Source organism: Piliocolobus tephrosceles, chromosome 16, assembly GCF_002776525.5.
Source record: "Piliocolobus tephrosceles isolate RC106 chromosome 16, ASM277652v3, whole genome shotgun sequence".
Taxonomy (NCBI): Eukaryota; Metazoa; Chordata; class Mammalia; order Primates; family Cercopithecidae; genus Piliocolobus; species Piliocolobus tephrosceles.
In genome coordinates this window covers 65,179,219-65,251,307 of record NC_045449.1, presented here as the reverse complement: position 1 = coordinate 65,251,307, position 72,089 = coordinate 65,179,219, and the positions used below count along the sequence as shown (strand labels likewise).

The 72,089-nt window shown below is 37.2% G+C and overlaps 1 protein-coding gene across 1 annotated transcript; it reads right to left on the bottom strand.

Moving 5' to 3' along the window:
• Window positions 1–43,842: 43,842 nt before the first annotated feature.
• On the bottom strand, window positions 43,843–44,383 carry LOC111542581 (myosin light polypeptide 6-like). The gene has a single exon (XM_023212112.2). The coding sequence runs from the start codon at window positions 44,381–44,383 to the stop codon at window positions 43,928–43,930; it is 456 nt and encodes a 151-aa protein (XP_023067880.1). The 3' UTR covers window positions 43,843–43,927.
• Between the last annotated feature and the right edge of the window lie 27,706 nt (window positions 44,384–72,089).

Sequence of the window (72,089 nt, the reverse complement as noted above, 5' to 3'; positions counted from 1 at the left end):
TGTTGGCAGGCTCTGTGTTTAGAAACATGTTGTGCAACTGGACACTTAGATCCAAGCTGTAGAGAAACATCACAGTGGGATGAAGATTTGGGGATCATCAGATGAGAGCCAAGATGATAAAGAGTGAGAGAGAAAGTGATGGGCCAGACAGATGCTAGAGAGGAAGGAGAGCAGAGGCCTAAGAGGTGGACTCAGCAGGGATTGAAGGAAGGAGTTTAAGACAGGAAGCAGAAGGTGTAGATGTGACAACTGTTTTAATTTTCTTAAATATAGAGGAGACTTTAATATATTGTGGGTTAAGGAAAAGAATCCAGAGAGATAGGAAAATTGAACATATAAAAAGACAAAAAGTGATTCATTTGGCAAGGTCCATGTCAGAGGAGGCTACAAAGGATGGGAATCAAGAATTGTGGAAAAAGGCTGGGTGCAGTGGCTCATGCCTGTAATCCCAGCACTCTGGGAGGCCAAGGCTGGTGGATTACCTGAGGTTAGGAGTTTGAGAAGACCCTGGCCAACATGTTGAAGCCCCGTCTCTACTAAAAATACAACAACAAGAAAATTAGCTGGGAGTGGTGGCACGTGCCTGTGATACCAGCTACTTGGGAGGCTAAGGCAGGAGAATCCCTCGAACCCAGGAGGTGAAGGTTGTAGTGAGTGGAGATCGTGCCACTGCACTCTAGCCTAGGTGACAGAGCGAGAATCTGTCTCAATAAATAAATAAATAAATAAATAAATAAATAAAATAAAAAAAATTGAAAAAAAAAAGAATTGTGGGAAAAATTCAAATTGTAAAAATTCAAATTGGATCCACATTTGTTTTAAGACGGGAGAAAATGAGAAAAGCATGGGAAAGACATTTGGGAGAGGTATAAAGGGGAATTGAGAGATATTTGTTATTTTCTCTGTCTTGTGAGGGGAGGCAGATTGGAGATATCAAGTAGCTGGTGTCTGCCAAGGGGCTGGAGATGACAATAGAAGAAAAAAGCTGTTAGAGAGAAAATGCCCAAAATCCTTTTACATGATGATTTTATACAGAGGCAATGCTGTTGGAAGAGAATACAATAGGGGAAAATAAAGGAAAGAGGCGACAAAGGAAGGTGAAAACAACAGAAAAAGTGGAGGCAAAGAAAAGGAAGAGATATCTATGGAGAGAAGTGGTAGAGAACCATCAGTACCTATTTCCAGTTTTTTTAACCCATGTTCCAACTTTTGATTATATGTTGCTCTTTATCCCTTAATCCAGAATCTGCCTCATCCTTGTAAGACACTATTGTGTTAAGATGCATAGGTAGTGAATGCAGACAACTTTAACACATATTTACCTAGTTTGTATAGCAACTTGTTATTAACCTACCCTGACAGAGCCTGGGAATACTGAAAATATGTCAGGCTATTCTAAATCTATTGAGATAATAACTGGCATCAATTTTATCTGTCCTCAACAAAGGTTTGTTAAAAGCCAGACAATATTCTAGAGCAGAATTTAGCAAATTATGACCTGTGTGTCAAATTCAACTTGCTGCTTGTTAAAAATTTATCAGAGCACAATCATGCTTCTTATTTTTATAAATAAAGTTTTGTCAGAACATAACCATGCTCATTCATTTACATATCTATAGCTACTTCTGTAGTTGAGTAACGACAACAATACCACATCATCTGTAAATGGTATCATATGGCCTGTAAGGCCTAAAATATTTTTAAGCTGTCCTATACAGACAAAGATTGCTGAATCCTGTGGAATAAGCTGTGCATCAGTAAACAAAGCAACTACTTATATACTCATGGAATTTCCCCAGTGGGACATTCATTTTCAAACGATGATAGAAATTTTTACATCTGTGTTCTGAGTGATTGCAAATAAAACATCATAGGTTGAAAGGCAATATCAACCTAATTCTAAACCATCAGGATTGGAGGCAGTGGCTGGGTGCAGTGGCTCATGCCTGTAATCCCAGCACTCCGGGAGGCCGAGGCTGGTGGATTACCTGAGGTCAGGTAATCTTCAAAAGATTACCTGGTCAGACTCTTCAAAAGAAACTCTATTTGAAGAGTCAAGACTTACCAACTCCATAGTACTGACAACTATGTTGTTTTCATGTCCTTAGACAGCATCCTTTCTCCCTTGTAAAATTGAAACTGATAAAAGGGTTTTTGGTAGCATGTACCTTTCCAGTGCTGCTAGAGAGAAGATGATAGGATACAAGGTGTTCTTGGTCAGTTCCCAAATTCTCAGGAAGTTTCCAAGTGGGTAGATGTGCACTGTTGATTTTTAAATTATACCTTAGCAAAAAGAATGTCAGATAACTGAATTATGGCAACCTCTTGGAAAAGAGGTTGCTAGCTGCCTCATTTCATTAAATGCTGAGAGAGACAGAGAGAGAGTGAGACAGAGAGAGAGCGAGCCAGAGAGAGAAAGGAAAAAATAAAATTCTTTCTCAGAATATTAGGTGCTTCATGGTTTTAATGAAGAACCTGATCTTCTGTTTGAGGCTTAAAAAAAAAAACTAGGCGAGACGGTTTTCACCTTGTATTCCTTCGGAATTACACACAGATAAACTTTGCCTGACTTAGACATGTCTAGCCCAAAAGCAGAAGATGATTATTATGTTCTAATACTTGAATTATTGTCTCCATGTATCAAAATCATGTAACTAATTAGCTGCTGAAGCAAGAATCAGTGGATGACATCCCAGTTTGAGGCAAAATAGTGAGAAATGTCTGCATCACAGGATCATAGTCATTATATTTTTCTGCTGTAACTGATTCTCTTTATACTCTAACTTCAAAATCAATCACTAAAAAAACTTGTTATTTGTTAACATAATAATAAAAAAAACCCATCATTAGTGGCCATCTGCCAAATTGGGTCACAATATTTTCATGTTGTATTTAACTTCCGTATTTACAGTCAAGCAGGATGAGCTTTGGAATGAAAAGGACCCAGCAGAATTTGCAACGGAGGTTATGATGCCAAAGATGGGGCAAATATTTTAGATATATCCCGAGCTGTTTCGAATGAATCTAAACTTTGGAGCCCAGCTGATTTACTTCCTGTAGTATATTGACAGCACTGGCAAGTAAACAAGTTAACAAACAGATGTCTGGTATCTGTGAATAAGCATGGAGAATAAGAAGGATGCCTGAAGTCTGAATATGGGTAAAGGTTCCAAAGCTCAATGTGGATTCTTCAAGCCATAGAAATGCTTGCATTCCAAAGAAAGCCTCTAGGACTAGGTGTAAACAAAATGACTTTTAAGCTCCCAGAAGCATTAAGGAACAGTAACAACCAGCATGGCTTCACTAAGCATGAGCAATGTCACACCAAACACATTTTCTTTTTGGCAACTTCCTAGACCTTTGTGACAGACAATATGACAGTCTTAAATGTAATGGCTCTTCATCATGACATTTAATATAATGACATGTAACATAGATGATGTTCCAGTTAAAAAGTACTGAAGTTATATGTATCCATATTCATTCAGATACCCAATTAAAATACAAAGTATAAGTTACTAGGTAGATTTGTATTTCAGTTAAATACTATGTGCATTGAGAATTCAGCTCATAGCTTTTCTTTTCCTCTTCACTCTTTCACATGTGTAAATGTGTATGTTCCTTGCCTTTCTGTACTTTACATAAATGGTAGCTTTTATAAAGCTTTCTGCTAATGGAAAGTCAGGAAAAACTTTATAAGTTTCTTCACTTATAATATGTAATAAGGAGCTAACAACCAGAGCTTAGCCTTTTTCTTATGGAAACAAACAATAGGGGAAGTTGAAAATGTGATTATACTTTATATTTTATCAATTAATATAATTTATTTTATTTACAATTTCTGAATCTATTGGTGTCAAGAAGGATGAGAAAATGGAAGGATTTAGAGTTAAAAATCTTAATAACCTTCACAAGATTCTAAGTTTAAGATGCATACTTATGTTAGATCTACATAGTAATGCTACTTCTGTATAATGTAACACATGGACTGCTTATACTAATACTAGACAATATCCACTTTAGAGATGCAATTTAAGACATCAATGATAGTCTTATAGCAAACAGTCTGAGGTTGTAGGATGGACTATAAAGTGAACTTTATGTACTATTATCTAAACACAGAAGGTTTCATTGTCTGATGGAGAGATTATAGGACTACACAACAACAAAACTATTTTCTAAAATTATTTTATCATCTATAAACTTGCACAATTTTTGTTTGTCTGCCATGACTTGTCTTTTCTCCACAGCGAGGATGACAATAATTCTATTTTGTATAGATTTGGTTAACATAAAAAATTAGCTAAAGAAATCTGCTGCAAGAAAGAAAGGCATTGTAGAAAAAAAAAAACACGTTTGTTAAATTACTGGGATATATCATGAAATCTAAGCAACTTTATAATCAGTCTAGAATGTACTTATATTCTTTCTGTTATTACTGCATGTGCATTAATTTTATTCAACATAAAACAAATGGGGGAAGACAACTAGATTTTCTTTCCAGATGGTATGAAAACAGCAAGGTCAGACTCGAAGAAAGGCTGTCCCTTTTTACAGAGAACTTAAAATTTATCACCTCTCATTTAGGTTATAAAACTTGTTTTTCATATTTTTCCCTGGCTTCTTTGGCTTATGATACATGGGGAGCAAAATGTATGGATCCTAGAAACTGATCAGCCCTTTCTCATCTCCTAAGCATTGATGGCTTGCCTCCTCCCCTCCTTTTCTCCTAGATTTTTACTGATTTCCTCCTTTTTGGTTTCAGATTAACATGGCAATATGCTGGAATACCAAAATTTACTGGCAGAAGTGGAGAGCAAGCAGCTCATGTTTCAGAGACTTTACAGTCTGTTCTCTGCCTTCACCAACTCCGAGACTTAGTTCTCATACGACTTCTCAATATTTTCATAATTAGCTGCCCAGAATTTTCATAATTTGTAAACACAGTAAAATGGCTGTCAGACACTTAGTATGGTAAAAGGGGAGGGGGAAGAAAGACCAGCTTCCCTAAACCATTTACATGTGACTTGGGGAGAAAGCTGGGCCTGTGCCCATAGCAGTTAAATGATCAGGCACACGACTCAAAGTGATTTTTCTTGAGGTGTCACTGCCACACACAACCACCATGTGTTCTTTCTTGGCTCAGGCTGGCGTCGCTGATCTTCCAGAACTCCGAAGGCTGTACCCCAGTCCCAGTTTTACATCCACTTTTCTCTGCCAAGGTGAAGGCGGCAAAAACCACACGTATTTTTCTTTCTCCCTCAGCAGAGCTGATTGCCTCCCAGTGAAGCATCTTCCACATCAGCAAGCATTGGTATTTCACCTGGCACAGTGGCCAGGATGGATATGGCACAGAGGGGAGGGCACAATGGAAAACAAGTCTTCACCGTAACTCAAGTTGAAGCTGCCGGACAGCGGTACCTTCCCATATTCTGAGGCCAAGCTGCTAGCTGACGCACTGAAATTTCGAGCAAGAAAATGTTGGGGAAAGCTAAGAGCAAGAGTAAAGAAAAATGGGAAAAAAAATTATGGAGGGTCAAAAGTATGTTTTTAACTAAGTAAGAAAAAAGCAAGATAGGAGGAATTCTGCAGATAGGCAGAATATAAGATTTATTGATGTTTTTTCAAAATGTAGTTTCAACTCGTTCCACACAAACACACATACCTACAGTGTAATTTAAATTAGTTATGGTTTCCAACACATTTACTGTTTTGCACTCAGTTTTATTTCTTACATCCTGCTTCTTTTCTCTGCATGATTTTATTTTTGCTGAAGAGCCAAATTTAGTGACTTTAAAAAATATCTTTGAGGGTATTTATATCTGAACATGTCTTCATTTTTGCCTCCATTCTTGATGACACAATAGTTCTTTCGTTAGGTATATATCTTTTCATTTTTAATATTTTTTCTTCATTGTTCCAATCTTATTACTATGATATATCTAGCTGAGGTATGTGTTTGTTCTCTTCTTTAGCCACTGTACACATCTAGTCTGAGAATCTGAGGGTTTGTATGTTTATTTTTCTAATTCTTTCTATTGTTGCTGTAAAACTTTCTTCTCTGCTATTCTGTCTCCTCTTTGCTTCTAGGACTTCTCATTTCATCCTCCACATTGTTTAACTTATTTCATATTTTTAATCGTCTCTTTATGCTCTAGGTGTTACTTCCTAGTTCACTAATAATTTTTTAGACTTGATCAAGACTAAACTTTATCCTGTGTATTTGCTTTTATTTCGCCATAGTTCTTTTTATGATTTTGAATTTTTCTGTTTTTATATTTGTGTATTTTTATTCATATCTGCCTGCTTTTACTTCAGAAAAAAACTCTTCTTTTTTATGAATGTTTTTCACTACTTTCTATGGCTACAGATTCTAAATATAATTTAAAGGAACTTCAGGCTACTCTATTATTTGCCTTCTTGTACAGTGTGAATTCTCTTGATCACGGTTTGTTGATTATCTTTCTTAGTATGCTTTGAAATTTTAGATTGCAGACATAGTTTAGTTAGTGGATGTTTTTGTTTCTGTCTCTGGATCTTCTCTTTTGAGCCAATAGTTCTGAGAATGACTCCCGCTGCCCACTCAAGGTGGCTCTATTATGTGATATTGGGCCAATGCTGATGGTCGCTGAGTCAGCAGATGATTTGACCCAGATCCTTGTGTATTTCTGTGCTTGTCTCTGCTCCTCCTCAAGTCCCCGGGTAGTTTTCTATGAGCTGCAGTCCCAGGAAACAAGCCAGCCCTTTTCCTTGGATGGCAGTGCCGTAGAAGCCACTGGCTTTTTTTTTTTTCTGGTTTTAAAGAGCAGAGAGTTTAATAGGCAAGAAGGGGCAAGAAGGAAGGGAGAAGCAAGCTCTCCTGTACAGAGACAGATGGAAAGAGGCTCCAAAGCTGAGAGAGGGAAGTCAGAAGCCACTGGCTTTGCATGTTATATCTGGCATCAGTTTTTCCACTTGATAAGAGACTGATATGTCTCTCTTAAGCTGTCAATTAAGTCTTGTGTTGAAATCAAACTTCAACACAATAGTGTTATTTTTATTCCTGGAGCTCAGTGGTACTAGTTATTTATCCTCTACTTTCTGTAATGTGTTTCTGTTCTATTTCAAGTTCATAGAAGTGTTCATCTAGAAAGTAAACAACCCTGTGCTGTTTTGTTTTCCTTTAATATTGTTATCAATCACTGCTGCATGTTTGAAACAGTGCTAGGAAACATGGTCTCTGTGTCATGAGGACTGGAAGTCAGAGCCCATATTTTTTTTTTTTTTTTTTTTTTTTTTTGTTATTGTCGTAAATATCTGCCTTGGATTGAGCAATGAAGTCATCCATCTCTTGGTGTAGTTTCAGTTATGTAGTGGGATCGGAAACCGAACTATGACCTTCTTCTTTGACTTTTGCACAGTGATACTGCTCTTTGCCTACAACATTTTGGTTATATGTCAACTGTAGCACTTGCCTGACTATAATATAAGTTTCTGTGTCTTCGGTTGTTTTCTCCATTAGACTCAGCAATTTGGGGCCAGAAGTGTATGTCCCTAGTACCTGGCAGGGCAATCTTGATGAAGTCAATAAATTAATAAATGGATGAAGAATTAATAAATCAAGGGATAGGAGAGTGAAGGAATGAGATCCTTATCTCATTTTCCTCACTAGTCTTTCTCTATTTTTTTATTTATCTCTGTGTCACCCTTTCCATGATCCAGAGTATTCTAGAGCCTTCTCATTATTCCTCTATGTTTATGTGCTAAAACAGGAGACTAGAATTGGTCATCTGTGCATATTTTTCTCAAATTACTTTATTTGATATTTGCCTCTTCAATTCCCATTCTATATCTTAAATTCTGGGTCTACTTCACTTAAATAATACTGTGTCACTGCATCACATTTATCAAGTTAAACAGCTCTTGCACTTGGATTCTGAATATCTGCCAAGGGTACTATTCTTTTCTCAGCCATGCTCAAAGTATCGGAACCATCTCAGACACTGAGTCCATTACATTGTCCTTGCTAATGCTTTTCACAATTACCTATTAAACTAACACAAAACTAAACAATGCTGCTGCTGATAATTAATAATAATGATAATAATAATAGTCAACAATACATTAACACTAATAATAGATAAACTTCTGTCAAATGGACCTGTCAAACTTCTTCCATCAAACTTCTTCCTGTGGATCAGGTGATATTTTAATTGCTTTGTACTTTTTAAAACTCATTTAATCCTCAGAACAGGAGGTGTCATTACTGATAGTACTATTAAGATTCTCATTTTGTAGATGAGTGAAATGAAGCACAGTAGAACCATAGCTTAGTCTTGATTATAATTATATCATTTTTACTGCAAGAGGTTTTTAATTGCTCTCACCTGTAGTTCTGGAATAGTCTATCCATACAGGAATCCTGGACTTGTTAGGTCAGTGATTTGCAGTGGAAACCCTTTAGGTGTAAGGTACCTTTCCATTTCTGGGCTGGAAAAGGTAAATCAACAATTTTTTTTTCAGTTTTGTTTTCAAATTTACGAAATAGCCAACATTCTCCAAAAGAATGAGATCTGGTATATGTTTGTGTAGGTGGAGAAGTTTTGAGGTTTGTCTTGCTCTTAGAAGTTATATCCAGTTTTGTTGACAATATTAGGGTCACACAGGCTTTCTTTAAATTTTGTCCCATTATAATTTCATGCTAAAACAGTGGGTCATTAGACCCAAGAACTGAGAGATGGAATTTGTTTTGGCCTCCAGTGTAGGCATTTTGCTGAGTCAAGGTAAAGGTCTATCAACAAATTAGGTGTTCTTTTTCTTAACACAATCTTTAATTCCCCCCACAGAGAAGGACCCCAAAGTCCTCTTGCATAAAGGATAACGCCTAGAATAGCTTGAAAGATGGATGCTTCTCTACATCACCAACAGGTTAGCAGTCCCCCAGAATTTAAAAAACAAAACAAAACTGGGAAGTCAAGAGTTCTCCAGAAGATTTCTGAGACAGCAAGACATAGCATATTAAGTATAGAATTCAGGCCTGGTGTAGTGGCTCATGCCTGTAATCCCAACATTTTGGGAGACCAAGGTAGGAGGATCACTGGAGGCCAAGTGTTTGAGATCAGCATGAGTGACATAGTGAGATGATGCTATCTTTGCAGAAAAAAAACATTAGCCGGGCATGGTGGTGCATGCCTGTATTCACAGCTACTCAGGAGGATGAGGAAGGAGAATCCCTTGAGCCCAGGAGTTTGAGGACAGCGTGTGCTGTGATCACGCCACGCCACTGTAGCCTGGGTGATAGAGCGAGACCTTGTCGCTCTCTCCCAAAAAAAAAAAAAAAAAAAAAAAAGGAAGGAAGGAAGAAAATATATGGAGATGAGCATATGCCCTTAGAGGATGATATCTGATTGGCAGGACCAAACGAGACACTATCAACCCCTTCCCAGCCAGAAGATGGATGGTTAATACCTGGGTCTTTTTGAGGTGAGAAAGATTATTCAGCTGGTTGTCTTCTAAATTCAGTGTTTTCTGTCTATATATTATATAGTCTGGCTCTGTGTCCCCACCCAAATCTCACCTTGAATTGTAATTGTAATTAGATTATGGGGGTGGTTTCCTCCATACTTTTCTGGTGATGGTGAGTGAGTCTCACAAGGTCTGATGGTTTTAAAAGTGGAAGTTTTTCCTTGGCTCGCATTCATTCTCTTTTCTGCTGCCTTGTGAAGAAGGTGACTGTTTACCCTTCTGCCATGATGTTAAGTTTCCGGAGGCCTCCCCAGCCATGCAGAACTGTGAGTCAATTAATCCTCTTTCCTTTGTAATTACCCAGTCTGAGGTAGTATCCGTTTTTTGTTGTTTTTTTCTTTTCTTTTTATTGGACAGAGTCTTACTCTGTTGCCCAGGCTGGAGTACAGTGGCACAATTTCAGCTCACCTCAACCTCTGCCTCCTGGTTCAACTGATTCTCATGCCTCAGCCTCCCCAAAGTTAGCCTTAGCCTCCCAAAAATTAGCCAGGCATGGTGGTGCATGCCTGTAAGGATTATACCACCATGCCTGGCTAATTTAATCCTTACAGGCATTCACCACCATGCCTGGCTAATGTTTATATTTTTAGTAGAGGCAGAGTTTCACCATGTTGGCCAGGCTGGTCTCAACCTCCTGGCTTCATGTGATCCACCTGCTTCAGCCTCCCAAAAATGCTGAGATTACAGGTGTGAGCCACTGCACCCGGCCTCTCGGGTAGTTTTCTTTATAGCAGTGTGAGAATGGACTAATACAATACATAATGGACTAATGCAATATATATTCACTCTGTGTTCCAATATCCATTGACCTATAGAGACCCTAGTCTCTCTGTGTGTAGATGAGAATGTCACTCCTCTGAGCCATGTCATAAAGGAAGCTTAGGACCCACGGGAGACACTACAGCTCTTGATAAAACCTGGCCACTGAGAAATTAGAATCCAGAGGAGCAATCCGGGGAACAAGCCTCACATCAATTGACAAAGATTTCAGCCAGACAAAACTGGCAATAGCTCAGCTCCATCCCTCATAGCCAAGGTGATCTAAAGAAGGTGCTGGTGTCCTTAACAATTTGTCATCCTTAACAGATGCTTACCCATGGCCTGGATCAAACTTTAGCATGCATCAGCATTATCTACCCGGAGGGCTTGTGGAAGCACAGATTGCTGGGACTCATTTTCTGTTTCTGACTGGGTAGATCTGCAGTGGGCTGACAATATGTATTTCTAACAAATTTCCAAATGCTGCAGATGTCACTGATCTGAAGACCCCGTTTTGAACACTTGATCTAGGCTACAAATAAGTGTACTTGCATTGTAGGAACTCAAGAAATCTACAACGTCTACCCTATGTGCTTTATCTCTCTTCTTTTTTTTCCTCCCTCAGATAACTTTTTTTTTTTTTTTTTTTAACTGATGTTGTCTTACATCTTAAATTTGCCTTCCTTCTGGTCTGTTATTATTATTTTTTTATTTTTTATTTTAGAGTGAGACAGGGTCTTACTCTGTTGTCCAGGTTGGAGTGCAGTGGCAAAATCACAACTCACTGCAACTTCCACCCCCTGGGTTAGAGGGATTCTCCTATCTCAGCCTCCCAAGTAGTTGGGACCACAGGCACATGATCACCACATCTGGCTAATTTTTTGTATTTTTGGTAGAGATGGGGTTTCGCCATATTGTCCAGGCTGGTCTTGAACTCCTGGCTTCAAGTGATCCACTTGCCTCAGACGTTCAAAGTGCTGGGATTATAGGCGTGAGCCACTGTGCCTGACGCTGGGCTGTTATTTTTAATGCAAGTTTAGTTACCTGATCTTACTCAATATTATCCTCCACATCCAAGCCATAGTGTTTTTATCTAAAAATGCAAATTCAATCATTTCCCTAACTAAAACCTTTCAAGCATGTTCCATGTGCTTAGAATGTATTATAAAGGAAGCCTCCTACCCATCTCTTCAGCTTTCTACTTTGCTTTATCAGCTAGAATGCTCTCATTCACAAGTAATAAAAGTAACTAAATGCATAACACAGCATCCCAACACTCAGTGTGGCTTAAAACAATTTATTATTTAACATTTATTATTGCTCATGAGTCCATGGGTCCTCTGGGCAAATCTTCTGGTCATGACTGGACTCACACGTATGTCTGTGGTCAACTGGTGATTGGGTCGGCAGGTCTGCTGATTTTGACTTGATGCTCTCTCATATTTGGGTGTCAGCTAACCGTAGATGAGTCTAGGATGGCCTCAGCTGAGACAGCTCGGCTCTCTTCCATATGACCTTTCATTATCTACAGGCTGGCCCAGGCTGATAGTCATGAGAGTGGCAGGATTCCAGTAGAGGGAACAGAGACACTCAAGGTCTCTTGTGGTCTAGGCTCAGAACCAGCACACCATTAGTTTTGTCACGTTCTGTTGGATAAAGCAATTTTTGTAGTTAGAGTGGGCAGATCCTACAAAGCTGCAAGGCAAAGAGCTTGGATACAGAAACATAATTAATTGGGACTACCAAAGCAATCAACCTGCCATAGTAAACAATATAAAATTTGCTTAAACCCTTCATGGATTAATTATCTCACATGCTAGGAAGCCAAGATGAAGTGTGGACTACAGAGTTGTTTGACTAAATGACTCAACAATGTCATCAAGAACATAGGCACTTTCCAAGTTTCCTCTCAGCTATTCTGCTATTGGCTCATCCTCGTGCTGGCTCATTTCAAGGTCTCAAATGGCTATCAGCAATAATTGAACAAATACACTTTAGTGTTCATATTCGGTAAATTGTTTTATCCAAGAGCTTAGAGAACGCCTCTTCTGTGTTGCATTGGTTCAAATTGGCTTATGCCTCCCCATTTCCAAACCAATCACTTGCTTTGAAATGCAAGTAAGAGACTTTCATACCAAATGTGGCTTAAACAACTGGAGGCCATTCATATCTCACATACAAAGATTAGAGTTGTGACAGTTCTGGGATCAGTTCATCAGGTTAATAATGACATAAGAAAATCCATTTTTTTTGTTACCCTTAGGGTTGATATTCTCCCCACGTCATGCTGCAACTCTAAGTATTATGTCCTTACTCAACACCCAAATTCTGGAAGAAAGAATATGGGGAAGAGAGTTAGCCTCATGCTTTCTCTCTTTATAATAAGTAGATAATTCTACCTCAAAGGTCCCAAAGCAGATTTCTCCTTATGTCTAATTGGTTGCATTTCTACTCCTGGCCTCAAGGGAAGCTGGAAAAATGAGCATCTGTATCTATTTTCTCTCTCATGGGAGGCAAACTATTTCAGCATGAATGAAAAAACTAAAAGTGGCTATTGTGTGTGCCAAACATTTTGTCATACAAATTTCAGCACACCAAAATACTATCTCTTTAAATAAAGGTCTACACAACACTAATTACTTGGTGTTCATTTACTTGAATTCCTAGGCAACTGAGGGTGTGGACATTTCTCATGCTATTATCAGAGAACAAAGAGGTATTTCTGAAAAGCAGAAAGAAATGGATACGTTCAGGTATTAGTGGTAGATTAAGACATAGATTTTCTTTGGAAAAAGTTTTCAGGTTAACATTTTTATTCATTGTCTGTGACTGAGTCACAGGTAAATGAGACTAAAACACTTATCCTCTGTGAAGTTAAGTGTCCAGTGTGAAGTTAGCCTTAGTTACCATCCTCTTGCAGGTAACCCTTTCATGTATAGAACTTGTGTGTAGAAGCAACTAATACTCTGTTATATGTGCATCGCACACCAGCCACCCCTGTTTCAGTTTGGTAGAATGTGTCCTGTATCTTTGTTCTATCTTTTCTTCTGTCATTCATCACATATCATTGCACTGATTGATGTACAACCCTCTTCTCAGGCTGCCTGTCACTTAGTAAGAATCATAATAAATTCTTTTTAAGTTCTACAAATGAGTTGTTGAATGAATGTGTTATCCTTTCCAAGTTTTCCATTGCATCTAAGCAGGCTTGTACTCAACTCAAAGGACCAGATGGTTAAAGGAACAGTTTAGTGACACAGAAGTCATCAGATCATTGTCATCTAAGAAATATGAAAAATGACACAGTAGAGTTTTGGGCAAAGACTTTCTCATGTTACAAAGATTTCCAATTACATAGTGGTTTTAGCCACAGATAGATTCATCAATTCCGAAACAGAACTCTCACTTTCTCCTGGTTGGTGCCTTTAAAAAATGTCGCTAAGGGAAAACATTGAAAACTATTTGTCTAAGAGCATGTTACCAGACACTCTATCTTGCTTATTTTCCCCTAATGGAATATAAATGGTAGGTTATGAGTCACCCATCACCATTCACCATCCTAAGCTCAACTATCAAATGCTGGCCTGGAGGAATGAGAGGCATGTGGGGCAGAAAAAGAGGGTATGTCAGAGAAGCCCAGAAACAAAGGGTATGTGAAGGTCAGTCAATGTTTCTTCCTTGTTAGTTAAGCCAGAGCTTCCTCTTTGAGGGGGCTGTGATTTCAGCCTCTTCAATTGGGAGCTTAGTTGAACAACAGGAATGATTAGTTCATTTCCCAGTCGGAGTTTATTGTTGCAGGAATGGTTTTAATATACATGGGGTTTTGGCTTTGGTTTTTACTTTCAAACTCCAGCAAGTCTTGAGTTGTTTATTGAATCTATGTTGAGAAACAGAACACAGAGATGAAGCTAATAAATGGCAAGAGTCCCAGTCCTGTGTCATTATGGTCATTAATTAGGGTAAGGGTAATGCAGGGAAAGGTTACTGATTTGAAGCACTTGTGTCCGAATCTTTTTTTCAAGAAGGAGTTATAATGAAGGGTTCAATTTCTTTTTTGTTCATAAACATAGATTGCATTAGAAAACAGAAATGATGTATACTTAATAGATTTTTTTTTTTTTTTTTTTTTCCTGAAACAGTCTCACTCTTTCATCCAGGCTGGAGTACAGTGGCTCGATCTTGGCTCATTGCAAACTCCGCCTCCTAGGTTCAAGTGATTCTCCAGTCTCAGCCTCCCGAGTATCTGGGATTTCAGGCATGTGCCACCACACCCAGGTGATTTTTGTATTTTTAAAAGAGATGGCGTTTCGCCATGTTGGCCAGGCTGGTCTCAGAGTTCTGACTTCAAGCAATCCACCCGCTTTGGCCTCCCAAAGTGCTGAAATAATAGGTGTGAGCCACTGCGCCCCACCTGATATTTTGTTTCACTGGCAAATTTGCCAAATGAGAATAAACGGAGCTTTTTCTTCGTTATTCAACCCCAAACCTCATTGTATCAATCAGTGAAATACTTAGGATAAGAGTATCTTTATTGAAAATTCACAGCAAAATAATTACTAGGCTGCGTATTCCACTCATCTTCTTCGGAAACCAGAGGCTGATGTCATATCTTCCATGGAACATGGGTCTATTGTATTGGAGCAGGAACAGTTTCCCAGTGCCACATAGAAGGGCTTGATTTCTTCATAGAATGGGAGAGGGTCCTGGCACTTTGACCACCTTAGGAGCCCTGCATCTTAGAAATTTAGATCGACATTGATGCGTTTTTCTTATTCCCTTTTATATATATTTTTTAACTTATGGAAAGTTCCAAAGTTTCCCAGTTCTGATTTGTAATAAGTATAAATATAATGTTAGCTCAGAAGTGTTGTCTGATAATTTCTTATTTTCCCTCTAGATGTGTCTGTGGTAATAGAGTGGGATGGTGAATGGGGACAACATAGTTTTTTTTTTTTTTTATTATACTTTAAGTTCTAGGGTACATATGCACAATGTGTAGCTTTGTTACATATGTATACATGCGCCATTGCAGACTATCACAAGGACAGAACACCAAACACTGCATGTTCTCACTCATAGGTGGGAATTGAACAATAAGCATAGTTTTCTAATCCGATGGCTTGTCCTGGATGAACAAACATATATTTCTTTTAAGCTTAGTTACTTTTGAAGTGAAATAGTAAAATGGAAGGGAGCTATAGTAGATACTGAAATGTAAAATAATATAGCATGGACACAAAATAATACAAAATTAAAGTTCTGAAGACCTCTTTTGTTCATGAGATGACTTCCATGTTTTATGTTTCTTGCAACATATTCAGGTACTCTGTTTATTTCACTTAGTGTCCAGATGAAAGCAGGGCCTGTAGCACAAATTCTCTCATTCTCTCTTAGAGTCCTTATAAGCAATGGCCTTTATGTTACCCTTTGTAAGACATTTACATGGAAACCTCAGGAGATTTTTTAATTGAAAATCCTAGTGCATGGCAGGGTGTGGTGGTGTTGTCTAAGATGCTATAATGACAATGGTGTGTGTGGGTGTAATAGATGGCAAGATCCCACAGGGCATCTATCTTCAGCCACTTGAAGTGCCAAGATTGCTAACCACACCCTATCTTGGTTTGGAAACTCTTCACAGAACAGGATACTCCCAGACCAAAGCCTAAATAAGTCCCCTTCTCTGAATAGAAAAAGTGTACATAGAACTAAGTCCACTCCCATTTCTAGTGTCTGGTCTATTGGGATACAGACAAAAAATTCACACTTTGGTATGAAGCTTGTTTTTGTTATAGGTGGGAATGGTTAAAGATTAGCATAGAAAGAGAGCCGAGGCCTGTGTCTGGCAGGGCGTCTGATAAGGCTCTTCATTTTGCAGGATTGCCTTGGGAATTACTTCCTTATTTATGTTAGCATTATTGCATCTTTTGTCTACATTTTAGGTACCATTTTCCAATTTTTGTCATTAAATAAATATATTTTATATATGCTTTATTTATCTCATTGAGCATTTTAAAAATGTAATTTAAAGTTCGGGGATACATGTGTAGGATGTGCAGATTTGTTGCATAGGTAAAACGTGTGCCATAGTGGTTTGCTGCACCTGTAAACGCATCACCTAGGTATTAAGCCCAGCGTGCATTAGCTATTTATCCTGGTGCTCTCCCTCCCCTCACTTCCCCAGCAAGCCCCAATGTATGTTATTCCCCTCCATGTGTCCATGTTTTCTCATTGTTCAGCTCCTGCTTATAAGTGAGAACATGCAGTGTTTGATTTTCTGTTCCGGTGTTAGTTTGCTGAGGATAATGGCTTCCAGCTTCATCCATGTCTCTACGAAGGACATGATCTCATTCCTGTTTATGGCTGCATAGTATTCCATGGCATATGTGTACCACATTTTCTTTATCCAGTCTATCATTTGATGGACATTTGGGTTGATTCTATGTCTTTGCTAGTGGGAATAGTGCTGCAATTAACATACATGTGCATATATCTTTATAACAGAATGATTTATATTCCTTTGGGTATATACCCAGTAATGGGATTGCTGGGTCAAATGGTATTTCTGGCTCTACATCTTTAGGAATTTCCACATTGTCTTCCACAATGGTTGAACTAATTTACATTACCACCAACAGTGTAAAAGCATTTCTATTTCTCCACATCCTCACCAGCATCTGTTGTTTCTTGACTTTTTAATAATCTCCTTTCTGATTGGTGTGAAATGGTATCTCACTGTGGTTTTGATTTGCATTTCTCTAATAATCAGTGATGTTGAGTTTTTTCCATGTGTTTGTTGGCTGCATAAATGTCTTCTTTTGAGAAGTGTCTGTTCATGTCCTTTGCTCACTTTTTAATGGGGTTGTTTCTGTTTTTTCTTGTAAATTTGTGTAAATTCCTTATAGATTCTGGATATTAGACCTTTATCAGATGGTTAGATTGCAAAAATTTTGTCCCATTCTGTAGGTTGTCTGTTTATTCTGATGATAGTTTATTTTGCTGTGCAGGAGTTCTTTAGTTTAATCAGATCCCATTTGTCAATTTTTGCTTTTGTTGGAATTGCTTTTGGTGTTTTATTCATGAAGTCTTTGCCCATGCTTATGTCTTGAATGGTATTGCTTGGATTTTATTCTAGGGTTTTGGTTATTTTGTATTTCACATTTAAGTCTTTAATCTATCTTGAGTTAATTTTTGTATAAGGTGTAAGGAAGGGGTCCAGTTTCAGTTTTCTGCATACGGCTAGCCAGTTCTCCCAGCCATTGATTAAATAGGGAATCCTTTCCCCATTGCTTGTGTTTGTCAGGTTTGTCAAAGGTCAGATGGTTATAGATGTGTGGTCTTATTTCTGAGATCTCTATTCTGTTCTCTGGTCTATGTGTTTGTTTTTGTACCAGTACCATGCTGTTTAGTTTAGTGTGGACTTCTAATATAGTTTGACCTCAACTAGCCTGATGCTTCCAGCTTTGTTCTTTTTGCTTATGATTGTCTTGGATATAATCTTTTTTGGTTCCATATGAATTTTAAAGTAGTTTTTTTCTAATTATATGAAGAATGTCAATGGTCGTTTAATGGGAATACCATTTAATCTATAAATTACTTTGGACAGTATGGCCATTTTCACAATATTGATTCTTCCTATCCATGAGCATGGAATGTTTTTCTATTTGTTTGTATTTTCTCTAGATTCCTTGAGCAGTGGTTTGTAGTTCTCCTTAAAGAGGTTCCTCACTTCCCTTGTTAGCTGTATTCCTAGGTATTTTATTCTATTTGTAGCAATTATGAATAGGAGTTCATTCATGATTTGGCTCTCTGCTTGTCTGTTGTTGTTGTATAGGAATGCTTGTGATTTTTGCACAATGATTTTGTATCCTGAGACTTTGCTGAAGTTGCTTATCAGCTTAAGAAGCTTTCAGGCTGAGACGATTGGGTTTTCTAGATATAAGATCGTGTCATCTGCAAACAGACAGCTTGACTTCCTCCCTTCCTAGTCAAATACCCTTTATTTCTTTCTCTTGTCCGATTACCCTGGCCAGAACTTCCAATACTATGTTGAAGTGAAGTGGTGAGAGAGGGCATTCTTGTTTTGTGCCGATTTTCAAGGGGAATTCTTCCAGCCTTTGCCCATTCAGTCTGATACTGGCTACAGGTTTGTCATAAGTGGCTTTTATTATTTTAAGGTATGTTCCATTAATATCCAGTTTATTGAGTTTTTAACATGAAGGATATTGAATTTTATCAAAGGTCTTTTCTTTGTCTATTGAGATAATCATGTGATTTTCGTTTTTAGTTCTGTTTATGTGATGAATTATATTTATTGATTTGTGGATTTTGAACCAGCCTTGTATCCTGGGGTTGAAGCCAACTTGATCATGGTGGATAAGAGTTTTCATGTGCTGCTGGATTCAGTTTGCCAGTATTTTATTGAGAATTTTTGCATTGATGTTCATCAGGAATATTGGCCTGAAGTTTTGTTTTTTGTTGTATCTCTGCCAGATTTTGATATCAGGATGATGCTGGCCTTATAAAATGAGTTAGAGATACGTGCCTCCTTTTAAATTGTTTGGAATAGTTTCGGAAGAAATGGTAACAGCTCCTCTTTGTACCTCTGGTAGAATTCTGCCATAAATTTGTATGGTTGTGAGCTTTTTTGGTTGATAGAGTACTTATTACTGCCTCCATTTTAAAACTTGCTATTGGTCTACTCAGGGATTCAGCTTCTTCCTGGTTCAGTCTTGGGAGGGTGTATGTGTCCAGGAATTTATCTATTTGTTCTAGATTTTCTAGTTTATTTGCACAGATGTGTTTATAGCATTCTCTGATGGTTGTCTGTATTTCTGTGGAGTCAGTGGTAATATCCCCTTTATCATTTTTTATTGTGTCTATTTGATTCTTCTCTCTTTTCTTCATTAATCTAGCTAGTGGTCTATCAATTTTATTAATTTTTTTTTTCCAAAAAACAGCTCCTGGATTCATTGATTTTTTTCAAGTGTTTTTGTGTCTCTATCTCCTTCAGTCCTGCTCTGATCGTGGTTATTTCTTGTCTTCTGCTAGCTTTGGGGTTTCTTTGCTCTTGGTTCTCTAGTTATTTTATTAATAGCTATGATTTTAGCATGTCAATTTGAGACCTTTCTAGCTTTTCTATGTGGGCATTTAGTGCCATAAATTTCCCTCTTAGCACTACTTCAGCTGTGTCCCAGAGATTCTGGTATGCTATCTTTTTGTTTTCATTGGTTTCAAATAACTTCTTGATTTTTGCCTTAATTTTATTATTTACCCAAGAGTCATTCAGAAGTGGTTGTTCAATTTCCATGTAGTTGTGTGGTTTTGAGCAAGTTTCTTAATCTTGAGTTCAACTTTGATTGTGCTGTGATCTGAGAGACTGTTATGATTTCAGTTCTTCTGCATTTGCTAAGGTGTGTTTTACTTCCAATTATGTGATCAATTTTAGAGTAAGTGCCATATGACACCAAAAAGAGTGTATATTCTGCTTTTGAGTGAAGAGTTCTGTACATATCTATCAGGTCCACTTGATTCAGAGCTGCGTTGAAGTCCTGAATATCCTTGTTAATTTTCTGTCTCAATGATCTGTCTAATATTGACTATGGGGTGTTAATGTCTCCTACTATTATTGTATGGGAGTCTAAGTCTCTTTATAGGTCTCTAAGAACTTGTTTTATGAATCTAGTAGCTCCTGTATTGAATGCATATATATTTAGGATAGTTAGCTCCTCTTGTTGAATTGATTCCTTTACCATTAGGTAATGTCCTTCTTCATCTTTTTTGATCTTTGTTGGTTAAAGTCTGTTTTGTCAGATACTAGGATTGCAACCCCTGCTTTTTTCTGCTTTCCATTTCCCTTGTAAATTTTACTTCATCCCTTTGTATTGAGCCTACATGTGTCTTTGCTCATGAGATGGGTCTCTTGAATACAGCACACTGATGGGTCTTGACTCTATCCAGATTGACATTCTGTGTCTTTTAATTGGGGGCATTTAGCCTATTTACAATTAAGGTTAATATTGTTATGTGTGAATTGGATCTGTCATCATGACTCTACTTAGTTATTTCACAGACTTGATGTAGTTACTTTATAGTGTCATTGGTCTTTGTACTTCAGTGTGTTTTTGTCATGGCTGATGACAGTTTTTCCTTTTCATGTTTAGAGTTTCCTTCAGGAACTCTTGCAAGGCAGGCCTAGTGGTGACAAATTTACTCAGCATTTGCTTGTCTGAAAAGGATTTTATTTCTTCTTTGCTTATGAAGCTTAGTTTGGCCAGATATACAATTCTGGGTTGGAAATTCTTTTCTTTAGGAATATTGAATATTGGCCTCCAATCTCTTCTGGCTTATAAGGTTTCTGCCGAGAGGTCAGCTGTTAGTATGATAGCCTTCCATTCGTGGGTGATCTGACCTTTCTCTCTGACTGCCCTTAACATTTTTTCATTTAATTTGACCTTGGAGAATCTAATGATTATATGTCTTGGGTTGATCTTCTCATGGAGTATCTTACTGGGGTTCTCTGGATTTCCTGAATTTGAATGTTGGCCTCTCTTGTTATGTTGGGGAAGTTCTCCTGGATGATATCTTGAAGTATGTTTTCTAACTTGGTTCTGTTCTCTGTGTCTCTTTCAGGTACCTCAACCAGTTATAGGTTTGATCTTTTTACATAATCCCATAGTTCTCAGAGGTTTTGTTTGTTGCTTTTTATTCCTCTTTTCTCTAATCTTATCTGCCTGTCTTATTTCAGCAAGATAGTCTTCAAGTGCTGAAATTCTTTCCTCTACTTGGTCTATTCAGTTATTGATACTTGTGGTTGCACTGTGACGTTTTGTGTTGTGTTTTTTAGCTCCATCAGGGCATTTCTGTTCCTCTCTAAACTGTTCATACTGGTTGACAACTCCTGTAATGTTTTATCATGGTTCTTAACTTCTTTGCATTAGGTTAGAACATGCTCCTTTGGCTCAGCAAATTTTATTATGACCTTCAAAGCCCACTTTTGCCAATTCATCCATCTCAGCTTCTGCCCAGTTCTATGCCCTTGTTGGAGAGGTGTTGTGATTATTTGGAGGAGAAAAAGCACTCTGACTTTTTGAGTTTTCAGTGTTTTTTCATTGATTCTAACCTTCACGAGTTTATCTAGCTTTGATCTTTGAGGCTGCTGACCTTTGGATGGGTTTTTCTTGTGGGGACCTTTTTTGTTGATGTTGTAGAGAGAGAGAGAGATTACTTGGCATAGATTAAAATCTCCGGGAAAATAAGCAATTACCTTCCAGAAGCTACAGTGACCAAATTGACTTCCTCTCATCCTCCCCTTTTCCCTTCTTCCCTTGATTAGAAGCCTAGAGTTCAAATCTGGATCTTCATTGATGCTTCTTTTAATTTTACGTTAGTTTTATCTGTGCAGAGTATTTCTTTGAAGGAGTCATGACATTCAAAGTTAGTAAACTAAAATAAAGATTACCAGGGTTTCTAGTCTAATGATAGTGTAGCAAGATTGTCCCAGAGCTGGGTTTCTTTGGAAAACTTGATTGGCCAATTAAATTATAGAGATGATGATATTATTATTGAGAAAATAGTATTGTGGGGGGGGAGTGTTGATTTTCTGCTTGTACTTTTGTCTTGTTGCAGAAGATAGCTGTTCTGCTCTCCAAGGTAATTCTTCTCAACTTTTTCAGCAGATTGTTTCAATATGTATCTACATATCTCTAATTCATGTTTGATAATATCACTATTTTAAAAAGTTTTTGCTTTAAAAATTATTTCTTAAACTACTACTATAGAAGGTGGAGATTTGTCTATCTTTTCCTTACTCCTTGTCTACAGGAATCTTATCATCTCTTCTTTAGAAGGGAGTAATTTGATAATTGTTATTAGATCAATATTCTTTTCTATATAGTATTATAATTATGAAAACCTTAGTCACGGCTGAGTCATATAGTATACTATAATCATTTTTCCTTTAAAATTTTTTTGTTGTCGATAATTACTTTATTCCTTTTTTGCCTTCTTTGTACTGGTTATTAATTCAAACGATCTTTGCTTCAGCTCTATGTTTCTCACTATGATTATAGACATTTGATAATCTATCAATGTTGCCTTCTGACCTGGTCTTCTGAAACATTCTAACATACTGTAGTCAAGGTTGATTGCTCTCTACGTTAGTTGCACAGTTGCTGCCCTGGGATTTCTCTTAACCATCATCTTGATTTCCTTCGTCTTTCCAAGTTGGTTTCCTATTTCCCAGAACCCATGTCTTATTTTTTTCTGCATGAATGCTGTGATAGTATGTATGGGGGAGTAAAGTTTTGACACCTTGTACATCTAAAGATGTCTTGACTGTGCTTTCACAATGAATTGGGAATGTAGCAGCATGTATAATTTTTACATTGGGAATACTTTTTTCTAAGAATGTTGAAGACATTTCTCTACAGTCTTTTGGTATCTACAAGTACTATTGAAAAAATTATCATCATAGATTTCAGAACCTTTCTATAAAATCCATTTTTTTTTTTCTACAAAATGATGGAATCTTTTGTTAGTTGCAAGAGTAGATATTTTGCAATGTTGTGTCTCGGAATAGATCCACTTTCATCTGCTGTCCTGTGGACTCTCTGGATATTTTAAAACTATAAAACCTATCTCCTTTTATTTTGGGATGTTGTTTTGAAATTTTCATGTGATTATTTCCTATCTATGATTCCTACTATTTTATTTGTTTTCTGTTTCTGATCTCCTCAACTTTATCTATTCTCCATACTTTATATTGAATTTTTCAAAAATTTCTGCTCTTGTATTTTTAATTTCAAAAAACATTTTTTAATTCAACAAAGATACTTTTCCTCTAGCACTCACTTCTTTTTGCATAAATACACTTCTTATCTCTCTGAAAATATTAAATTCTCTTAGTTTAGTCACCTATTTGCTTAGGTTTTATTCACCTTTTTTTTGCTTGCATATTTTGTCTCTATTTTCAATACCATATTTTTTTCCTTCCAATGCCTGAGACTTGTTTACTGTGATCTTACTGTATAATAGATAAGATGAAGTCATTTCCTTGTACAAGCCCAAAGACAGTTCTTTAAATCTTAATTCTTGGTGTAGTCAGATTTCCTGGAAGAGAGACTTACAATTTTTTATATGAAGGGTGAACTCCTGGCTTCCAAAATTCTAGAATCTAAGTGGGTGAAAAAAGTTGGGAAGTACCTCTTTATCAATGGGCCTTATCTCTCAGTGTGGAGTCTTTTATGCTTTGCTCTTTTAGAACATAAATCTCAAGTCTTTTGCTGGGATGGGGGATGGAAGCTTGCTTTGCTGCACATACAGATGTTACTACCCCTCACCAAGGTAATGCTGCAGTGGGGTCGGGGGAGTTCTACTTTTGTCTTAAATAGATTTTCAACTCATCTTTTTTCCCCACCTTTACTTTTAATACCAGAAGTAACTGGCATTGCCAATTTCTAAATTTTTGAAGACATTGTATGGTACATAAAACACCATTTTGACCTCTTGCTCTGTCGTTTTAGGATTCAGCTCTCTCTGATATACCACATCAATGACCACACATTCACATTCATCTATCTTTCAACTTAAAAGTCTGAACTCTGGTCTTTTCATCTTTTTTTTTTTCTTGTGTATGTATATTTTAGTAATTGAAGAATTTCCTTTATTGCCATTTTATTGATTTGTTTCCAAGAAATAGTAGCACAAAATTGCAGGATACTAATGTTAATATTTGTAACTACCTCTAGTGTTAGTTCAAGTCCTCTAGGAAGCAGTTGTCATGATAGAACTAGATGTGCAAGGGATATACTGGGGGAAATGCCTGTAAAGGATAAAGAGGGGAGAGAACAGGAATAGGAGGGAAGAACCTTCAGAAGTGATTCAGTTCTTATGCTTGTGGAAGGAGAGAGAGAAGGAAGGAGATTGAATAGGAAGAGCCTCAGGCTACAACATAGCTCTGAGAAAGGCTTGGCCAGCCAGATTGATGGGTAGTCCCAACACAAAGATTATCCATTATAAGTGTTGCACATTAGGCAGAAATAATGTTCTATCCTCCTAATTGACCAAGAGTAGCTCAGGGAAAGAATGGCCTCGATGTGAATGTTGCAGTAGATCCCAAAGATGTGGCAGATAGAGACTGTCCACAAACTCTCTTTATAGCCGAGTCTTCCTTGAAGTAATATCTGGTCATTGCGTCTGCACGACCACTACATCTCTAAAAAGCATCAACTAAGTATCAACTTTATGCAGAAGAAGTATGAGTTACTGTATTAGTCAATTTGGCTGCTATAATAAAATACCAGAGATTGGATGGCTTATACACAACAGAAACTTATTTCTTACTGTTCTGGGGGCTAGATGTCTGAGATCAGGGTTGTATGGACAACATCGTTTGGTTCTGGCAAGGGCCCTCTTCCAGGTTTCAGACTGTCGACTTCTGGTTGTTTACACTTAATGAAAAGAGAGTGTGCTGACTTTCTGGCTTCTTCTTACAAGGGCATGAATTCCACTCTTATTACCTAATTACCTCGCAAAGATCCTACCTTCAAATACCATCACGTTGGGGATTAAATGTCAATTTATGAGTTTTAGGGGGACACAGACATTGAGTCTACAACAGTTACGATTTAATATTTTTGCATAAAAGCAATGCATTATCTTTTCATGAAAAACATACAATGTAGATTAGAAGAATGACATGGAGCACTAGAATTTTCCATGCAAGCTGTTATTGAGCTCTCATTTAATTCCATAACAAAATAGAACATCACTAGCCCATTGGAAAAATCCTGACATTAATAACTCAAAAATACATTATGATTATGTTTCCTTGCTCCTTCTCCTTTGCCAACATTATTTGCTACCTGAACTATCTGCAATAACCTGCCAACAGGTCTTTTTAATTCTTATTCTGCCCAATGACCTTTCATTTACCATCTAGCAGTGTGCACTTTTAAAAGTAGAATCAAATCTTGTCGTTTCTTCTAAACATACCCTGCTGCTTTCAAACTGCTCTTTACATGGCCTGCAAACCCCCACATGAGCTGGTAAGTTTCTCTACTACAATTCCAGCCTTTCTGCCTCCTGAGCCTTGTGTTTCTTTGGTCTGGAATACCCTTTCCTTGCTCTTCCCATTGCCATCTCCTTCTCATTCTCTATATTTCAAATACTGTACAAGTTGCATGCATTTGATTTGGGCTGCTTGTAACCCAGGGCAAAACCAAGACCCTGAGTTTTATGAGTGGCCCAGGAAGTTCCTATTACCAATACTCAGATGTCCATCAACAGCTGCAACAGCTGCCTAACGTGGACAAAGCTGGTGTTTTCTCTCTTGGAAAGGCTGAGAGAAAAAAGAAAAATTAGAGAAGCTCTCCTGTCTTAGGTTCTTTCTGTCAACAGGCTAGTCAAATATTTCCTTTGTAAATGCAGATTTTCATGCAAACTGGTAGAGTGCTAAATATGAGAAGACATTGACATTTGGAGGAATGCCTGAATAAAATGAATTATTTACATACAGTGTTACTGTATGTTTAATTTTTTATTGTAGCTAAGTATGTATCTAGACTACTTTCAGGCCAGTAACCCGTAATATAGTTCCTTGGGCACAGCAGGTTCTCAATAAATTATCTTGAATGGAACATGTAAACACCAGAAGCACAGGATTTCCATGTAGATAACTATATTTCAATTTTGTGGTACCCAGCCTGTCACAAGTAGTGAGTACAATTTATTTGCATATCCTGTTTTAAAAGTTGAGTACTCATGAATATTTGAGGAATGCTGGCTTGGTGGAAAGTGAAGTGATAGACACAGAAAGTTTATTACTCCCTGCTTCATTCAGTCTTTCCTATTTTAAAATTAATGTTCTTACCTACAAAAATGGGGAGGGTGAGAGAAAAGCAGTCCCAAAGAGAGGAAAACAAGGAAATTTCCAGTAAATCAGTTACTCCTTTGTCCTATATTCTTATTTATTTTTTATTTTTATTTTTATTTTTTGGGATGGAGTCTCTCAGTGTTGCCCAGGCTGGAGGCAGGAGGCAACCTCCGCCTCCTGGGTTTACACCATTCTCCTGCCTCAGTCTCCCGAGTAGCTGGGACTACAGGCGCCCGCCACCACACCCAGCTAATTTTTGTATTTTTAGTAGAGATGGTGTTTCACCATGTTAGCCAGGATGGCCTCGATCTCCTGACCTTGTGATCCGCCCGCCTCGGCCTCCCAAAGTGCTGGGATTACAGGCGTGAGCCACCATGCCCAGCCATTTCTTTGTCATTTTTAAAAAGAGAACAAATAGGGAGATAATTTGTTCCCTATCTTGTACTATATATCATTGATACGGTTTGGCTCTGTGTGCCCACCCAAATGTCATGTTGAAATGTGATTCTGAGTGTTGGAGGTGGGGCCTGGTGGGAGGTGATTGGCTTATGGGGGTGGTTTCTAATGGTTTAGCAGCATCTCCCTGGTGCTGCTTCATGATAAAGTTCTCACAAGATCTGGTTGTTTAAAAGTGTGTAGCATTTTCCCCTTTGCTCTCTCTCTCTCTCTCCTGCTCTGCCATGGTAAGACATGCTGGCTTTCCCTTCACCTTCTGCCATGATTATAAGTTTCCTGAGGCCTCCCAGCCATGCTTCCTATACAGCTTGTGGAATTGTGAGTCAATTAAACCTCTTTTCTTCATAAATTACTCAGGCTCAGGTAGTTCTTTATATTATTGTGAAAACAAACTAATAGAATCATAGTGAACAAAATATTAGGTAAATTATGTAATATTAATACTGTGTTGATTGTCTATACAAAGGATTGGCAAATTTCCTGTACAGGGCCAAGTAGTTAAAATTTTAATCCTTGTAGACCATATGGTTGCTGTTGCATCTTCTCCATCTCCTCTTCCTCCTCTTCCTTTTGTTTTATTTTTTTTTATAACTCTTTAATATGTAAAGACATCATTAGCTCATGGCTGGGCAGTGATCAGATTTGTCCTGCAGGTGATCCTTGATCCAATGGATCCAATGGATCCAATGATCCAACTCAAATTACAGAAGTCAAAATCAGACAGAAGCTGTCATCTGAAATTTTTATAAACGTAGTGTAAAATATTAAACTAAATTTCTGGGAGACTTTATTATTTTAATTATATACAAGGAAAAATTAGAACATGTATTTGCATATGAGCAGAAAAAATAAAACCAGAAATATACAGCAATTCAGATGTAAAAAGCATTTCTTATTTTTTTGTGCCTTCTCAGTGAGAGTTATAGAAACTGTACTTTTAAGGCTGGGCACGGTGGCTCAAGCTTGTAATCCCAGCACTTTGGGAGGCCGAGACGGGCGGATCACGGTCAGGAGATCGAGACCATCCTGGCTAACACGGTGAAACCCCGTCTCTACTAAAAAAATACAAAAAACTAGCTGGGCGAGGTGGCGGGCGCCTGTAGTCCCAGCTACTCGGGAGGCTGAGGCAGGAGAATGGCGTAAACCCAGGAGGCGGAGCTTGCAGTGAGCTGAGATCCGGCCACTGCACTCCAGCCTGGGCGACAGAGCGAGACTCCGCCTCAAAAAAAAAAACAAAAAACAAAAAAACTGTACTTTTAAATGTATGGCTAGAATTTCTAAATTTCCAGTTAGATTACAGGTGAGAGAAAAATATAATGTTCCACATTATGACGGGAAAGAAGGATGGGTTGTCCCCCACAGTACGTGGGGAATGTGATTAATGGATTAACTTTCTGCTAATCTGGGTACCATCAGACTGTGCATACAAATAGCAAAGCCAGTATTCACGAGGGTGTTGCCAATGGCATGATGATAGATCTGATCTCTAAAATAAAATAAAAAGTATTTGCTGCTGGGCATGGTGGTTCACACCTGTAATCCCAGTACTTTGGAAGGCCAAGGCGGGTGGATCACTTGAGCCCAGGAGTTCAAGACCAGTCTGGGCAACATGGTGAAACCCCATCTCTATTAAAAAAAAAATACAAAAATTAGCCAGGTGTGGGTGTGTGCCTGTAATCCCAGCTACTCGGGAGGCTGAGGTGGGAGGATCACCTGAGCCCAAGAGGTCAAGACTGCAGTGAGCCATGATGGCACCACTGCATCCAGCCTGAGTGACAGAGTGAGATCTTGTCTCAAAAAAAAAAAAAAAAAAAAAAATTGTATTTGCTGATTTTTTATGGTGTAAATACTCAAACTGTGGTCCATTTCAAGCTATTAGTGGTTTAATAATCAGATAGCAAAATTCTTGACTATGTAGTAATCAGCTGTAGGAGCTTGTTCTGGGACAATGCTTGTTTTCTATCATCCACTTAAGAGAGAATTTTCCAGGTCTCAGATTACTTTCTTTGAAAGCTATTTCTTATGATGTCACAGTGACTCATGTTCCCTATTTTTAAAGAAACAATATGTAAAACTCTGAGCATTGTTACATTATACAAAAAAGTATTCTATTTCAATGGTAGACTACAGCCCATTGGCTGAATCTGGCACATAGCTTGTTTTAGTACAGTCCATCAGCTAAGAGTATTTTTCACATTTTTAAAGGTTTGTAAAAGAAAGAAGAAGAGGAGGAAAGGGAATATTAAACAGCAACCATATGTGGCCAGCAAAGCCTAAACTATCTGGCCCCTTACAAAAAAAAAGTGTGTGATCCAGTTCTGCTTTATCATCACCAGAATTTAAAAGTAAGATATATTTCAGTCTGCTATAAAAGGCGTACAGTGTTAAGTAGAAATCCAAAGACAATATTATTTTCTGAAACCAAGGTAAGAGAGGTAGAAACATGAGTGTAATTAACAGTGATGGATGCTCATTGCTTCACTGTAGTAACCTCTTTACTATCTATATGTATCCCATAACATCATGTTGCACACCTTAAATATACACAGTAGAATTTATTTTTAAGAAAGACATGTTAACAAAAATAGAGCAATATAAATACTCAAGTTAGTTTGTGTGTTTTTGCTTAAAGATGCTTGCCATTTTTATCCCTAAGAATACAAAGTTAAAATTCTTGCCAGTCTTTGGAATGGCAAAGGCGTGGAGCAACTGCAAGTCTAATTCACAGTTGTTTCTTATCACATTAGCATACCCTTAGTATGTCACCCAACAAGTCTATTCCTAGCTACTTCACCAAGAGAAATGAAAACATGAACACAAAATGACTTGTGTAAGAATGTTAACACAGTGTAATTTATGACAGCCCCAAACTGGAAACAACTCATATGTACAGGAGAATGACAGTGAGGAAACAAATTGTGGTATATTTAATGGAATACTACTCAGCAATAAAAAGGCCCACTCGCTATTACATGCAACAGTATAGATGAATTTCAAAAGTATACACTGAGCAAAGAAGCCCAATTCAAAAGATCATATACTGTATAATTCAATTTTCAGTAAGAAGACTGAATAGTAAGTATTTTCAGCTTTTCAGGCCATATTGTCTTTGTTTCAACTGCTTAACTCTGTCATTGTAGCTCAAAAACAGCCACAGTCAATATATAAGGAAGGAGTGTGACTGTAACAATCAAACCTTATTTGTGAACATTGAGATTTTTAATTTCATAAGCATTTTATCTAACATAAAATATTCTTTTTGAAAAATCATTTAAACATGTAAAAATATTTTTATCTTTAGACCTTTACCAAAAAAAATTGTCGGTCCTAATTTGCAGGTGCTATGTTGTAGATGACACTATACTAATGTAAATGTCATAAAGCAGATAAATAGTTGCCTGACGCAAAGGACGGGGTGGGGTTGATTGCAAAGAGTCACAAGGGTAATCTTGGGAGGGTGATAGAAATGTTTGCTATCTTGATTGTAGTGGTGGATATATAAGAGTATATATTTGTTGCAACTCACCAACTGCATTTAAAATGAGGCATTTTATTACATGTAAATTATTCCTCAATAAAGTAATAAAGTTAATTTTTCAAAAAAAGGAAAGGAATAAAGTGCAAATAGAAGTAGATGTATTTATTTCACTCTTATTTTCCCCCAAAACTTTCACTAGCTTGAATGCTATTTCACAAGACAGCAAGCCTATGTTAGGAGGTAACAGAATTTTCTCTGGTGACTAAAGATCAGGGTTTTTTTTGTTTGTTTTGGTTTTTATTTTTTGGCAACAGGAATAGGGAGACTTGAAAAAAAAGAAAAGCATTAACTGATTATTGAGTTTGTTTGTTTGTTTATTTATTTATTTATTTATTTATTTATTTATTTATTTATTTAGAGATAGAGTCTTACTCCTCACCCAGGCTGGAGTGCAGTGGCCTGATTTTGGCTCACTGCAAGCTCCGCCTCCCAGGTTCATGCCATTCTCCTGCCTCAGCCTCCCAAGTAGCTGGGACCACAGGTGTGCACCACCACACCCGGCTAATTTTTTTGTATTTTTATAGAGACGGGGTTTCGCTGTGTTAGCCAGGATGGTCTCCATCTCCTGACTTCGTGATCCCCCCACCTCAGTCTCCCAAAGTGCTGGGATTACAGGCGTGAACCACCGCGCCTGGCCGATTATTGAGCTCTTAACTGATTAGTTGAATCTATAGTATTACAGTCCTATACCAGTATCACAGCTACTATACCAGTAAGATATACCACATTTAAGATCTTTTAAAGATTAACTTGATTTAGAGCTGCTGATTTTATTATCATTAATATATACTGTACAATCTTGGAAATGTGCTTAAAAATAAAGGAAGCAAAAACAATTTTAAACATATTGACATAAATGATAAAGTTATATAATAATGTCAATAATCAAGCTTAATATCAATTTAATGCAGTATTATACTACATGCTTTACCTGTGTTATCTAATTCAATCCTCAAAACATCCTTCTGAGGTTTGATCTCTTTATTGTCTTCATTTTTACATGGGAAAAGTGAGACTTGTTGAGGTTTACCAGCATGCTTGGACCTACATAGATGAAAGCCAGAATATCTAACCCTGGAACCTTAGCTTGATAAGACAGAGACAAGATTTTCATTTCCAGAAGACTTTATTAGAATAACAACAAAAACAATAACAATAAAAGACCAGATATTCTGACTCTAAATCCTCTGGGGATTTTCAAGTATGAGAATGTAAGTGTCTTAATTTTCTAAGTCCCATTCCTTAATATTGCTTTACTTAGTATTTACGTTGCTTATAAGTGTGCAAAAAATATTTGTGAAATGAAATAATTATTTAGGAATTGTTCCCAGAATGTTTTGGCTTTAATTCCTTATCTAGTTTTTTTTCTCACCATTTAAAACTTCTTTTTTATTAAGGTGAAATTCACACAACATAAAATTAACAATTTTAAAGTGTACAATCCAGTGGCATTTAGTACATTCACAACATGTTGCGACCATCACCTCTATCTAGTTCTCTTTCCCTAATTTTTAGAATAAGTATAAACTTGAGAGTCTATACATTATTTTTGTGTCTTCAAACCCAGGACAAAAATATATATTCAGCTAGAAATGTTTTTGATCACAACTGCTGCCTTATCTTTAGCAATGTAAACCACTTTAGATGTTTGAGGTTTCTGGGTCTGGGTACCACCAACATACTCTCCTAGCTGTTGAATGAAGAACACATTGGCAAGTCAAGACAATCTTTTTCAAGATCAGGCATTCTCTGGTTATGCAAGCTGCATTGCTGATACTGGTCCAGTTGCTTTTGCACTCCTGGAGTATGTCATTCCTCTTTGATCACTCACAGTATTTGCTGACTTGGTGGGAAATGAGCAAGAGTGTTACAGTCAACCAAAGTATGTCCGGGACTAGGTTACAATTCTTAGAGTTCTCTTCACTGTCCTTAAATAGAAATAGGGACATGGTGATTTGAAAGTGGTTGCATACTTTCAGATGGTTTGGAAGTTGGAAATTGTAGACACCTGGGCTGTTATATTACTCATGGGCTTGTTTTATGACCAGGATTGATGCCAGATGAATGTTGCTTGGGCAGGCTGCAGTGCTGACTCCCAGGTGAGAGTTTATAATGCCATTCTGATAAGGAGAGAGCCATTGGGCAAATTACTGCTGGGCTCTGAAAGTTCACCAGAGATTGCTATCAACAGCAGACATCTGTTCACTTCCTTAACTTTGCGTATGAAATTCCCAGATGTGTATGCATCAAAAATGAGGGAAAAAATGAGCTACATCTTCTTTTATCAGTTGTCTATGTCATTCTACTTCTTCATAATTGTTTTTTTAACTAGAGTAAGAGGCATCTGTTTGTATTAACCTGCTTTCTCATGATATTTTGGGGAACCTACTGAGAGGGAAAGGAAAAGAAAAAGTAATAAAGAAGAAAGAAAAAAAAGAAGCAATCTTTTGGATAATCAATCATCAATCAGTCTTCCTCCCAGACCATGCACCTGTTCCTTTCAAGTTCATTTCAGAAGTGAATGAGAAAATGATTTTATTGTATTGTGACCTTCTGTCTAAATTTCCCTTTATGAAGCAGTTGCTGTAGATAATGAGGCTCCAAGAACTGCAAGCACTACATATCTGGGAACAATGGTTATTTTTGTGATAGAATAAAATTTCTATGTTTAAATAACACCCCATGAAAACTAATTAATCTTTCAAGTGTTAAAAATGTCCCGAAAAGTATATTGCCTGGTTGCAATACATTAGAAGAGGGCATTCAAATCTGATGTCTGCTAAACTCTGTGATTACTTTTTATTTTTCTGGTGTCACTGTTCAGGCTTTTAAAACCAGATATACAATTCAAACAAACTACATAAGCAGATGAATGGTCCAATTTCATTTTTATGGTGTGACTCAGCAGCTGTACTCCATTTAAGGCAGGTTGGATATAATAATAATTCACTCTAATTAACTACTCCTTTCTGATAATGGGTCCTCTTGGCATGATCCCCTGAAGAAAGCTTTGAAGTTGGCTCAAGTTACCAGCAGGAATCATGATAACACATTTTTATGATTCTTAGAAGCTTTTGTCCCCAGAGATCTCCAGATAGTTCTCTTTCCATGATTCATATACTTATTGCTGCCTTACGACATATTTCCTGGAAAACTTTTATTCTCAGATGTTTTCCCTATTTGCCTAATGTTTTCTTCTGCTACCCAGAGAGCATCATTCTATGAAATGACACCATAATGAATATAATACATGAACTGCACATACAGAAAAAAATCACAAACTGTGATGGAAATGACTTTTTCATATTACACCATTTTTGGAATATGTGACTTGCTGAGTTTATATAAATGATCAAGAAACATATATACATCAATGGAGAAAAGATCATTTTATGGGCCTGCCATTTTTGCCTACTGCTTCAACTACAAGTCTAAATAAAAGGAATTCAGAGAAATGTTTCTCAAAAAAGAAAAATACTGAAGCTCAAAATAGTTGTAAGATGTTACAGTGTTCTCCACAGACTTGACCTTAAGCATTCTAGTGGAGTGTCATTTATTTTCCCAAGGATTTGATTGTCATGTCATACTGCTCTTCAGCAATGCCACCCAATGTCAGTTCTGTTAAAGTCCTAAATAGATGCATTCTAAACCACGGCTCAAATAATATTTAATTGTTATTCTCTTGTGTTGTAATTCTATGCCATTGAGGGGGTGGAAGAGTGGTAGCTGTTATCACCAAGTATAGCATTTCATAAAATCTTTGAGCAGACAGAAATAACTTCCTTCAAAAGTATACAGGGATACTTTGATGTAGAACATATTGGTTCTTGCCCTCTGGAAGTCACTCATCACAGGAAAGACAGTTAATGACTTTCCCCAGATACGCATTTCTTCCTGTTTCTGTCATTCTTTAAATGCTTGTCTTTTGCCACCAGCTTTTAGTCATTCATTACTGTGCAGATTTGAATGGCTGCAAATTCCAGAGGGAGTAAAATTGAATAATATCTGAACTCATATGGCCAAACATACAGTCATGGCTTACAAAGTACCCCAGTACCCAGGGTCTTATTTGCTTAAATTGTTTAGGCACCACTTGGAAAGGAACTCACCCAATAAAAGAGTCCACAGACACAGCATATGGACAGTAGTGGAGTAGGCAGAGTTAGTGGATGTGGTATGTATTTTGGTATTGGGAGAAGAGAAGAAATTATCAACTTAACTGAGGCATAAATTAAATATGTATAAGTTAAATAAACTGCACCCATTTTAAGCATATACTTTGAGAAGTTTTGAAAATATAAGTCTGTGTAACCACCTCCACAACTGAAATATAGAACATTTATCAGCCCCAAAATTGTGCCCCTTTGTAGTCAATTTCAATTCCTCAACCTCTGGCCACAGGCAACCACTGATTAGATTTGAATTGTTTGGAGTTTCATGTAATTAGAATCTTAGAGTTTATATTCTCTTATGTAAAGCCAATGTTGTTGTGATTCATCTATATTGTTGCATAAAAGTAGTATATTCTTTTCATTGCTTATCATAATTTCATTTCATGGACATACCACAATTTGTTTATCCAGTCACCTGTGGATAGACATTTGGGTTTTCTCTCATTTGGGCTATGGCAAATGAAGGTGCTATGAACATTCACAAACATTCAGGTACAACTCTTTTTGTAGATATATGTTTGCATTTATTTTGGTCAAATATCTAGGAGTACCATGTATGATGATAAGTGTATGATTATCTTGTTAGAGTAACTGACAAGCTGTTTTCCTGAGTAGTTGTAATATTTTACGTGCTTACCAGCAGTGTGGAACAGTTGTCCCACATACTTGCTGACTCTTGGGACAGAGAAGCTGTTTAATTTTAGCCATTTTAGTGGGGTTGTAATAATATCTATTTGTAGTCCTAATTTTCATTACTTTGATGAATAAAGATGCTGAGCTTATTTTAATGTCCTTATGGTTATTTATACGTCTTCTTTTGTGAAGTGTTGGAAAAAAACATTTTTATGTAGGGTTATTTGATCTATTACTGATTTTTAAGTGTTCTTCATATTCTAGAAATAATTCCTATGCCAGATATATTTCTTGTGAATATTTTCTTCCAGTCTCTTTGCTATTTCATTCTCTTATCAGTATCTTCCTCCCAAAGGACAAATATTGTCTCTCTTTATTTTTATGATGAAGTGTAATTTGCCCATTTCTCTTCTATTAGTTGTGTTCTTTGTGACTTATCTAAGAAATCTTAACCTATTCCAAGTTTGTAAGGATTTCTCTTGTTTTCTTTTGAAAGTTTCATATATTTTTTTGGAAGTATACATTTATGATGCATTTCAAGTTAATATTTTATATAGTGGAAGAGTCAAGGCTCAATGCTCCATATGTATAAAAACTTACCCCACACCATTGTACAAAGGACTATCCATTTCTCTATTGGATTGTCTTGGTAGCTTTGTCAAAGTTAACATATATACATACCCACATATATGTGTGGGTATATTTCTGACTCCCCGATATGGTTTGGCACTGTGTCCCCACCCAAATCTCATCTCGAATCGTAATTCCCTTAATCCCCATGTGTCAAGGGCGGGACCTGATGGGAGGTGATTAGATCATGGGGGATGTTTTCCCCATACTGTTCTCACGATAGTGAGTGAGTTCTTACAACAGCTGATGGTTTTATAAGGGGCTCTTCCCCCTTCACCCATTTGCTCTCTTTTGCCTGCCACCATATAAGATGTGCCTTTCCACCATGATTGTAAGTTCCCTGAGGCCTCTCCCACCATATGGAACTGTGAGTCAATTCACCTCTTTCCTTTATAAATTACCCAGTCTCAGATATGTCTTTATAGCAGTGTGAGAACAGACTAATGAACTTGCCATTCTGTTCCACTAATATATATTTCTATTTTTATGATAATAGCACACTTAAGAGTAAGTCATAATATCAGGTATTACTCTCTTTGTAATTTTTTTCCCTGCTATTCTAGGTTATTTGTATACACATATGTATTTTCAACTTAGCTTTTCAATTTAAAAAAATATATAGACTGCTATTAACTTGGTTGAGGTTGCATTAATTTTATAAATAAAATTATAGAAATCTTAACAATATTGAATCTTTTAATACATGAACATGTTGTAACTCTCCATTTTATTTAGGCATCAGCGTTGTTTTGTGATTTCTTTGTGCAATGTTTGTAGTTTTTAGTGTACAGGTCATGCTCACGTGTTGTTAAATTTATACTTAAACACTTAATTGCAATTGTAATGGTATGTTTAAAATTTTAATTTCTAATGCTTCATTGGTGGCATATAAAAACAATTTATATTTGCATACATTTTATAAACTTACCTAGTGCGTTTTATCTTATTTTGTAGATTGGAATTTTTAGATAGATGATCATGTCATCTTTCAAAAAAGGATGTCTAACTTTTTTCATCCCAATATGTATGCCTTTTACTTCTTATTATTTTGTTATTGAATTGAAAAGGATCTGTAGCACAATGTTGAATAGAAATGAAAAGAGTCAATACTATTATCTTGTTCCTAGTCTCAGAAGGAAATCATTACCTCTTTTACTATTAAATATAATGTTAGTATTATGTTAGCTTGTTTTTTCATCAAAACCCTTAAGTGACTAGGAAAAATTCCTTCTATTCCTAATTTCTGAAAACATGAATCATGAATAGCTATCAAACCTTGATTCAAAGGCTAAAGTCACTTGATATCTGAGGACCAGACTCGACTCACATGTCTGGTGGTTGATACTGGCTCTCAACCAAAAGATAGGTGGGTAGCTTTTTCATATCATCTCATAGTTATACATTGGAATCACCTTTTCTAACTAGAGTTGGAAGTTAAGCAGTGTAATTCTACTACATTCTATGAATTAAAAGCAAGTCCTACAATCACTCAGATTCAAAAAAAAAAAAAAAGAATCACATTTCTTTATGGAGTGTGACAAGGCTTCAAAAGAGCGTGTGTCATAAAAGATATTAATGAAACTATATTTGGAACATACAATTGGCCAAAATCAATAAAGCCATCTGGGACTGGAATTTTCTAAGAAGATTTTTACTTACAAATTCAGTATCTTTCATTGGCATTAATCACTCAGATTTTCTATCTCTTCGTCAGTCAGTTTTGGTAATTTGTGATTTTCCAGGTATTTTTTAGTTTTATCTGAGTGGTTGAATTTATTATCATGAAGTTGTTTAAAATATTCCCTTATTATTTTACTGTCTGTGGCATCTCTAGTGATGTCCCCTCTTTTATTCCTCATCTTGGTAATTTGATAACTTGTTTATTCTCTCTGTTACTCTCTGTCTCTCTCTCTTTCTCATTCTTTCTCCCCATCTCCCTCCCTGTTTTTCTCCTTTTCCCTCCTCCTCTTTCTCTCTAGAGCTTTAAGTCTACCAGTTTACTGCTCTGTAACAAGAATAAAATTTTAGGTTTTATTTATTTTTTTCTATTCTTTGTTCATTTTCTATTTCACTGACTTGCACATTTTTCCTTACTATTTTTTCATTTCTATGTATGTGAAGTTTAATGTGTTCTCTTTAATGTAGATTATTTTTCATAGTGGAGGGTTAGATCATTGATTTTAGATCTTTTCTAATATAAAACTTTAATGCTATAAAATTTTCTCTAAGCCCTTTTAGATCTATTCCACAAATTTTGATGTATATTTTAAAATTTCTTCTCAGTGAAGCATATTTTATAACTTTGCTTTTGATGTATCATTTTATTCATGTTATTCAAAAAGATGCTGCTTAATTTTCTCTTAAGTTTTTGAATATAATTATCATTTCCTTAATAGCTGTTCAAAAGTCCTGCTAATTCCATTTTTCATCTTCTCTACATGAGTCATTTTCTATTAACTTATTTTTGTCTTGATTATGGGCAACATTATCTTCCTGGTCGTTATGACTGCCTTTTGTTTGTTTGTTTGTTTACTTTTGCCCTGATGTTTATTGTATGTCTTTAAAGTGTTTTAATGTTGAGTAGTTAGTAGAGCCTGTTCAATTTGAAGTTTGTTTTTAAGCTTTGTCATGATGGGTAAAGAGTACTCTTTATTCTAAGGCAAATTTTGAGTCACTACGAAGGTGTGACTTTCCTGTGATCACCATCTAATGTCCGGGTATTCCATGAGGACTTGACTGCATTCTGGTGAATAATAACTAGGGCATTTTCCAGCCCTATGTGAACTCTGCTAATTGTTTAGCATATATTTCCCTGGCATTCTGCTTTATGTAACTTGTATTTCCCTGGTACACTGTCTTGCATAGTTTCATAGCATACATGTATGTGCAATTTTGTATTAATAACAGATTCAAATGGACCATATTATGATTTCTGAGAGTTCTTGCTCTATACACCTTTGTCTTAGTCAGCTTGGGCTATATAAAAAAATACTAGAAACAGAAATTTCTCACAGCTCTGAAGGTTGGGAAGTCCAAGGTCAAGGTGCCTTGAGTTGTAGCCTTCTTGCTGTGTCTTTACATGATAAAGAGAGAGAGCTCTGTCTTCCCCTTATGAGGACACCAATCCCAACATGGAGAACCCACCTTCATGACCTCTTCTAACTCTGGTTACCTCCCAAATGCTCCACTTCCAACATTACACTGGGGTTAAGGCTTCAACATATGAATTTTGAGGGAACACAATTCCATTTGTAACAACCTCCTTCCTTTTTAATACTCCACCCTGAAAATTACAGCCACCTGAGTCTGGCTGAACATCGATCTTTACTTAGTGAAACCACCATGCTATGTTTGGGATGGTCCTTGTGATAGGTATATAAACCACTTCCGGTCAGTTCTGGAAGAAATTATGAGACTCACCTCATATATGTCCCCTCTGTTGGGAATCACAGTACTGTGCTACCAGTTTTTCAATGTCTAAAAACTGTTTCCTTGTGTATTGTATTCAGTTTTCTAGCTATTGAAGGCAGAAGGTATCTTAGTTCCGGCTGCTATAACAAACTACCATAGCCTAGGTGTCTTATAAACAACAGAAATTTATTCATCATATTTCTGAGGGCTGAAAGGCTGAGATCAGGGTGCCAATGTAATGAAGGCCCTCTTCTGGATTGCAAACCCTTGCCTTCTCATTGTATCAACATGTAGTAGAAAAAAGGTAAGAAACTTCTCTGGGTTCTCTTTTGGTAAGGGCAGTATTCCCCTTCACGAGGGCTCCAACCTAATTACTAAGTTATCTCTCCAAGGCTCAACCTCCTAATACCATCACATTGGGGGTCAGGATTTCAACATTTAATTTGTGGGGGGCAGAGAAGGGGAACAAACATTCAGTTCATAATAGGGAATTAAATCTATTTCTATTTTCTCTATCAGGAGAGTTTTGAACATAGCAGAGTTGCTCAGTCTCCATGCCGTTGACATTGATCTCTAGGTATCCCTTATCCCTGTGGGACTTATCTTAAATATCTGCAGAACAGAGAGTAAGACAACAACAACGAAAGCAGGATTGTTAAAATCTCTGTAAGACATGGAGAGCTAGAGTTGGTTCTGCTTTGTTTCCTAGGTAGCTAGAGTTGGTTCTGCTTTGTTTCCTAGGTAGCAGGGTGGAGCACAAGTTGGCATGGAAATTATTTTGCCTACCTTAGCATTGGTGCATGGAACTGAAGAATTCCTGGAATGTGGGAGGAGATTTCATTAGCCAGGCCAGCTTTTATCTGCATGGCAACTTGGGGGTCAGAACCTAGGAGGTCAGAAGCAAAACCAAACCAAAAAAAACAAAACAAACAATAAAGCAAAACAAACAAAAAAACCAACTTGCTATTCAATAATCTAGGTAGAAGGTATCAGAAGCAAACCTGTACCAGTACAGAAACTTAAACTCTAGGCATACTTAGAGCTATCCAAGGTCAGGAAAAATATCTTTATTTTATACATGTAGACCTTGTCTGTTAAAGTAGTAGGGAAAAAAGCAGAATCACTTACTCTAATGGCACCCATGGATCTGTGTGATTAATAATCACAAATAGAAGTGGAAAGAATTCTTCAGGATGACCTTAAAGATTAGCTTTTGAGCCCTATGTGATACATAGTCTAGGAGTTCTGAACTAGTACAGAGCTCTTTGGGAAAAACAAAATGCCGCTTTTTCAGAAGTTCTATAGGTGGTGTTTTAAACAGAGATACTGTTAACGTTTACACCTCTAGGCTGTGTCTTTGGGGGCATATACAAGACCTATTTGCTTCAAAAGTATTCCAGATGCTTTCTTTTCTTTTCTTCTTTTTTTTTTTTTTTTTTTTCTTTTTGTTTTTTTGAGACAGGGTCTCACTCTGTTACCCAGACTGGAATATAGTGGCTCTACCACGATTCACAGCAGCCTCAACCTCCTGGGCTCAAGTGGTCCTCCCAGCTCAGCCTCCTGAATAGAAGGGGCTACAATCGTGAACCACCAGGCCCAGCTAATTTTTGTATTTTTTGTAGAGATAGAGTTTCCCAATGTTGCCCAGGCTGGTCTTAAACTTCTGAGCTCAAGCAATCCTCCCACCTTGGCCTCCCAAAGTGCTGAGATTACATGCATGAGCCACCACAGTTGGACTTATCAGATACTTTCTGAAAGGGTTAGAATATGTGGCAGGATCCTAGATGTGTCTATTGTTAAGACCGTTTTGAGAGAATGAGTTTTTAAAATTTCACTATGTATTAGTTTTCTACTGTTGCCGTAACAAATTATCACGACCTTCATGACTTAAAAACAATTCAAATATATTATCTTAGATTTCTGGAAGTCATAAGTCCCAAAATCAAGGTGTCAGCAGGACTGTATTTCTTCTAGAGGTTCTAGGGGAAATTTCATTTCTTTGCCTTGTCCAATTTCCAGAAGCCCCCTGCATTCCTTGGCTTGTGGCTTGTTTTCTTACATTACCTTGACCTCTACTTACATCCTCACATCTCCTGCTTTGACTCTCACCCTCCTGCCTTTCCTTTATAAGGACCCTTCTGATCAAAGATAATCTCTCCATATCAAGGTCCCTGATTTCACATCTGCAAAGATTTTCTTTTATGTATGTATGTATGTATGTATGTATGTATGTATGTATGTATGTTTTGAGACAAAGTCTCACCCTGTAGCCCACGCTGGAGTTCAGTGGCACAATCTCAGCTTGCTGCAACCTCTGCCTCCCGGGTTCAAGTGATTCACCTGCCTCAGCCTCCCAGGTAGCTGGGATTACAGGTGTGTGCCACCACACCTGGCTAATTTTTGTATTTTTAGTAGAGATAGGGTTTCACCATGTTGGTCAACGTGGTCTCAAACTCCTGGCTTCAGGTGATCTGCCCACCTCTGTATCCCAAAGTGCTGGGATTATAGGCACGAGTCATTGTGCCTAGTTGCAGATACATCCTTTGATATGTAAGGTAATATATTCACAGGTTCTGGGGATTGGGACATGAACATATTTGGGGAGCACTTTTTTTTTTTTTTTTGGCCTACCACACAGGCTGGCATCTTTTCACAGGATTCTTTACATGCTTTTCCTACTTGAGGAAAGTTATGAACTGAAAGTTTGTATCACGTAAAATTCACATGTTGAAATCCTACTCTCACTGTGATGGTGTTAGGAGGAAGGGTCTTTGGGAGGTAATTAGGCCATAAGGGTGGAGTCTTCATGAATGGAATTAATGCCCCAATAAGAGATACTCCAAAGACCCCTCTTGTCCTCTTTCCTCTATGTGATGATACAATGAGAAGATGGCCATCTGCAACTTGGAAGAGGACACTCAGCAGAAGCTGACCATGCTGGCACCTTGATCTCAGACTTTCAGCCTCCAGAACTGTGAGAAATAAATTTCTGTTGCTTATAAGAAATACATTTCTGTTGCTGTGGTGTTCTGTGATGGCATCCTGCACTCACTAAGACATGAAATTGGCATTTGAAGGATGCCTTTCTTTGGATGATCAAAAGTCATCTGTTGGCTCAGGCCTGTAATCCCAGCACTTTGGGATGCTGAGGCAGGAGGATCACCTGAGGTCAGGAGTTTCAGACCAGCCCGAACAACATAGCAAAACCCTGTCTCTACTAAAAATACAAAAATTAGTCGGGCATGGTGGCAGGCACGTGCAATCCCAGCTACTCAGGAAGCTGAGGCAGAAGAATCACTTGAACCCAGGAGGTGGAGGTTGCAGTGAGCCCAGATCATACCTCTGCACTCTCTAGCCTGGGTGACAGAGCTAGACTCTGTCAAAAAAAAAAAAAAAAAGAAGTCATCTGTGGTCCTTAAGTGGCACAACAAGAGATGTCACTCTGGGCTTCACTTTTCTTAGATAAGATGTTGTTAGTCCTTACAAGCTGTATCCTAGGCAGCCTGAGCCTGGAGAATACCTCTTTGGCTGCTAAAACCATCCACACCATGCATCATGCTCTTGTATGTATCCCAACATAAACTATGAGACTGTGGGCGCATAATGTATAATGAGAACACTCAAAACAATACAACGGTCTCCTCGAATACCTAGGGAAGAATTTATCACTCCCTTTCTTGATGCTTACCAATTATATAAAGAGCCTGTGGTTAAAGGGTGAAAAATCTTATATTTTCCTGTGTTTTTGGCCTAGATCATGGGGTGTGTTAGGCGCCTGGTTTTAATGATTATTTTAATGGCATTTTAAGCCACGGGCTTAGATTGCTCCTCTCTCTTGCCAGTTCTTACTTGTCTTTTATGTCCTACAAGCCCTGTTCTTCAAACCCCACTGGGCAGAGACAGAGCTTTCTCCTGTGAGGTGTGCAGTGCCAAGCAAATCACTGGCCCTCTGTAAATAATAATAGTGTTTGGGGCTGTGACAGGAGATGGAAACTGGACATTTTCTGACCCTCAGTTCCAGCGCGTTCTCAGAGCACATTCATTTTGGCATATACTTTGGAAACTGAAAGCTCTCTGAGGGAGTATCAATCACTTTTATGGTGATGTCAGTAACTATATGTATGCAGTCACATGTATGCACTTTGATTACAACATCCATAACTTCATTTAAAAAATTGCTGAAGGCCTACTATGTGTAAATCATGTTGTCAAGCATAGTGGGGTGAAAGATGATGAAAGTTGCCATAGGTCTGTGGCATGTGTATGTATCATGCATGTGAACACACATGAACACATAAGTGGAATGCATGTACACATGTGTATATAGTAGCTTTTTAAATTAGGTTGATAATTTGATTCTTTTTATTTGAAAGAATACTTTGGAAACCAAACTTAATTTCAACTCAAGAAGTTTCTTTTTACCATTGGCAATAGTTCTTGAAATAAATGGATGACTTAGGGGCCCTCAAAGGATCCTTAAAGCCACTTGTCTCTCAATATTTTTTTCACTTTTGACTCTGATGATATCAAAATGACTTAATGGTATTTAAGTTCCAGAATCTTCGGCACTGCCAGTGTTTGTTCATCACAGATTTGAGGAAGTAGAGAGGATATGGGATAAATTTCTATTCTCTTGTGTATGTGTGCATGCGTGTGTATAGAGAGTGTCCTGTTCAGAAGCTTCTGAGCAACAAGGATGTTCTACGTGGTGATGGCAGGTGTAAGTATAGGAGTGACTTTTTTTGGGAGGGGAACAGAGAGCAAGTTTATTTGGTGAATGCTGTTGGTAAATATCATCCAAGAAAGACAACATGGGAAAGGCACTGTGATAAGAGAACCTAGGGAACCTTCAGGATAGATAGAAAATCTCACCAGGGGGAGACATGGGCTATGGGAGACTGGGAAGGTCCTCAGCCATTCAGCACCATAAGGATGAGCTGCCCCATGGGCCTGTCACCCCGACAGGATGTGCCTCACAAATGCTTCATTGTCGATACAACCATTGCTGCCCTCATTCCCTGCCACCACCACCTCTACCTCTTCCTCTGTTATCTTCTCACCCAGTGTGACAAGAACAAGCCAGAATTCAACACCCATGACGGTGCCATTTCCTTCCTTGTCAAATACCTGAAGTCCTTCTACATAATCTTCACAGGTGCCCTGGTCCTTGTTCTTGGCCACCGTCTGCAGTATGGGCAGAAGGTGCTCAAAGTCTAGCATCTTCACGTTCATCTCATTACTCTTGGGGTTCCCCACAACCTTGAGCACCTCAGTGTTGGTGGGGTTCTGACCCAGTGCCCTCATCACATCCCCATATTGGTTGTACAGGATCTTGCCATCACCTGTTCGGTCAAACAGCTGGAAGGCCTCCTTGAACTCTGCAGTCTGGTCCTCGGTGAAGTCACACATCGTGACTGCTCAGCTCTGTGGGACTTTTCCCTGCAGTAATGGCCAGGAGTGGCTTTTTATAAAGGATTTAAACTGACATCTGCTTTTCTACCCTGTCCCAGGCTTTCTTGGTTAGTAGCAAAGGGTGACTTGAGATATAAAGTGAGCTCTGGCTACCTCTGAAGACTTCTAGCCCATGGTTAACTAAATCTCACTTATTTGGGAATAAAGACTATTCAAAAGTTTGAAGAATCCTTCTCTCTTTCATCTCCACCCCTCCCTGGGGATGAACCCTGAACCACACTCCTACTCTTACACTAAAATCCCCTTATTAATCCATTTAAAAATTTCTTCATGAGACCTTATTCATTTTCAATGGCTTTGATGTTGCTATAACAATGGACTCAGAAATTGTTTTGGTTAAGGAAATTCGACTCTCTGGAAAGCCCCATTCCTTCGTTCCCCCTTTGAAACATGCCTATAATGATTGTGACAATGTACTGTGGCAATATAATTCCCTGTCAAACTTTTTTAAGCTCTTCCTATTCTTAACAATGTCTTGGGGATATTGCTTTCATGTTTTGTCCCCACAGTAGGCATCTGCCCAATGAAGAACACCATAAAAGTATTTTTAAATGATATTTTTATTTATTATTAAAACATTTTTAAGGAGACAAAAAACTCTCTTATACATTTATCACTTCATATTATAACTACTTTTCTTTTTAAATTCCTGTACATTCTTTTGAATATCTGTGATAGTTGCAAAGATTTAAGAATGGATAACTGAATTTAGCGGATGTATGACAACTTCTTTTGTCATCTGTATTAGCCTGTTTTCATGGTGCTGATAAAGATATACCCAAGACTGGGAAATATACAAAAGAAAGAGGTTTAATTGGACTCACAGTTCCATGTGACTGGGGAAGCCTCACAATCATGGTGGAAGGTAAGGAGGAGCTAATCCTGTCTTACATGGATGGCAGCAGGCAAAGAAAGGATGAGAGAGATGCACAAGTGGAAACCCCTGATAAAGCCATCAGATCTCATGAGACTTATTCACTACCATGAGAACGGTGTGGGGGAAACAGCCCCCATGATTCAAACTGTCTCCCATCAGGTCCCTCCCACAACATGTGGGAATTATGAGAGTACAATTCAAGATGGGATTCTGGTGAAGACACAGCCAGATCATATTGTTCCACCCCTGACTCCACCCAAATCTTATGTCCTCACCTTTCAAAACCAATTTTGCCTTCCCAACAGTCCCCCAAAGTCTTAACTCATTTCAGCATTAACCCAATAGTCCACAATCCAAAGTCTCATCTGAGTCAAGGCACATTCCTTCCACCTATGAGCCTGTAAAATCAAAAGCAAGCTAGTTACTTCATAGATACAGTGAGGGTACAGGTATTGAGTAAATACAGCCATTCCAAATGGGAGAAATTGACCAAAACGAAGGGCTTACCGGGCCCATGCAAGTCCAAAATCCAGCGGGGAAGTCAAATTTTAAAGCTCCAAATGATCTTCTTTGACTCCAGGTCTCACATCCAGGTCATACTGATGGAAGAGGCAGGTTTCCATGGTCTTGGGCAGCTCCGTTCTTGTGGCTTTGCAGGGTACAGCCTCCCTTTCAGCTGCTTTCATGGCCGGCATTGAGTGTCTGTGGCTTTTCCAGGCAAACAGTGCAAGCTGCTAGTGGATCTACCATTTTGGGGTCTGGAGGACTGTGACCCTCTTCTCAGCTCCACTAGGCAGTGCCCCAGTAGAGATGCTGTGTGGGGACTCAAACCCAAATTTCCCTTCTGCACTGCCCTAGCAGAGGTTCTGCATGAGCACCCACCCTGCCCCTGCAGCAAACTTCTGCCTGGGCATCCAGACGTTTCCATATATCTTCTGAAATCTAGGAAAAAGTTCCCAAACCCCAATTCCTGACTTCTGTGCACTCACAGGCTCAACACCATGTGGGAGCTGCCAAGGTTTGGAGCTTTCACCCTCTGACGCTACAGTCTGAGCTGTACATTGGCCTTTTCCAGCCACAGCTGGAGCAGCTTGGATGTGCAGCACCAAGTCTCTAGGCTACACATAGCATGGGAACCCTGGGCCCACCCATGAAACCGTTTACTCCTAGGCCTCTGGGCCTGTGATGGGAGCTGTGAAGCCTTCTGACATGCCCTGGAGACATTTTCCCCATTGTCTTGGGGATTAACATTTGGCCCCTCATTACTTATGCAAATTTCTGCAGCTGGCTTGAATTTCTCCTCAGAAAATGAGTTTTTCTTTTCTATCACATTGTCAGGTTGCAAATTTTCCAAACGTTTATGCTCTGTTTCTCTTTTAAAACTGAATGCTTTTTAACAGCACCAAAGTCACCTCTTGAATGTCTTGCTTCTTAAAAATTTCTTCTACCAGGTACACTAAATCCTCTCTGTCAAGTTCAAAGTTCCACAAATCTCTAGGGCAGGAACAAAATGCTGCCAGTCTCTGCTAAAACATACCAAGAGTCACCTATGCTCCATTTCCCAACAAGTTCCTCATCTCCATCTGAGACCACCTCAGCCTGGACCTTATTGTCCATATCTCTTGAGACTTTCGTCAAAGCCATTCAACAAGTCTCTAGGAAATTCCAAACTTTCCCACATTTTCCTATCTTTGTCTGAGCCCTCCTAACTGTTCCAACCTCTGCTGGTTACCCCGTTCCAAAGTTACTTCCACATTTTCGGGTATCTTTTCAGCAACATTTCACTCCTGGTACCAATTTACTATATTAGTCCATTTTCACACTACTAATAAAAACATATCTGAGACCAGGCAATTTACAAAAGAAAGAGGTTTAATTGGACTTAACAGTTCCACATGGCTGGGGAAGCCTCACAATCATGGCAGAAAGTAAGAAGGAGCAAGTCCCATCTTACATAGATGGCAGCAGGCAAGGAGAGAATGAGAGAAATGCAAAAGTGGAAACCCCGATAAAACCATCGGATCTCATGAGATTTATTCACTACCAAGAAAACAGTATGGGAGAAACCACTCCCATGAGTCAAATTATCTCCCACTGGGTCCCTCCCACGACACGTGGGAATTATGGAAGTACATACAATTTAAGATGAGATTTGGGTGGGGACACAGCCAAACCATATCATCATCATTATTTCTTTATTTTTTTCTGTACAATCTAATGGGAGCTTCAGACAAGAATTATCATTTAATTAGTTGGGTTTTTATCTACATTATTCTTGCTTCTCCATTCACATTTGGTTAAATGTATTTATCATTAGTGCATCTCCTTTTCCTCCTTCTCCTTATTCTTTTTCTCCTATATCATCTCCTCTTTCTTCTTCCTCTTCTTCTACTTCTTACTCTTCATAAGTAAGACACTACCAAGTATTTCCATGAATTATCTTTTATACCCTTTATCACAGCTCTATTATAGAAGTACTATCCTATTTTAGAGGTGAAAAAATGGAAGCTCTAGAAAGGCAAGACACTTTCTGAAGATCAAAAGCTAGAAGTGGTTAAAACAGGTCAACTTTTTGCCAGCCCCTAAATTCCTGTTCTATTCTATTCATTCACTCATTCATCATTTTAATTCTTTCATTGAGCAAATACACATTTAATACCTAATTATCTTTCAAGTACTATACTGGGTGCTTAGTTAGATATAAGAAATAAGATGTAATATCTATGCTCAGAGAGGTTTGTATGGGACGTGTGTGGTGTTTGTGTGTTTGCTGTGGGATGCCAAATGAGCAAATAATTCCACTATTGTATTTCCAATGTGATTGATGTAGTAGAGATAGTTACAAAGTGTCACTTAAGTACTAACGAAGTGTCACTCTGGAGAACCAAATAAGGATTCACAAGGATCTGTATTTTGAAGGATAAATTTATATTCACAAATGGAAAAGACAGGAAGAACTTTCAAAGTTATAGAAGATTATCTTTTCTTTTAGGAATAAAAAGAAGTTCAGATTAGCAGGAATACAGGGACATCATGGAATTATAGGGAAATGATTGTAGAAGGTGTTAGGGGTAGGATGTGAAAGACAGCATTCAGTTCAGGAAACAACAGAGAGTTAAAGGGGAGGTTTAAGGTCTCCTGAGTTTTTAAAAGAAAGATGTGAATGACATATTTTATAATAGCAACTGTATTTATTCATACATTTAGCCAACAACTATTTATGATGCATTTTTTTGTTGGCAGACATTTTGGAAAACAATAGATGAGCAGATTATAAACAGGAATCAGATATTCAGGAAATACACTCTTGTGGGAAAAATAATACATACTAAAAAGTCTAGAAAATAACATTGTAAGATGATCTGATCTAAATTTTATGAACATGCTGCAGAGACAGGGGACAATGGAAGATATGTATGACAAGAGGAAGAGAAAAGAGCGAGCCACCAAGATACTACCTTCCATCACATTAAAAATTACTTTCCTCTAAGAACAAAACTAAACATAAAATTAGTGATTATGAAAGAAATGTTTGTATCTCAGTGAAGAAGAATCACACTTAGAAAAGGTTTATTCAGACTCTGATGATAAATATGACCTATATTCTTTATGCTATAATGACTTGAGTTTCCTGGATGGAATTGACCCAATGAAACTTTCCCTTGAGACAATCAAAGTCTCTTTTAAAAAGACTAGCAAAGATTTATGTCATACATTTCCAGTCCACAGACAATACTCAGAGGCCAACAGGGATCCCGTAAATGACGAAGAGAAAGATAAGATGTTGTTAGCCTGAGCTGAGCCTTCTGCTCATGGTTGGTGTACTTCACTTGCAAAAGCCTCATAAATGTGGTCCTGCTGGTGCAGTCTTTAAACATAAATATCACAAAGTCTCTTGCTGGGTTTTTGGTGGGGAGCCAGGGTGTCTATTGTAATATTCTTAGTCTCTGGGTCCAGTCCTTGACATCAGCTTCCTTAAAAATAACTCAGTTTTACCACTTAGCTAAAGGTTCTTTACATATCCTCAAAATACACTGATGCTGCACTTATTTATGCAGAAAAGTTGCTCCCAAACTGGGAACCTTTGATTTTCTGTCGTCAAAAAGCCAGTGTCGGTACAATGATTATAAAAGGCTTCTTAGATCATGTGTGAACAAATAAGTATATGAAGAAAGTAGTAGTAAAGACTTACTTTTTGTTTTTCTGTTTTTTATTTTAATAGAGAGAGTTCAATTATGGATAAGTCATAGAAACACTAAACCTTTTCTCTTCACCTCTGCTTCTATTTTTAGAAGGGAGATTTTTAAAGTTCCAGACGATGATGAGGAAATGACGTGTGTGTAAGCTGCCATGTCTTTAATGATTAAAGTATTTTGAAAGTTAGGTGAAAAGGCAGTCTCCAGGGATGGTTATGTCTGCATGGGAACAAATAGATAAAGTTAATCATCTCAAGAGACTTCCAGCACAATGTAAGCACTAGACTTTACTCTTCCCAGTCTTTCTTGTACGTGGGACTTGGTGTCAGACTACATTTAGGTTATAAACAACAAGAGGGCAATGTTTCTTGCCAACTGGCTTGTTACCCCATGCTTTCCTATGCTGCCATAAACATTTTGAACATTATTAAATGTATTTTTGAGAATAATGGTCATGGAAATGTTACCCATTTAGAATGGAACAGAATAACCTAGAAATAAAAAGAATGGAAATGTCTCTAAGAAGTAACAGTATATTTTTTCTTACTTCTAAAGGATGGGATCTCACCAATTTTAAAAGAACAAAAAGATATATCCACTAATATAATATATTCTGGATTTCATTTTGAATCTCAATGAAAGCATGTCGATTCAAGTTTCCTTGCAATGTAGTGCTAATTCACTATTCTAAGAGATGGTGGTGGCACACTACTCTGAACTATGGAAACCATAAGCCTCTAATCTAATATAATTCAATGGTCTCTATTATATACTTAGTAGATAATCAGGGTAATGGAGTGACCCTTAAAATCAGAGGGCTTGTCTTAGTGGCCTTATGCAGTCCGTATTTTCTGTCTACCTCTGTTTCTAATTCTTCAGTCTGAGCATCATAATTTCTGACTTCTCTTGCCATGCAAGCACGCTCTGAAGAACTGAACTGATTTCTCAAATGCAGATGCAATGGTGACTATGTGATAAGCTAACATAAGTTATCAGAGTTTTTGTAGCCACTGACAAATGCCAGGAGGATATATTAGACAACTCTCTCAGTTACCCAGCTGTCCTCTCATGCCCACATCAGAATAAAAAGAAATATTTTTTGCATGGAAATATTGTTTCCATATTTGTATGGAAGCAGCCAAATCGTTTGGTCCTCTGAGCGTTTCATAAAGGAATAATAAAAGTCAAGGCAGCCAGTTCACTGCAGGGGACTCCTGAGGGTGGAAGAAGAATTTCAAAAAATTACACATATACACACACACACACACACACATTGAACCATGATTCACTTAAGAAACCGAAGGTAACACCTTGTAGGTTTATCAAGAATAGAAAAGAAAGCCCAAGTTTCAGTATGTACACAAAAGGATAGGCGAGGGCAATTCTCATAAGTGTGTTGAGCTTGACTACACAGTTTAAATAATTATCTGAAATATTTAGATAAATATCAAACGAAAAGCTCAACACATTTTTGCTGACATCTAGATATTGAAAGAGCCATAATTTCTCTGCCTGTGAACAAAGTGATTCTTTTCCTATCTCTATAGGCTTTGCTGCACTCTGTTTTCTGATGTAATTAAACTCTTTTACAGTCTTTGTTAGCTGATTGTAGGCAAGGAGTTTCAGAAAATTTCAACTTGTCACTTCTTAAAGCACTGTTTCTGTTCATATATGATCCATCAGTAGGGGATTAAGAATATGCCAGTAGTTAATATTAGTGATAGGAACTTGAAACAATATTATGTTGGACTTTTCTCATTATATTTTTCTTGTGGTTGTTCATTGTTTATGAATTATTTCTCTGGGGAAGTTGTAATTCTACAAAGGCAGAAATTAAGTCCTTATTTTCTTTGCCCTAACATAGTCATGGCTCAAAACTGATAAGTTCAGGACTGATAAGTTCAGGAATTATTCTGAGTATAAAAAACTCAAAACTGATAAGTTCAGGACTGATAAGTTCAGGAATGATTCTGAGTATAAAAAATTAATGAATTAATGTCATCGAGGCCTTTAAAGCTTTGAAAATATCACAAGGGAATTTACTGAATTTAAGATGTTGTTCCAAAAAATGCACAGTATAACAGTAGGAAGCTGAAAGTGAAATATTTTAAAAATATGAGAAAGAAAACATCAAGAGTATAGACCAGGAAGAGGTTTGTTGTTTGACTGAAAAGGAAGGAAGAAGAAAAGTTCAAGCAAAAGAGTAAATACAATATAATTGGATATCATCCAGGCTTCTATTTCCTGAATTGCTTTAGGAGATACTTCTGTGGTATGTGATATTCGTACCCATCTTCTTGTCTGTCTGTTCTGTCTAAAACGATTTTTCATGTACAGTAATTATATTTTGGGATGAGGACAATAGTGAAGGATATGATTTAGACAATTTTCATGAAGTGGAATGAGGTCATTAAATCTGCTCACATTTATTACAGCTTTTTTTTTTTTTCTTTCTCAGCATATGATAGGGATTGCACAGCCTTGCCCCTCTTGAATTTAAGCCATGAAATGGGAGTGAATGTTATGTTACACTTCTGCTGAAGTCTTCTTTTTTTTAAAATTTCAACTTTTAGTTTAGATTCAGAGGGTGCATGTGCAGGTTTTTTTATATGGATACATGGCATGATGCTGACGTCTGGGGTATAATTAAACCCATCACCCAGATAGTGAGCATAATACCCAATAGGTAGTTTTTCCACCCTTGTTCTCCTCTCTCCCTCCCCCTTCTTGTAGTCCCCAGTGTCTACTGTTCCTAACTTTATATCTATGTGTATCCAGTGGTTAGCCCCTACTTATAAGTAAGAATATTCAGTATTTGGTTTTCTGTTTCTGTGTTAATTCACTTAGGATCATGGCCTCCAGCAGCATTCATGTTGCTGCAAAGGACATGGTTTTGTTCTTTTTTATGACTGCGTAGTATTCCACGGTATATGGGTACCACATTTTCATTATTTAATCTACCATTGATGGACACCTAGGCTGTTTTCATGTCTTTGCTATTGGGAATAGAGCTGCCATGAGCAAACATGTTCCGTAGTTCCTCCCCCTGTCTGGGTAATCTTAGAAGCACAAGTTGAGATGGAGCATTCTTTAACCTACATTTCTGTTTGACTGTAATGTGTAAATCCTCCTGACAGTCATTTTCTTATGTAATATGTAGGATGAGTAAAAAATATATTTTCATTGTATAAAAAATATATTTTCATCTGCTAACTGTTGGAACTGTTCTTGATGATTGAAGAATAATCTGTCTTGTTCTGACTGATACAGGGCATTACATAGATGATTTCCTGAAGACCTCTGCCCCTGCTAACATGTAAGAGGTTGGTTTGCCTACTTATTTCTGGGATGATTCCAAATTCCCCGGTGGTTCTGATCCAGGGATCAGAAAAAAATATACAATTTACATACCAGCTGAGAAACTCTGGAAAATCATAGAAATCTTTTCATTAATCGAGGAAGAAAGAATATAGGCAGTTTCTCTGAATAGCACACTCCTGCTTTCTTTGTAGTTTCATTGATCTATTGATTTTATGTAATTTGTCCTCCTTCTTGAGTTAGTTTAGGAGATTCCATAGAGTAACCCTACTCCGGAGCCATCCTTCTGGATCACATTTAAAATAAGAGTGGAGGAAGTGTTTGAATTCAGAGAAACTCAGTTATCTTCAGTATCTTTGACCTCTAGACTGCAATGTGACACACATGTAGTGCTGTCAACAGCAGAAACAATGAGCTCCTTAGCTTATATTGGTAGGTTTTCAGCTACTGCCTTCTTTATTTCAGCAACGCCAATATGAAGATTATCCTCTGATAATCTGTCCATGTATGAAAAACATTTTCAATCTCTGGGGGCTTCTCACATTCTTAGATATTTTCCAAAATAGTTCTTTTCTTTTCTTTTTACTTTGTTTGTTTGTTGAACGTATCTTTACCAAGGTAATTTTATTCTTTCTCTTAGAAAGCAGAAAATGGTATATGAACAGCTGGGGTTGGGGGTGGGGAGAACGAAAAGCAGAGCATGTTTTTATCTGATGTCATATTGCTTATGAACAAACACAATACCAAGTCTTAATTCCTATAATTGACTGTGGGAAAATGATTAATATTTGTAATATTGTGAGTGGGTAGGAAAAAGAGTGTAAAACACACTATATAAATCATGGAACCAATTAAATACGTGTTGGGGTTGGAGGGAGGGTAAATTCACTAAGAAAAGGTGTTTTCATTATTTTTTCTTTCGTCTCTTTTCAGAATGACACAGTAGGAGTAGATAAGATTGAATCTCTTTATTTTTTATTTATATGATTAAAATTGCTGGTGCTGAAGTTTCTTTCAGGTTAGTTCTCGTTAACTTTTTGAGGGAACACATATTTTTCATGAGTAATAGGCAAAATAACAATTTGTTCACGATGTTGTACACTTCTCAGTGAGATAATGTAACAGAAACACCTAACGTGCTTCCTAGATAAAAAATACGTCACTCCTGTATTTCTCAAACTATTAAAAATTGGCTCAGCATTTGTGGGTACCTTCTACAGTGACACATAGAGTTTGAGAGTGTGTGAGAAAATAGCAGAAATCACAACTCCTGCCATAGAAGAACTCATAGTTTCATATAGAAAATTGGGATTCTGCATCATGAAGGTTAATAAGCTCAACATAGGTTTGATGTTTAGTTTTCTTAGTAAGGTAAGAGAAATCCAAACCTCCGGCTCTACATTTGATAAAGATTTGATAAAGGTGAAACTAGTAATGCCTTTTCTATCTACCTTACATGTGCTGTGTAGATAATAAATTATTGTATAACTAAAAATCTCTCTCTCTCTCTCTCTCTCTCTGTTTTGTTTTGTCTTGTCTTGTTTTGTTGTCTCTCTCTCTCTCGTTTTGTTTTTGTTTTTGGAGACTGAGTTTTGCTCTTGTCTCCCAGGCTAGAGTGCAGTGGTGCAATCTCGGCTCACTGCAACCTCAACCTCCACCTCCCAGGTTCAAGCAATTCTCTTGCCTCAGCCTCCCTAGTAGCGGGATTACAGGCGCCTGCCACCACGCCTGGCTAGTTTTTGTATTTTCACTAGAAATGATGTTTTGCTATGTTGGCCAGGCTAGTCTCGAACTCCTGACCTCGGGTGATCCCCGCATTGACCTCCAAAAGTGTCAGGATTACAGGCGTGGGCCACCTTGCCCATCCTAAAAATGTCTTTACATTTTTAAACACATTTAAGATTAATGTGTGGATGATGAGAAATATGCATTACAAAAGAGGAATGTGTAGAAACAGTACAGTAAATTCAAAAGCTACCAGAGTGATTCAGAAACCAGGAGCTAAAATGCAATTTTAGGGCTATGTAGCAGGAAGGAAAAGAAACAGACAAATGTTTGAGACACAGTAATTATTCTGTAATTCTGAAGCCTGGGCAGAGAAGTTAAAAAGAGAACTAAAATATTGAGTCTAAATGACGGCAGGGACTGTCCTATCATTTACAGTGACCTGATTCAGAAGGAGGTAATTCTGAAGTGGTGTTAGAGACAAAAAGTTTAATGTTAGTCATGTTGGGTTTAAGTGATGGAAACCCAGCCAGGTCGAATATGTTTGTAATGCAATTGACAACATTGAACAGGAGCTCCGGAGAGAAGCCCCCATGAAATCTTGATTTACAATAATCAATGAGGTTTGTGAGAAAGAAGCCCCCCCAAAATAAAATGTCTATAGTTTTAGCACGCAACAGATTTATTAAAGATACATTAGAGACATTAAAAACTGTAAAGAGGCCAGGCGCGGTGGCTCACGCCTGTAATCCCATCACTTTGGGAGGTCGAGGCGGGTGGATCACAAGATCAGGAGATCGAGACCATCCATCCTGGAGAACAGGGTGAAACCCTGTCCCTACTAAAAAAAAAAATACAAAAAATTAGCTGGGCACCGTGGCGGGCGCCTGTAGTCCCAGCTACTGGCAGAGGCAGGAGAATGGCATGAACTCGGGAGGCGGAGCTTGCAGTGAGCGGAGATCTCGCCACTGCACTCGGGCCTGGGCGACAGCGAGACTCCGTCTCAAAAAAAAAAAAAAAACTATAAAGAAATACAGTGAACCAGATGATGCCCACATAATTGAAAGCTTGGAACGAATGGATAATTTTTAGAAAAAGCAAAAGTTACACAGCTGGACTCATAAAACATAGCCATGTTTAGGTTAACATTAGGAGATTATATTAGCCAAAAAAAAAAAAAAAAAAAAAAGAAAGTATTCAGTACCACCAACCTTCCCTCCAAATGGAACTGCCAGATAGTTTTGCAGGCAGTTTTTACCGCATTTTAAAGGATCTGTAACTTATGTACGTTTTCTATGGACAATAGAAACAAAAGAAAGCCATATATTTAACAACTGTACAACAAAAGGAAACCTGTGAATTTCAATTCAAGAACATAACAAGGATCTCTGTTAGCAGTTCTTCTGCTCAATATTGAATTAATGGTTCAAAACAAAGTAATACATTTAAAAACAAAGTGACGTAAAGATTATTATGCTTGTCATTATCATTTGATATGATTGTCTCCTAGAAAAATTTCATATACTCCACAAAGTGTTGGAATTTATAAAAATTCAGGAAGATTGCCAGGAGAGTACGCAACATACAGAAATCATTAGCATTTCTGTATAGCTGCAATAAACATTGAGAAAACAGATACATAATGTATGTAGAAATATATCTAACAAAATAAGTGCTAATTAAATGAATGACAAAATATACCATGTTCATGGATGGAAAGATTCAATAATGTAAAAACATATGACTTTTCTCCAGATTAACTAATACATTAATTTTAAGTACAATTAAAATCCAGGTACAGTTTATCATAAAACTTGACAAGCAGTTCCTAGAATTCATATGAAACAACAAAGAGCCAAAAGTGGAGGGATGATTCAGAAAAAAATAGTGGAAGTGGAAGCACACAATAGATATCAAGACACTCTGCCACTACAGTAATTAGGCCTGTTTGATATCTGCACAAGAGTGAAAACAAGTAAGTTAGTGAAATAGAATGGGGGTCCAGAGAAAGATCTGTACATGTATGGAAACTTTTTGTTTTACAAAGGTAGTTTAAAACTAGTTGAGAAAAAGACAAATGAGTAAGTGGTATTAGATTCTTTGGTTATTAATCTGAAAAAAAATAGTTAACACAATACTGTAATTATAGGTAGATTAAACATTTGTGTGTGTAAAACATAATTTTTTAAAAATCAAAAGAGTATGATCTCAAGTTAGGGAAGGATTTCTTAAACAAAAAAAAACACAAACCATAATTGAAAAATATTAATAAGCGTGGCTATTTTAAACATAAAACATAATTTCAAGGAAAACATACCATTAACAAATTAAAAAAAGAAAATCCATACAATTAGAAGCTATAAATAGCAATGCATTTAGACACAGAATTTATAAATAACTACAAGTCCATTAGAAAATGAAAAACAACTCAAAAGAAAAATGAGCATGTGAACAAGATATTCACTAAAAGAAAACCTGAAAGTTTTATAAGCTTAATTTTACTAGTAATGAGAGAATTTCAAAATAAAAATAAAAGAAAATTTCTTTTCATATGATGGCTCATGCCTGTAATCCCAGCACTTTGGGAGGCTGAGGCAGGTGGATCACCTAAGGTCAGAAGTTTGAGACTAGCCTGGCCAACATGGTGAAACCATGTCTCTAATCAAAATACAAAAATTAGCTGGGTGTGGTGGTGGGTGCCTGTAATCCCAGCTATTTGGGAGGCTGAAGCAGGAGAATCCCTTGAACCTTGGAGGCAGTGGTTGTAGTGAGCTGAGATCGCGCCATTGTACTCCAGCATGGGTGACAAGAGAGAAACTTCATTTAAAAAAAAAAAAAAAAAGTTCCTTTGAATAGTAAAAAGCACAGAACAAAACCTTCTAAATCTCAATAAGGAGGATAATGAACAAATTGTGTAATATTTATAAGATGTCATAGAACATACAGTGAATGAACTAGAGAGCTACACATATCAACATGGGTTAATCCAAAAGCTCATTACAGGAGTTTTTCAAAAAGCAAAAGGATGGATACATTTCTTTTGGCATCAAAACACAAACAATTTTTATGTATTTGTCTTCTGGGCTGCTGTCACAAACTAGTACAAATTTAGTGCCTTAAAACAACATAAGTTAGTCATTTTATTTTTGTAAGTCAGAGGTTGAATTCTTAACCTTAATCTGCTGAATTCCTTTTTTCATGTAAGATAACAAATTAACAGTTTCTAAGGAAGGGAATGTGAACATTTTGGGGGGTTATTTTGCTCTGTATCACACTTTATATGTTTAATGGAGAAATATCTATTGTAGTAAAATTACAGAAACATGCATGGGGATAATTGGTACATAATTCAGGATATTGGTTAACTCTAGATTGAGAAATTAGAGAAAAATTGGATTGAGAAGAAATTCAGAGAAAGACTATTGTTCCTCCATTATTTACGATTTAAGAAGATGGATTTGAAACTAACTCTAAAAATTCTAGGGTTTCATCAAGTTAAGTGAAGGAGAGGGTAAGATGAAATAACACTGTATTTTTTTATCATAACATTTATATTTATCAGTATCTTTGAATATTTCATAATAAAATTATTGAAAAGGAAAAGAAAGAAAATGGAAGAAAAATTTGTGTGAAGAATCAGTAAAATATTGAATCAGTGAAGTGGATATTGTGATAGTTGAAAACAGGTAAAACTAGAATGTTTAGGCCAGACACTTAAACCTCAATAAAGTAATAGAGGAGGTTTTTGGCTGTGAGTGATGAAGAGATGATGATATTAGGGACTTACAAGAATACGGAAAAACTCAAAGCAATCATGATGAGTGTGGTAAGGAGTAAAATGTTGAGTTAATAAACAGATCCACCAGAGTAGATGGTCAACTACAAGAAAAAGTATCAGGCATTTAAAAACACACAGTTAAGTTTAGAACGGTCACTACAAAGAATGTGATTGAAGAAGGTTGGAGGGATAGACAAGAGGGAGTACAGACAAGGATCAACCAAGTTAGGATCACCCACATTGACAGTATACTCCACAGTGTTTTTCTACTTTTCTTAACGCTTTTTGGAAGTCTACTATTTTAAACAGTAGGGGGGAAATGGATTATTTTGGTGGGAATTTGCATGAGAGACAAAGGGATAATGGATTCTAGAATTACAAGAAAAGCCTCAAAATAGATAACTATGGATTTCAAAATAAGGAAATAGGTAATTTTTTAAAAGGCAGATCTGAAGATGAGAAAAACTAGAATTCAAAAATTAGATGGGCCAGGATGAGCAGATTATAAAGTTAAGTAATTATACCAGATGTGGAAGAACAGGCTAGTTAAAGGATGATTGCATGAAAATCTGAAAAACTTCAAATTTGTGACCTAACATGAACTTAACATAAATTTTGATGAAATAGACTTGAAAGTTTAGTGAGGTGAATGATAGTGTCCAGGCATCAGCAAAGCATTGTGGGCATGCTAACCTGTGAATGACTGTTTGCACATCTCTCAGTTTCCTAAGACTTACTAAGACTGTATCTCTCTCCATCAAAAGTCATATGGTTTGGCTCTGTGTTGCCACTCAAATCTCACCTTGAATTGTAATAATCCCCACGGTTCCTGGGAGAAATCACATGGAAGGTAATTGAATTATGTGGGTGGGTGTTTCCTGTGCTGTTCTCGTGATAGTGAATAAGCCTCATGAGATCTGACAGTTTTATAAAGGGGAGTTCCCCTGCATACACTCTCTTCCCTGCCACCATGTAAGATGTGACTTTGCTCTTCAGTCACCTTCCGCCATGGTTGTGAGGCCTCCCCAGCCATGTGGAACTGTGAGTCAATTAAACCTTTTTCCTTTATAAATTATCCAGTCTTGGATATATCTTTATTAGCAGCAGGAGAACAGACTAACATAACACCCTTTTGGTGCTATTGTCTTTTTGCTTTACCCTGTCCTCATCGTGGTTTATTCTGATGATGTACCTCTTATAACCTGTATAGCAAAGCCTTTTTCAAGGAAGAAGGTAATAAAAAATAGTGTTTAGAATTTAAATCAAACTTTTTAGAATTTTACCCATGCTTTTGAAGTGATTTGTATGATATCACACAGAGGCAGAAACTGGACTAGAATGAAGGTCTAGCCTAGGGTCCTTCTCTAGGACACCCCATTGTCTTTTAAAAAATAAAGAAGGCACCCAGATCAGGTAACATTGAGTAAAAAGAGGGCTGGAAAGGTAGCTGGGAAGACACTGAGACTGCATTTCACTGGGCTTTTTCATCCTTGGATGAAGCTAGGAATCTCAATGTGATCAGTTTTATATTGGGTTTAGAATGGATATTTCTACACATGGCCAGCAAATGAAGGTACATTTCCTGTTGGTGCTAGAGGGCATTATGGGTGACAATGACACTATTAACGGATGGTTTATGGCTTCGGAGAAATATTTGGACATCCTGTTTGCTTGATCAGCAGTTAAACTCCAGGTTGCTGTTTTGACCTTGGTTCACCCAGAAGATTATTTCTATAAACTCGAAAACTGAAACCAAGTAAGAACACATACACAAAAGTCCAAAGGAAGAAAGTAAAATCTTTTGTTTATCTCTAGGGCGTGAATGTCTGCCAAAGACTATACTACTGTTCCCTCTCTGGAAACAAGGTGATTTGCATTTCTCCTGGGTTTTAGCTCCTGATTAACTATGTAAATAACTTTATTCAACAATGCCTTATTTTCCCTTTGGTTTTTGACCTTTAGAGCCTGTTACTAGTGCTTTTGGGAATTACTAAAGAATATTAAATAATGGAAGTTCAGAAAATATGTGAAGGTTTAATATGACATTTAGAAAAATGTTATATTAAAATATGAGCAGCTTAAAATAAATGTAGTTTTATTAAAATTATGTTTCTAAATTGCTAATAATAATTATCTTACTGCATGATAAATGATATTATGAAAATCTTTGGAGCCTAACTCTCTGCAGCTAACAGCACATAAATATGAATGATAAGAGTTATTAGCAATACATCTCGTCAGATTCGTGTGTTACAGTTAGGTTGGTCTCCAGACCCCCTGCCTGAGGATCTCTAAGTCCTATAGGAACCACCACTCTACTTTTGTAGAGAGCTTTATAGCTTATAGAGCCCTTGAACATGCTCTCCTTTTTGTTCCTTTGTTATGCTTTGTTTCTCCAAATACCACTGTTAGTATAAATATTATCCTTGATACTACTCTAATGAGAAAAATAAGGTTAGGAATTTCCCCACAGTAGTTCAAAGCTGGTAAGTGCAGATCTGGTCTTGAATCCAATGTTTGGACTACATGTTTAGTGCTTTTCCTTATTAAATCAATGCAGAAGAGTTGATAACCAGTAGTAATTTTATTCCCTGCACTGTTTTTTACCTGGCTTAGCCAAAGCTCTATTTTTCATTCAACAACTGTACCATGCTTCATACATGGAATTGCGTGGACATAATAAACCAGGAATTTGCTACTTGCAACAAAGGCATTAAAATTTTTAGAGATATTCATGGAAGGTTCTAAAAAAGGAAGAAAACTTCAGTTTTTATGTGATTATTCAATTCTAAGAAAGAGCCAAAGAATAGTTTTAGAAGATCACTAGAAACGTAACATTGATGAACATCTGCCAAAAGTTTTCTTTCATGTCAGACAAACCAAACCAAGACGGAATAATAAAAAATCATGTAATAATAAAGCAATCAAACAACAGTATTAACACACAAGACAAAATAATAACAAATAATGTAATAATGAAGCAAAAAAACAACAGTATTAACACACAAGACAAAATAATTTAAAAAATGGAATAATAAAGCAATAAGACAGTATTAACACACAAGGCAAAATAAAAAAATTAATAATGAAGCAAAATAAAAAATAACCAGTATTAACACACAAGAAAAAGTAATAAAAAGTAATGTAATAATGAAGCAAAAAAAAACCCCAACAGTATTAGCTATCAGAATCGGCCCACCAAAAAAGAAAATAATAAGGTAGCAAAGAGGCTACTGAGCTTTAGGGTCCCTAGATTCCTTTTACTCCAGTAAAGCTTGGCTAAAATAACACAAATCCTATGGCTTACTAATTTTTCAGACCAATATTTGGGTATAATTTGTGTGCTTTATAGGCCTGGAAAACCCACAAGAGGCCGCACATTGCTGACGTAACTGTCTTTGAATTTAACAAAGCCCATTACCGTGTCAGTGAGGAGGAAGGGTGGAAACTCAAGGGGCTACGTTTTCTAGGCACCCAGAGGGGCTTTTCACTGCAGCTACTGAAATAATAAACTCCCTTGATTTTTGGCGCTGACCAGAGTAGTTTTAACAGTTCACTTCTAATCACAGATAATTCTTTTTTTATTATGTCATTTTAGATGCTGTTATTACACATACAGCAAATGTTGCTATGTTACTGAAAACCGTAAACTGCACGTATGATATCAGTCTTAACAAAAATGAAACTGTCTGTAGACTTGGGTTTAAGGGTAAGGGTGTGCATGTGTGTGTTTATGTTTCAATCTACCAACCGTTCGTTTCCAGAATAGAGTTTATGATGTCTGGAATTTGAGCTGAACTTTCTGTCCTCTCTCATTTCAATTAAAAAAAATTAAGAGCTTGCCCATTATCTTTCCAGTAAATTTTCGTGGAAATTCTGGAGTAGGGAAATTTCCAGCAACCACATTTCATATACTTCTCAGAAATAGAGATTAAGTTTCTATAGTCTGAACAGGAAGTAAATACATGTTTCTTTCTTAGAAAAGGCAACTGCTTTTAATTAAAAAGAACAAAAACAAAGAGAAGCATGTGACAAACTACACTTGGTGACTGCTGGAAGATTTTTATCCTGATAAATGATAATAAGCTTAGTATAACTTCAAGGGGAAAAAAATGAACCATTAGACAAAAAAAAAAAAAAAAAAAAATAGAATTATGCTCTTGCTTAAATTAATTAGGATTTTCTATTTAATTTTTTACTTTAATTTTATTTATTGATTTATGTAGAGACAGAATCTTGCTCTGTTGCCCAAGCTGGAGTGCAGTGGTGCCATCTCGGCTCACTGCAACCCCTGCCTCCTGGGTTCAAGCAATTCTTGTTTCTCAGCCTCCTGAGTAGCTGGGATTACAGGTGCACACAAACCATGCCTGACTGATTTTTGTATTTTTAGTAGAAACCGGGTTTTGCCATGATGGTCAGGCTGATCTGAAATTCCTGTCCTTAACTAATCTGTCCACCTCAGCCTCCCAAAATGCTGAGATTTCAGGCATGAAACACTGTGCCTGGCCAATTTTTATCTTGAAATATTTTAATCTCACAGAAAAGATTCAAGAAAAAATTGTATATACATTTTTACTGAAATCCACCAATTGTTAACATTTTACCACAGGTACTTTATCATCCATTCATCTATCTAATTTTTACTTTTTAACCACTTGAGAGTAAGTTACAGAAATCTTGGCCCTTTACTTCTAAATTCCTAAATGTGTATTTCTAAGAGTAAGGACTTTCACTTACATAATTATGGAACAATGGCCAAAATAAGGATTTTTTTTTTTTTTTTTACCATTGATATTGTTATCTACAAAGCTTATTTACAATCCATCAATTGTCCCAGTAACATCCTTGTAGTCATTTTTCCTACTTCTAGATCTAATTCAATATTACGCATTGCATCTAGTTTCCATTAGACCAAACCTTTGTGACATATGCACATACATGCACACTTCGTTCCTCCATAACATCACGTCATTGTGGCAGTAGTATTCACCAAATAAGATCTTGGGGTTCTTCCTATACCCATCTCCCTTTTGTTCTTGGATATACAATAAAATAATAGTAACAGCAAACAAAGGAAGTAAACAAAAGATCTTGAGAAATTTATATAATTATGTCTTTTTACAATCCCCTTTAAAGGATGACGCTTAAGTATGGGGGATGTTGAATGAAAGGTGTAAAAGGTTATGAATCGTCTTCCCCTAACTCATGATGCGTCTGTAGGTTACACTCTGCAAAAACTTGCACAGGAAGGCACTCAGTGCACAGAATACTTCCAGCACAACAGGAGAACACCTCACCTGGCTGACAGGAGGTCTGTGAGCTGTGGGAAGAACCCGACCTTTACCTGAAGGCTTGAAGCCAAAAAGGAAATAGCAAGACATTGAACAAGAGGAAAGGTGAAGTCAGTAGCCAAAGAAATTGTCAAAATAAGCGTCAAACCAAAGGAACTAGATTATTGAAACAAAGGCACAAGCATGTACTGATATGTAGAGGAAGTCACCATAGAGAGTGATTTGTGAGGAAAAAAAAAAACAAAAATAAAGAACAGGTTCATCTTTAATTTTGGAAACATCCATTGCTGGATATATATAATTAAATTGTAGCAGTGGAGTTATGAGTAATAAGTGAATCTTATGCTCTTATCTTCTTAAAGTTTTACAATAAATATTTCCTTTTACTATTGAAAATCATTTCATATATACAGAGACAACTAGCTAGCTAGAGACATAGCTATATATTCAAATAAGAACAAAAATTAGTTATCAATTGAGTGATAGAAGCTGGGTCTGAGACAACAGCCTTGTGAATGGTGAAAGCTCAGAAGAACAAACTAGTTCAGGCTGATTCCTGGGAAGACTCCCAGGGGGACTGGGGTTTTTGAACTCTTCAACGGACTTGGAAGGAACCACTGGAGATGCTGTTCATCATATTAGAGAAGTCACTTATTACATGAACCCCATTTACGTAATTGTATATGTGTAAATGAGTAACTTGGTTCCTTCATAGTTCCTAATAACTACTTAGGATGTCCATATGTTATTTTTCATATCTTATAGTAGATTTGGGGTCTGGGGGATGGTAAAGATGATAATCTAAAAGTGTTTGCTAGTGTTACTCCACAACACTAAAAATCTCACCTAAATCACACTATCTACATGCAGTGTTCAACTACACAAGTCTTCCTTTTGGATGTATTAGGACACTCCAAACTTATATGTCTGGCTCCGATCTGGGTCTCAGGGAATTTATGGTGTTTTTCTTTGCTGAGTAAAATGTCAATGTTATATGTTTCATCATTGATGGAATCACCATTTTCAGAAGCACAAAATCACAGTGGTAGAAAATGAGCAGCTAAGGGAATTTAAATGTTTTTTATTTTTTAGCTGGAGTCAGTGAGGCTGTGTCCTTAGCTACATTCCTGCCAACACCGTCTGCCAAACTACAATGAAATTGCACACATTCCTATGGATAGTTTCTAGGTGCTTACCCATCTTGGAAAGTGGGTATACATGTCTCAAATCATTTCTTTCTGAAAGCCAGGTACTGCAGGATATGGGTCTCTTGGTGGCTTTGTTTCTACGTTTGAATTTGAAGTTCTCAGGGGCAACATATTGGCCGAGCATATTTACAGATGATATTTCAAGGTGACTGTTGATGCATAAATAAAACTTAGAAGTTTATAAGGAGCAACCAGCAAATTTGGGGGTGAGATTCTTGTATTCTCTATTTGCTGTCTGCTCTCCACCAAGCCCTTTGCTGATGTGAAGGAAATAAAGCGTTGTACACAGAAGACAAGCAATGAAGAGAAAAGAGATCTTTACATTCTGTCCCCAAAGTCCCCCAGACTTGGTGATGGACTAGTCCTGCAGTTGTCCTCCTGTGGATCTCATTAGGTTTCTTGTTGGCTGATTGAGGAAGACAGTCCTAGTTTCAGGATTACCCAGAAGACTCTGAAAAGACTGGCACAAAAATGGGCTGGGAGTAGGTGAGTGGAGGCCACATCCTTACATGACCTTACAGGATAGTTTGGCCAGAATATAGAAATTTAGGATGCTTCATTGACAATCAGAAGATCCTAGCAATATAACATTTCTTCTTATTTCTTATAGCTTCTAGGTCTTGAATGTCTAGTATATGCCAGACACAATTCTTTTAACAACCTCTGAAACGTAGTCGTATTCTTGCTTTACGTATAAAGAAACTGATGCTCAAATTTAAGTGGCTTGCTCAAAATTATGTAGCTAGTAGATGAAAGACACATGCTTTAAAGCCGTGTCTCTCTGACCTCAAATTCCATGTTCTTTTCGGTAAATGAATTGCTATTTTATTCACTACTGATTGTCTTTCATGCTTGCTTGCTCAAAATGAATTTAATATTCTCCATTAATCAAATGATGCCAGCAGTTTACCTGAATGAAAAAAAAGGTAATCTTTGACATCTCTGACTTTCTGTTCAAAATCTCTTCTTCCAGTTTTTGTGACACCATCCTCAAATATTCCAACCCTCTGGCACATCCCATTCTTTTGCACCATCTTGCTTTCTGAGGCAGATGGAATAAATGCCTGATTTCTCTAATTTCTCTTATTTTTCTTCCTAATCAATGTATCTGCTTTTCCTGTCTCATTCATATACACTGATAATTTAATTTGTGCTGAGGTAAGAATGAGATTATAGAATGTGTTATAGCCCTCACTCCATGCACACAAGATCTGTGTATAAGTGAAGGTTTCCATAGAGATAGAAATCTTAATTCTATGGGATGATTCTAATGATGGGGATGTGAGCCCCGATAGCAGATTGTGGGCATGTTATGGAGTGGCTGTATGTTTCTCTGCTCTGAGTTCATAACACATAATTGTCAGGGTTGACAGAGTCAGTCTGTGCATTTCTGATGAATTTCAAGCTAGCTCATTAAAATTTTTTTAAGAAGCTACTAGATACTATTGGAGCCCCAGGAGCATTTCCCAAAAAGGGCTCAAAGAAAGCCCCAAAGATGCCCCAAATGTGCTCAAAAGTACTCAAAAATGCCCAAAAAGAGCATTTTCTTGCTCTATCTGCATCAGAAAGTAACGTTCTACATATAAATGGAACACGAGCCTCCTAAAGGGGCTGAGATTGTGAAGTCTTAAAGCTCGGATGAATATGAGCCTGGTCAAATGTGTTGTCCTCTCTTTCCTCTGCTATGTTGCCAGCTGGTAGAGTTAGTTCAGTTTTACTGTTTAAAGCTTCCTTTTGGGATAATAAATATTTCTAAAATATTGTATCGCTTTAGAGCTCACACTGTGGCAATGTAAATCAATTCCCACCTCTGTTATATAGTATGTGATTTTTAGCCCTACAAAAATTCCATTGTGATATTACAGGCCTTATATTGGCTAATAATAGACTATGGTGGTGGTCTGGTGGAAACAACTATGGGTGGGATTTGGAGGACAGAAATGGTCATCTCTTGGGCTGCAGAATTCATGGAAGAGATGGAAGCTGTTGTTGGGTTTCCCCTGGCTGGGGATGCCCATTTTGCTTCATGTATTCTAAGGGGCCACAGGCCAAGAGCACAGTTCTTCATCTTTATCTCAGCAGATAATTTGTGTAAGGTAGCATCTCTTGGGAAGGGAAAATCAGGGTAGAGAAAAAGGCCAGAAGCTTATTCATAAAAAAAGCCTGAGAAGGTTGGAAGTTTTTAGGACAAGGCCAAGAAAACTGAGAAATCATAGCCTTCAACTTCATGATAATTAAGAATTTACTACCCTTGCATGCATGTGTGTCCTAATAAGCAGTAATGTGCCTGTCTGCAATAATCATTTTATAAATATTAATGCAGCTTTCTGAAAGCTACATTACCTGATTTTAAGTGTTACATTTTATTTGTAAGTGCATATTTTAATTATGTCCGTAAAACATTGATTAATTAAAATTTGCTGCTGTTTTGTGACTTGGGAGCCAGACAGGTTTGTACTAAGGAGCAGTGTCTGAGGTATGCTGTTTTAAGGCAGAGAAACAAGCTGGGAGACAGTCAACTAAAGGAATATCTGAATGTTCATGAGACTACATATTTTTGGAATTGAGCATGGCTCATCAGTACAGCTCAGTTGAACTATGTCTGCGATCCTGACCTATCAGAGTGGAGTTACCATCATTTTAGGAATATAAAAATTTAGGAATAAATCTGAAATATTTAACATATTGATGATGAAAACTGTATTTTAAAAGTGTTAGGGAATGAGTGGATTTCCCCTCAAATTTATTTGTTGGCGCTCTGACCCCCATGTGATAAATTTGGAGATAGGGCTTTTAGGAGGCAATTAAGGTTAAATGAAGTAATAAGAGTGGGGCCCTAATCCTATAGGATTGATGTCCTTATAAGAAGAGAACTCTCTATCTCTCCCCCATGTCAGATATAATGAGAAGGTAGCTGTCAGCAACCCAAGGAAAGAGCCCTCACCAGACATTGACCCTGCTAGTACCTTCATTTTGGACTTCCCATTCTCCAGAACTGTGAAAAAATAGACGTCTGTTTTTTTAAGTCACCCAGTTTACAGTATTTTGTTATGGCAGCCTGAGCTTATTAAAATAAAGTTACTCAAAGGGGAGGAGCAAAGGTTATTAGAAATAAGACAAAGCTATCTAATTGTAGCAGGGCATCGTGCTAGAGCCTAGGCAATAATAGAATAATGTTAGATTTGAGGAACTAGGACTTGGGAACAAGTTAAATCAGAGTTTGGAAGTTTGTGCAAATGCCAGAAGACAAGAGAATAAATGAAGGGAGGTGAGCTGACAAAGAGGTATGTGCACCTAGTTCTAGAGACACAGGAAGGATTCAAGGATGTAAAGATGATAGAATCGCCAAGTAAAGCTTGATAAGTTATAATCCATGAGCCTTTTTTATCTGTGTTACTCTTACTGTGGGTATGAATGCCCTTAGGCCATAGATGCACAGTGTACACAGAAGTTAGCGGATTGTAAAAGGTTTTGGCTGTGACAGAGACAGCCACAGAGATGCTAATGTAGAAATACTTAATGTAGATGATGGGTTGATAGATGCAGCAAATCACCATTGCACACGTATACCTATGTAACAAACCTGCACGTTCTGCACATGTACTGCAGAACTTAAAGTATATAAAAAGAAAACATTTAATGTCCAAAAAATTGAGGAATGACTAAACGAATGTACAGTGATACATGATATTAAGAATCAGATTGTAAGAATCATATTGATATTTGTTAGGTGATGAAGTATAATTTAAGAAATATCTATATGATATGAATGTGTCAAGTATAATCAAAATTATTTTTAAAAATGTACACACATACACAAATGATGAAAACACAAAACCCCTAATGAATAAAATAAGTCATCTCTGAATGTTGAGGTTATTCTAATTTTACATCTTGTGCTTTTAGTGATATTTTTTTTCCAGAAAAAATACATCTTACTTTGAAACCACAATTTAAAACTTACTCTATTTTGTAGAAAAGTTGCTAAGGGTGAAGAATGAGTTGGTTGAAGGGCTACCACAGAAAACATGGTCACTTTTGCTGCAACTTCCTTTAGATTCTTTGGCTATTTGAGTTCCTAGGTTTACATAATGTTGCAATGGAGGGAGAGGCCAAACAGAAGATTTTAACCATTCCTTATCCCCTCCACACACGCAGAAAATTGGGTAATGTGACCCCTGTGTTTCATTCACTCCTGACTATGCACGAGTAGCGCCCAACTGCTTTTTTCCATATTCAAACAAGACAGAGTGAAAAACAGGACAAGGCACTGAAAGCAATGTAACCCCATGGGGCAGCCACAAATATGACCTCTCATATCCATATTTCTCACAGCACTGATGATATCAGGTCCGTCATTATTATCTCAATCTCAGGAAGGTCCAATTATTTTTAAATCTTTAAGAGAGGAGATGGCTTGAGTGCCTTTTGCCTTGTAGCTGTCGTTCTTTGTGTGAGATATAAGATTGTTGGGGTGCGAAAGAAGTGGAAGCCTGTGTTAGGAGCTGTTGTGGGGCTGGGCAGAGGGGGATTGAGTATATCAGAATCTGAAAAATAATTGGCACCAATATGGGATCAAAATGGATATGCTGTATCCGTTGAATGTAGCAACTGACATAAAAATCCTAAAATAAATACCATTGCCTACAATTGGTAAATATATGAAAAGTGACTTTTATCCTATTCCGTCAATCTCAGTTTTCTAACACAACCTGAGCTCATTTTGAAGGCACTTTTGCTGCATTTTTTGTGTCAAGATAACAGCCTTCCGCCATGAGTTAGTGTAGGCATGCAGTATTCGTCTGTCATATGTAAATGCTGACACTGTCACCAAACCAAGAGCAACATGTCTTATGAGACTTTGTAAACTTGAAATAATGACAGTTGTCAACTCTCACAGGGCTGAGAAACTTAACCTTTTAAGATATAAATCTGAAAAGTTACTGTTTTGCTGATGTGTAACGGAGGCTCATGCTGATCACAGTTTATGAAACAAAATAATAACTTCTTCCTCTTTTAAGCCACAATGAGATGCAGGAAAGTTTTAGTGGTTTTCTTTACCATTTCATGATGGATCCAATTTGAGAGGAATGGAGTCAAACGTGGGGAAATGTATGATGCCCTTGCAGAAACGCTGGAAGTAATGACTCAGGAACAAACCAGGTGTGAATGAAACCCCCATCTTAGTCGTGGGAAGACTCGTTTTTTTTTTTTTTACTAGCTTGTATTTCTAGGGAGGAACCGAATTGGTTCAAGTGAAACACTAATGGGTTCAGCCCTCAAGTAGCTTGAAAACATCGGATTTCAATGTTGGAGTTCATAATAGGGTTAAGCAAATAATGAGAAGAGACATGTTTCAGTAATGGTCCATGATATTAAGAGACTAAAGTGGCTTTATTGGTTCCTCTAAAAATTTCCTACAACATATGATCGTGGCAGCTAAAGAGCAGATTTTTTTTTTAACTCTAATAGATAAATGAGTATTTATCAGAGACTGACATTATTCAAGTCATCTGGGTTTAACCTCCAAGTCCTCTGGTACTCTGAAAAATACTCTTAAAGAATGTTTTTCTGTTTCTTTGCTTAACCCTTTTCACCTGCCAAGTGTCCCCTGGAAATTTGAAGACTTGCGCCACAACTCAGTATGTCAAGTTCCATTTCTTTCAATGATGGGTGATCTGGGGCTACTCTTGCTATGGTCAGAAGCAGACTTTTAGCAATGAAACAATCCATCAAGTGTATAGTTTCTTTTCAAAGTGCATAGAAGATTGAAAAGCAGTTTCAAATCTTGCAAATTTGGAACTCATATATGTATCACCTATTAACATGTAGAGGCATTGAAATTGTAATTTAAAATAAGAGTATGTAATGCTGATGAAAATACCTCTTTACTATTGCCTGAAGCTTAGTGTTTGTAACTTATCATCCTGAGGCCGAGATATCCAGGTGAGTGCCTAAATTGAAATATGCTTCACTCACAACCTGGAGCAGGTCCTGTCTTGGATCTGTAGTTCGGTTGAGCTAATCCATATAGATTGAACTCTTAGATGGTTCAATGGAGTACACAATTGAGACATTGTGCAAACAGTGGAAGATCCGAAAGCACAGAAATCACTTGATCCTCTTCATCAGGGAAATCAGCCTAGTTTTTAAATGTTTTGAAGAGCGTGGGAAGATCATGGCAATCCCACTATTACCTTCTACTCTATATTTTGCGGCACATGTCAAAACCCTCAGTCTCAGGATCATTCTGGTCTTGTTCTTTTGAAGGAAAGGAAAATAGAAGAGATTTGAATTAAATGATCTCTACCAGACCTTGCAGTTAAAAATTTCTATCTAGTTAACAAGTACTATTAGTGATGAATCACTCTGAATACATTTTGGATTAGGATTTACCCGGAGCATTCTGTTTATTCTGTAAACTTGCATTTGTCTGCTTAAGTCAAGGTCTGCACATCACCAGAAGAATTAGGGTTCCATTTTGGATGTTTTATTAAGCATAACATTAATTGAATCAAATTGAACATGTTCATCTGTTTAAGAGGGACAATGCTTTTTCTGGACAAATACAGTGGAAATACAAATACTGCTTTGGACTAGAAGGTGAGGGTCTCTGTAATCACGAGTCTTGTGTTAAAAGATATACTTCCCCCATAGCATATTGCATGCGCAGACACCCATAACTTCCTAAGAGGAGTGTACCCTAGAAAATAATTGAAACTTTGGAGATGAATAGTTTCGTAATTATTACATATAACACGGAAAGGGGAATTGGATATGTATATGGAAGCAACAAAAATGGAGGTACATCTTCTTTTAAAGTATTTTGTATTATGGTTCAATTAAAATGAACAAGTAAGAGGAAACCTGACTGTCAAATTTTGAAACAGTTACAGTGAAAAAAATCCATGCATACCAAAAATATAAGAGTACAAGATTTACTTTGCTAAATCATCTTTTTTTTCTCTCTTGAATGGTTTCAGATTTTTTTTTTTTTTAATATAGTGCAGGGACTATATATACAGTAACACCAAGCATTTAACAGCTGTATTTCCCCCTTTTGCTATCGTAATTATGGTCTCATTAAGATTCCAATAAAAAGGCAAGAAAAACCTTTCTTTAAAAGGAAAACAGAAGTGCTCACAGTGTCTCTCTACCAACATGCTATGCTTTTAAAATATTTGCATTTGAAATTCCTCACTGCAAATATTCTCAAACCAAAGGTAAATACAACACCTAGATTACTCCCA

Coding starts and splice junctions, on each gene's coding strand:
- LOC111542581 (XM_023212112.2), bottom strand. CDS start 44,383: ATGTGTGACTTCACCGAGGACCAGACTGCAGAGTTCAAGGAGGCCTTC.